Below are 72,089 nucleotides of genomic sequence, written 5' to 3'. Positions count from 1 at the left end.
AGCACTAAATGGAGGGTCTGCAGTTACTATACTAACATGTCGCGATAAGGCATCTGCGACTACATTTGACTTGCCAGGTAAATGCTCAAAGGTGGGATTGAACTCTTGGATAGTCAAGGTCCATCTGGCTAACCTTCCAGTAGGTTGTTTGTTCTGGAATAAAGGTATCAGTGGAGCATGGTCTGTCAAGACATGAACAGAGTACTGATAATGTCTCGGAAGTGCTTTAAAAACCATACTATCGCTAAAGCTTCTTGCTCAGTTACTGTATAATCACGTTCAGCCTTCGTAAGGACTCGGCTAGCAAATGCAACTGCGTTGTACTTGCCATCGGTCTTCTGAGCTAGTACGGCGCCTATGCCAATTGAACTAGCATCAGTTGTCAGATAGAAGGGCTTAGAAAAATCTGGAAATTTCAAAATTGGAGCAAATGTTAGCTTTTCTTTTAGAGTTTGGAATGATCTTTCTTGACGGAAGGTCCAAATAAAAGGAGCATCTTTCTTAAGCAACTCAGTTAGAGGAGCAGCTATGGAAGAAAAATTGGCAATGAAAGATCTATAAAAACCTGCTAAGCCCACAGAGGATCTTACGGCATCAGCAGTTTTGGGAGTTGGAAAATTTAGTACTGCAGTTACTTTACTTTGGTCAGTCGTAACCCCTCTAGGAGTGACTACGTGACCAAGAAACTTAATTTCTGATCTGAAAAATTGACATTTAGACAGTTTGATCTTTAAATTGGCTTCTTCAAGCTTACCAAGTACTACATCAAGTCTTTTCAAGTGTGTATCCACGTCTTTAGACATGACGATTACGTCATCTAAGTGCACCATAAGTGCATTACCTATGAGACCTCTAAAGATATTAGTCATGAGCCTTGAGAACGTGATGGGGAGGATCGTAATCCAAACGCCATATGGAGGAAGTGATAATGACCTGTAGGAGTGGAGAATGCAGTTAGCTCTTGGCTGTCCTCGTGAAGAGGGACTTGCCAAAACCCTTGTAACAAATCCAGGGTTGAAAAGACTTTGTTATCTCCGATGTTACGTAAAAGATCACCCAGTACAGGAAGTGGGAAGCGATCTGGAATAGTTTTCGCGTTTAACTTCCTAAAGTCAATCACTGGGCGCCAAGTACCATCCTTCTTAGGTACTAGGATCAAGGGTGCATTCCATGGTGAATTGCTAGGTGCAATAACTCCATCATCGAGCATTTGATTGATCAATTCTTCTGCGACAGCAACTTGTGAATGAGGCATTCTGTACGCAGGTATATAGATAGGTCTAGTACCAGGTTCAAGTGGAATACGATGGGACAATAAGTTCGTTATACCCATCTTCTCACCTGGTAAAGCAATGGCTTTACGACGTTTGTTCAACAGAGTCAACAAACGCTTGACTTCATCTGGGAAGTCAGTGGGAGCTAAGTCTTTCGTATATTACGGATAATGTGGGGAGCGCCCAAACAGCCGTACCTATCTCCTTGCTCACTCTCGTATGACTGACTGGCCGCCCACAGTACCCATATGTGAGGGGGTCTTTGAATACTGCTGTGGTCAGCACAATATGAATACAGACAGTGACTCAGGCAGAGACGGTTGGTAGTGAGTCAACTACTGGTACACTGGTAACTGGTTACTACTACTGAGAGAGAGAGAGAGAGAGATAGATAGAGAGAAAGGAAGAAAGGGAAAGAAGAGAGGGAAGGGCAAAGGGGGGAGAGAGGGAGGGGAGATGGAGAAGTAGGGGGAGGGGAGGAGGAAGAGGAGGAGAGTGAGAGAGCACGAGGAAGAGTGAGAGAGTGAGGCAGTAAAAGAGAGTGTGGGAGAATGAGACAATAAGAGTGTGAGAGAGTGGGACAGTGAGACAGTAAGAGAGAGAGAGAGAGAGAGAGAGAGAGAGCGTGTGTACTCACCTATTTGTGGTTGCAGGGGTCGAGTCCTAGCTCCTGGCCCCGCCTCTTCACCGGTTGCTACTAGGCCCTCTCTCTCAGCGCTCTATGAGCTTTATCAAACCTCGTCTTAAAACTGTGTATGGTTCCTGCCTCCACTACGTCATTTTCTAGGCTATTCCACTGCCTTACAACTCTATGACTGAAGAAATACTTCCTACTATCTCTCTGACTCATTTGTGTCTTCAAGTTCCAATTGTGGCCTCTTGTTTCTGTGTCCCCTCCCTGGAACATCCTGTCCTTGTCCACCTTGTCTATTCCACGCAGTATTTTATATGTCGTTATCATGTCTCCCCTGACCCTCCTGTCCTCCAGTGTCGTCAGGCCGATTTCCCTTAATCTTTCTTCATAGGACATTCCCCTTAGCTCTGGAACTAACATTGTTGCAAACCTTTGTACTTTCTCTAGTTTCTTGACGTGCTTTATCAAGTGCGGGTTCCAAACAGGTGCTGCATACTCCAGTATGGGCCTGACATACACGGTGTACAGTGTCTTGAATGATTCCTTACTAAGGTATCGGAATGCTGTTCTCAGGTTTGTGTGTGTGTGTGTGTGTGATGTATGGGGGTTCATGTATGTGTAAGTGCGAGGGTGGTTCCTGTTTATTTAGGCCGCTAACGGTTAGTAGGCTGTGTGCATGTATGCACACATACACGTGTGTGCATGTGTGTGTTTATGAGTCACTTTGTATGTACACACTGTATTTGTCTGCTTAAATTACTCTATCAGTTCTAGAAACCTTTTTGTCCATTTCCTAACCTTATTTAGATGTTATTGTATATTTGTATACTGGCAGTTTTGTCTGACCTAGTGTGAGTGTCGGCCTACATGTGGTAACCCAAACTTTCCTACCAAGGATTTCTTCCTTACTAAATGCTAAGGGCTCTGTGTATGATATTCAGCTCTCCAGAGTAGGGGTTGTAACTCCCAGCTACCAGTGATGCAGGGCCAAATGCTAATTACACAATGTGCAACCATGAATAGGTGTAGTCTGGGATTCCTGCTCTGTTGCGGCTGCACAATGATTCTCGTTGTGATGTCACTCCTGGCACCCTGGTTCCCCTTCTGTTTCTTCTCAGTAATTATTCTATTCAAATTAACCGTGCTTCAAATCCTCTCCAGATTTGCACTATGATATCAGGTGAACAATTTAGACCCTTATTGTCCACACTTTCTTCAGGAAAACACCAGAGTCCCAAGAATACTGGATATTTTCCCTTTGATTTTTCTTTTTTCTCTCCTCACTTTATTATTGTTTTATTATTCACTAACTCATCTATCCTTATCTCTTATCTCACTAGCTTGGGTCACACTTATTCTGTTTGAATTTGCAGTTACTGGCTTGTGGCAACACCTACACCCGACACTAGGCGTCCAGCCTCTCTCTCCTGGCACTGATTCCACTTTCAAATTGTTTTATATAAATTGTAGTCCTCCTGGCTCTGTCATTGTCAGGTAAATACCCACAAGACATAACACTACAACTGGAGTCCTGCAGCAAATGGTTAGTAGACAAACTATCGTTATACCTCGAGAAAACGGAAGCCGTATTCTTTTGCAGGAATCATAAACTGAGAAGGGTAAATAAGTTTAATGGGGAACCCTCTACAGGCAAGCACAGTGTCTACCTACTATATGTCTAGTCCTTATACAATGTCATATGGACTACGTTTGCTCTTCATGGTACTCTGCTTTGACAAAAAACTGAAGGATAGACTGAAAATCACTTAGAACAAAATGAAAAGATTCATCCTGCACCTGGGTCCAAGAGAATATGTAGGCCAGGATGAATTACAATAATAGGATATGCTGAATGTTGAAGACAGATTAAAACAACTGAAGATGAATCAAGATTATAAAATTGCTCACAAACAGTGTCCAGAATATCTTGCTGTCAATTTTGTCAAGGTTGGGAACCAAAGCAATCATAGTACTAGGGGGAGAGAGCACAACTTTGTAGTACCCACAGTCAGTGGCCAGGCGTCAAACACCTTTTATTGTACAGCAATAAAGGAATGGAACAGACTGCCCGCACATGTCAAAGCCAATCATAGCATGAACCAGTTCAAGAAGAGTGCCAAAAGGTCGATAATGAATGTAGCAACAGAAAGGAAGGAGAATAATTTTTTTATTTTTTTTAGCACACGCATGCAAATATAAACACACATATAAATATAAATAACTCATTTTACTTTATTCCTAGTATACCTCCTTTATAGTATAATAATAAGATATTATCTCCTTTCTAGTATAATGATAAGGTATTAAAAAGACCCCAATGGAAATAAGTCACTTTGACTTTTCTGGGTTATCCTAGGTTCTCTATACACTTGCTGCTATATATGATAATCTACGTAACTGTATGCTGCTATGTATGATAATCTATGTAACTGTATTTGTGTATACCTGAATAAACTTACTTTCCTCCCATTTCTGTTTTAGTGCAGCTTGTAATTCACTAGTCGGGTTGTTTGCTGACACTGACAGCTTTCGTGATCCTTGTATTGACCTTGGTTGGCCAAAAACCACTGAAGATTCACGAGCACTATATGATGATGTTACTCCCACCGGTGTGCGTGTGTGTGTACTCACCTAATTGTACTCACCTAATTGTGGTTGCAGGGGTCGAGACTCAGCTCCTGGCCCCGCCTCTTCACTGATCGCTACCAGGTTCTCTCCCTCTCTGCTTCCTGAGTTTTGTCATACCTCTTCTTAAAACTATGTATGGTTCCTGCCTCCACTACTTCACTTGCTAGGCTATTCCACTTCCTGACGACTATGACTGAAGAAATACTTCCTAACGTCCCTGTGACTCGTCTGAGTCTTCAGCTTCCAGTTGTGACCCCTTGTTTCTGTGTCCCCTCTCTGGAACATCCTGTCTCTGTCCACCTTGTCTATTCCCCGCAGTATCTTGTATGTCGTTATCATGTCTCCCCTGACCCTTTTGTCCTCCAGTGTCTTCAGTCCGATTTCCCTCAACCTTTCCTCGTACGACATTCCCCTGAGCTCTGGGACTAGCCTTGTTGCAAACCTTTGTACTTTTTCTAACTTCTTGACGTGCTTGACCAGGTGTGGGTTCCAGACTGGTGCTGCATGCTCCAGTATGGGCCTAACATACACAGTGTACAGTGTCTTGAACGATTCCTTATTAAGGTATCGGAACGCTATTCTCAGGTTTGCCAGGCGCCCGTATGCTGCAGCAGTTATTTGGTTGATTTGTGCCTCCGGTGACGTGCTCGGTGTTATGGTCACCCCAAGGTCTTTCTCCCTGAGTGAGGTCTGTAGTCTTTGTCCACCTAGCCTATACTCTGTCTGCGGTCTTCTTTGCCCCTCCCCAATCTTCATGACTTTGCATTTGGCAGGGTTGAATTCGAGAAGCCAGTTTCTGGACCACATGTCCAGCCTGTCCAGGTCTCTTTGCAGTCCTGCCTCATCCTCATCCGATTTAATTCTTCTCATCAACTTCACATCATCTGCAAATAGGGACACTTCAGAGTTTATTCCTTCCATCATATCGTTCGCATATATCAAAAATAGCACTAGTCCTAGAACTGACCCCTGTGGGACCCCGCTCGTCACAGGCGCCCACTGTGATACCTCTTCACGTACCATGACTCGTTGCTGCCTCCCTGTCAGGTATTCCCTGATCCATTGCAGTGCCCTCCCTGTTATATGCACCTGATCCTCCAGCTTCTGCACTAATCTCTTGTGGGGAACTGTGTCAAAGGCCTTCCTGCAGTCTAGGAAAACGCAATCAACCCACCCCTCTCTCTCGTGTCTTACTTCTGTTACCTTGTCATAAAACTCCAGGAGGTTTGTGACACATGATTTGCCTTCCATGAACCCACGCTGATTTTCATTTATAATCTTATTCCGTTCCAGGTGTTCCACCACTCTCCTCCTGATAATCTTCTCCTTGACTTTGCACACAATACATGTCAGAGACACAGGTCTGTAGTTTAGTGCCTCATTTCTGTTTCCTTTCTTAAATATGGGGACTACATTTGCTGTCTTCCATTTCTCAGGTAGTTGCCCAGTTTCAAGGGATGTGTTGAAGATTGTGGTTAGGGGCACGCACAGCATCTCTGCTCCTTCTCTAAGGACCCATGGGGAGATGTCCGGTCCCATCGCCTTTGAGGTATCAAGGTCACTTAGCTTCTGCACCTCCTCCTCGGTTGTTCGTATGTCATCCAACACTTGTTGGTATATTCCCTCTTGATGTTCCCTTCTGTGCTGTCTTCCCACAGCCCTTCCTGTCTCTACTGTAAAAACTTCCTTAAATCTTCTGTTTAGCTCCTCACATACCTCCTGATCATTTCTTGTGAGTTCTCCACCTTCTGTGTGTGTGTGTGTGTGTGTGTGTGTGTGTGTGTGTGTGTGTGTGTGTGTGTGTGTGTGTGTACTCACCTATTTGTGGTTACAGGGGTCGAGTCTTAGCTCCTGGCCCCGCCTCTTCACTGGTTGCTACTGGGCCCTCTCTCTCTCCCTTCTCCATGAGCTTTATCAAACCTCGTCTTAAAACTATGTATGGTTCCCGCCTCCACTACGTCACTTTCTAGGCTATTCCACTGCCTGACAACTCTGTGACTAAAGAAATACTTCCTAACATTCCTTTGACTCATCTGACTCTTCAACTTCCAATTGTGTCCTCTTGTGTCCCCTCCCTGGAACATCATGTCTTTGTCCACCTTGTGTGTGTGTGTGTGTGTGTGTGTGTGTGTGTGTGTGTGTGTGTGTGTGTGTGTGTGTGTGTATGTATGTAATGTATACATATATTCACTAGATTTCAATAAGAAATCAGAGCAGCATGAGAATATGAAATCAATTTAAATTTCGAATAAAAAAATGTAAGAAAATCGACTATGGTAAAATCTCTCATCTAAATTAGCAAAATTTCTACCAGCTGGGTCGTCATGCGAGACTCACGACTTAGGAAACCTTTCATAAAAGCCTGGTAAACGAAATAACCCAGAATTTATTACATAAAACATTCCTACTGCTAATCATTCTAACATCGACACCATGCCTAACCCTTCTAGGGTAGGGTAGGTGCCTGAGCCCGAGCCTTTAGCTCATAAGACTGTCATTCCCATTTGCTCCCTTGGGGCGGGGATGGCAGACCAGAGAGGCCTAGCTTGTGGCTAGGCCTGGGGACAGTTGGTCCCAAAGATGAGGAGGTACTTGTGCCTCCTCCCATGGGAGACTTAGGTCTCAGACACTCCCTAAAGAGGGAGCCAAGGCCGGGCCACCACTTGGAAAAGGCCCGGGCCGGGAGAATACCGGCTAATCTTTAACTAACTAACTAATTATTCTAACATTGCGTCAGCAATCCCGTTCCAGTAATAATGGTTTTCTCCAAGCGAAATTTAATTTTCAGTAACTTGATTCGAATTTATTGCATGTAAATAAACCAGTAATTTCGAAACCTCTGGTCACGACTCAAATGAGGGCTGCAGGGACGCTCTCGAGTGCTCGAAAGTTTTATGGAGACAATAATTTTGTTAAAATGATGTCTCTGAGTTATTGGGGGAGTGAGCCTGGGTGAGCAAGTGAATGAATATTTGTAAACTAGTGAGTGAGTGAGAGGTGTCGTGCAGAGTTTGTGTTTCATGATACAGTGTTAGGTGTTGTGGAGAAACTGTTTCATGATAGTGTGAGGTGTTGTGGAGAGATTGTGTTTCATGATAGTATGAGGTGTTGTGGAGAGACTGTGTTTCATGATAGTGTGAGATATTGTAGAGATACTGTTTAATGACTTATAAATCTGACTGGGAGTATATTTAAGTGACTGAGAATTAAAGTACAAATGTAGTTTTTTAAGTTATCAATCCATTTAAAACTTTTTTCTTTCCAGTTTTGAAGTTTAACTGAAATAAATGGCCCATTGTAAAGTATGGTCTAAGCTTGAGTATTTGAAATGTAGTTTCATTGAGGTGAGAGCACGAACTGGGAGTCTGACTCCCATTGTCTTCCTGTCTGCAAACCCTTGCCAGCGAATCAGTGCAGAAAAAAATGAAGCTTTATTTGCATTCATTTCTTCAAAATTTCGAAGAAAACTTACTGAGTTACTGGAGAGAGAGAGATGAAGAAGTAAAGCGAAGTCTGATCAATTCTACCTCGAGTTCTGTTTCTGATGAAACGCTCCATCATGAGCCTCGAAGTGACGTCGAGTATTGCATGATGCAGAATTCCTCATAACATCAAGCATAAACTAGTGATGTCAGCAGCAGTGGCAATGGGGAAATCCGTTTGTGGATCAGATAATGTTATGAAAATAAAATCAATATCATTTTCCAACAATAGCATCAATCGTCAAAGTGACCTCGTATTAGAAGGTACGAGTGGCGCTAGAAAAAAAAAACGAAAAAAAAACTTTATTTCGAATAAATGAATCCTTGGAATATAAACTACTTTGTATACAAACTGTCTTTAACAAACATATACGAAACATGGAATAAATAAGGAAGAGATAGCTGCTAAGAAAGTCTTGGAAATCCTACACTAAATATTAAATTTCTTGGAGATTTCAACTTTCTTAATGTCTGATGGAAGATGGTAGACAATATCATATCTGATATAGTATCTTGTACCTGATATAGTATCAGCTATGTGATGGTGGGGTTTATTGCTTTGAGGAGAATTCTTGCCAATACATCAGACATAATGAAGCTGCCTTTATTTGTGTTAGAAATAGCGATTAATGATGATTCAAGGCACTTACGTCTACGGAAATTGGGTTATTTGGCCACTAGGTAGCGTCGTTAAATTTTATCAGGTGATTGGCGGAATTCCGGTGTTGTACGTAGGCATTGTTCAAGTCGTCGTTTCTTCACTCATTTGTGTTCACTGAGACATGTTTCAAGATTTCTTGCTGTTTCACCTATTTATATTCTGTCACAACCTCCACGGGGAAGAAGTATAAACCCCTACGTTGACTGGATCAATGTTATTAAGTTTCCTCCTAGTCAGATCTTTTATGGAAGTACTGGTTGCAAATGCGACTCTAGTGTTAGCTTGTGCGAGTACTTTAGAGACGTTCAGTGCAACCTGGCTGTAGGGAAGGATTATAAATTTATTAGGACTAATGTTAGTGCGTGGAGAACTGATGACCTGAAGGGCTCTTTTCTTACAGTCTTTGATGATGAAGGAAGAGAAATGTAGATCGGTGAAAGTTTGGTGTTTGTATGTATGTACACTAATCGTCAAGAAATTCTGGACTGCAAATTCGGTATGCTCTTAGGAAAAATCCAATAATGATGCCTCTTTTGATCTTAGTATCTTGACTGGAATAGAAGTTTGTGAGATCGTTTTTGTTTGTAGGCTTCCCGTAAACTTGAAACATTAGAGTATTATCTACATTATGAATGAGGATGTCTGGAAAAGGTAACTTGTCATTGGAATCTTCTTCAGGTGTCCCTCCAGCATCCCAAGCTTACTTGGCAGAATGCGCTGAAGAGTTTTCAGACATCGCTAAGGAAACATTTGAAACCGCAAGAAATGTGAGGGCCATCTGTAGATTGACCACACTGCTGTGCACATTCTCAGCACAGCCAACCTCCAACAGAAGTGTGAGGGAAAAGTTTATTAGATAAGAGTGGAAGCATGAATGAGTGGTGGTAGTATAAGTGGTTGAATGCTTGTTCTGAAAGGGGTGTGTATCGTTGCCTCTGTGGATAAATTAGACACATGTGCAACTCTTGGGTATCTTTATTGAGGAAACGTTTCGCCACACAGTGGCTTCATCAGTCCATACAAAGGAGAATCTTGAAGAACAGGAGGAGAATGAGGTAATCAGTCCCTCAACCTTGAGTCGATGTGGTCAGTCCATCAATCTTGAATAGAATGGACTGACCACATCGACTCAAGGTTGAGGGACTGATTACCTCATTCTCCTCCTGTTCTTCAAGATTCTCCTTTGTATGGACTGATGAAGCCACTGTGTGGCGAAACGTTTCCTCAATAAAGATACCCAAGAGTTGCACATGTGTCTAATTTATCAACATGTCGGTTCTCTGAACCATTCATCTACAAATCGTTGCCTCTATCCCTCTCACCGTTTTTTCCACCAGGTGGAAGTTAATTAACAAAGGACCTTCCTGACGAATCATCGTTACTTGGCTTTCTGCTCTCATCAAATCTGTAAGTACTGAGTTACACTCTTGTTTATGGTTGGGTTTTTTAGTGGTTTTTTTTTTTTAGTTAATTTAGTTTACATAGGAGCTCCTCTCTTGTTTTTTGTTATATTGGGTTGGGGTTTTGATTTAACCGGACCTGACTTCATCTACGTATTTTAACGTAATTCTTTGTCAACAGCATTTCTTTCAAAGGCCTTCTGCCTATTCATTCATTCATTAGAGATTTGCCGGTAATTCCGGCCCGGGTCTTCTCCAGATGGTGACCCGGCGGTGGCCCCCGGGGCGGGGGTGTCGTTCGTCTTCTTTATTCTTCTATCTTCTCTCTTGGGCCCCCCGGTTGGAGGGTAACTTCTTCTTCTATCTTGCATTGACTTCCCAAGTGGGGAGTGTCTTCTTGCTTGGGATCTTCAGCGTCACAGTTGGGCAGAGGCAGAAAACAGGGTCCCATTGGAGCCAAACCCCAGCTTTAGCAGGCAGCAAAGTGCTGGGGAAACTTGTCTTGATGGTAGTGCTAGAGGGGGGAACCGTCTCCAGCAAGCTGATTAAACCTGTTCCTCAGTGCTTCGTGGTCGATTCCAGCATTGTTGAGGGCGGAGTAGATACGGTTCGCTCTCAGTATGACAGTTTTCTGAACACAATACATGCTGCTCAAAGAACGTTTATCCCTTATAAAGAAATTAGATCAAATAAAAATGACCCAAAATGGATGAATAATAGGCTGAAATATCTACTAGGGCATAAGAAAGGAATTTATAGGCGTATCAAAAGAGGCGAGGGTCATCTTATGAATCAGTATATTGACATTAAGAGGGACATTAAAAAGGGGATAAGAAAAGCTAAAAGGGACTATGAAATTAAAGTTGCTAGGGATTCTAAAACTAACCCAAAAAGTTTTTTCCAGGTATATAGAACAAAAGTCAGAGATAAGATAGGTCCCCTTAAAAATAACTATGGGCATCTTACTGACAAGGAGAATGAAATGTGCTCGATTTTAAATAATTATTTTCTTTCGGTTTTTACACAGGAAGACACTAATAATATTCCGGTAATTAATTTTTATAGTGGGCCAGAAGAAGATAAATTATGTAACATCACAGTCACTAGTGAAATGGTTGTGAAGCAGATAGACCGACTGAAGCAAAATAAGTCACCGGGTCCTGATGAGTTTTTTTCAAGGGTTCTAAAGGAATGCAAAATGGAAGTCTGTGAACCATTAACTAATATTTTTAATTTGTCTCTTCAAACAGGTGTAGTGTCTGATATGTGGAAGATGGCTAATGTAATTCCTATTTTTAAAACAGGGGACAAGTCGTTACCGTCAAATTACCGCCCAATAAGCCTGACCTCAATTGTAGGCACATTACTAGAGTCAATTATAGCTGAGATTATAAGAAGCCATCTCGATAAGCATAGCTTGATTAATGAAACTCAGCATGGATTCACAAGAGGCCGGTCTTGTCTAACTAATTTATTAACTTTCTTCAGTAAAGCTTTTGAGGCTGTTGACCACGATAAAGAATTTGATATTATTTACTTAGATTTTAGTAAGGCATTTGATAGAGTTCCGCACCAAAGACTGTTGAAGAAAGTAGCAGCTCATGGCATTGGGGGAAGGGTGCTCTCGTGGATCGAATCATGGCTCACAGACAGGAAGTAGAGAGTGTCCATAAATGGGGTTAAATCCGAGTGGGGATCAGTAACAAGTGGCGTTCCACAGGGATCAATCTTGGGCCCGTTGTTGTTTATAATATATATCAATGATCTTGATGAAGGAATTACTAGTGATATGAGCAAATTCGCCGATGACACGAAGATAGGTAGGATAATTGATTCAAACGTAGATGTTAGGGAACTTCAGGAGGATTTAGACAAACTCTACTCTTGGTCAGAAAAGTGGCAGATGCAGTTCAATGTAGATAAATGCACGTCACCACTGAGCTAAGTACACGTCACCACTGAATTAATTCTTTACAGGTATCCATCTTCTTGAACAGTCAGGCACCAGCCTTCAGAGCAAGGGTGGCCCGAAAAAGAAAAACTTTCACCATCATTCACTCCATCACTGTCTTGCCAGAAGGGTGCTTTACACTACAGTTTTTTAAACTGCAACATTAACACCCCTCCTTCAGAGTGCAGACACTGTACTTCCCATCTCCAGGACTCAAGTCCGGTTTGCCGGTTTCCCTGAATCCCTTCATAAATGTTACTTTGCTCACACTCCAACAGCACGTCAAGTATTATTCATTTGTCTCCATTCACTCCTATCAAACACGCTCACGCATGCCCGCTGGAAGTCCAAGCCCCTCGCACACAAAACCTCCTTTACCCCCTCCCTCCAACCTTTCCTAGGCCGTCCCCTACCCCGCCTTCCTTCCACTACAGACTGATATACTCTTGAAGTCATTCTGTTTCGCTCCATTCTCTGTACATGTCCGAACCACCTCAACAACCCTTCCTCAGCCCTCTGGACAACAGTTTATTTTTCATAATTTGCTTCAGATAGGATTATTTAATATTTGTTTTATATTTTATAGAAGTTTTGCTTATTAATAAAACTGTTTCTTATCCCATTATAAATTATTTTTCTATGATTTCATGAGTAGGAGTCGGTCCTTTCAATTACTGAGGGTCTTGAGAGGGCCATTACATCTTCACGGAAGATTAAACTCAACTGCAAATTTCAGTACCTCTTCTCTAACAGCCGATGGAAGGAAATGAGCCGAGAATCCTTGATTAACAACCTATTGACACGCACCTTAAATATGAATTAATCTAAGTCTGCCCGAAATGCCTAGCCATGCTAGGTGTACTAGTGGCCCCCTCTGTAATTAGTATTTTATAACATGTGAACCACACAATACCCAAAACCTGTAAACCCCACTTTGTAACCCTTATAGAGAATAAACTTGAATTGAATGAAGAAACAAGAGCTAATTCTAGGACTCAAATTTACCAATAACAATACAAACCAAACTACCAACTGGATTTAGTCACCAGAACCCACGGACACAGTGGCAATAACTTTCAAAAAGGTTATATACAAGTCATTCTCACTGAAACCTTATGTTAACTTTCTACGAATCTTCCCAGAGGGTATATAACTGCCCTTAACCTCACCAATGACCCTAAGGAAGTGGAGTCGTCGTACTCAACACCAGCGACTATAACACCAAAATGATGGACCACTTGATACCCAGCAACCTTAAACCTGCAAACATGCATGAACTACCTAAAATCCATAAATATAATATTATAATTAGCTGGAGTTCTTGCCAAACATCTTTCCTGCCTTATGGGGACCATCAGCCCCGCCCATCTAAAGCATTCATGCGACCTCGTCAACTGCATCACAGACCTCTCCATCCAAAACAAGAAACTATGTAGTTTGCATGTAATTTTCCTATTCACTAAGGTACCCACCATAAGCCACTGACGTTCTCTGACGTAAAGTTAATCAGGACCTAAATATTCCTCCACTTCCCGGAGATTTCGTTCACATGATTGAACTCTGCATTTATTACAATTTCTTTTCTTTCAATAACAGGCTTTACAAACAAACTTATGGTATGGGAATGGGGTCCCCCAACAGCGCTGCCTTAGCCAACTCATAGTACGTATATGGAACACCTGGAAGCAGAACATTTTTCCATCATTCCCACCAGCGTCACTTGGTTACGTTACGTGAACGACGCCATCTTAATAATTCCCAAACGTTTTGATGTGCAGAATCATCAGGGAAGGCTCAACGCAGATGAACCGGCTATCCAGTTACACTTGATGAAGTGTCCAATAACAAGTTACCTTTTATTAACGTCCTCATTCACAAATTAGATAATACTAAGTTTTCAAGTTTACAGGAAGCCTACAAGCAAAAGCGATCTCACACAATTTTATTCCAGTCAAGATACCAAGACTAAGAGGCATAATCATTTGGATTTTTCCTAAGAGCATACCGAATTTGCTGTCCAGAGTTTCTTGACGAGAAGTGTACACAGATACACCAACCCTTCACTGATCTACATTTCCCATCCTTTTTCATCAAACACTGTAAGAAAATAGCCCTTCAAATTACCAGTTCTCCATACACTAACACCAGTCCTAACAAAGTTATAATCCTTCCCTACAGCCAGGTTGCAATGAATATCTCTAAAGTATTCGCACAAGCTAACGCTAGTCGCAATTGTAACCAGTACTTCTGTAAAAGATCTGATATTACGAACACAGTTAAGAATGGTCTGTGAAACCTGGTCGTAATGAGAATATGGAGAGGAAGAAAACTCAGCAGTAGACTGTAATGTATATATGCCTTCACCAGATATCTATAGGTATGTACAATATGTACAGATAGAAATGGTAAGTGTACATCACGGTAACAGATGGCAAAGCAGAAGCCAGAGACTGTGCACCGTGCTCAACCAGCAGGTAGGCAAGTCTGTCAATTCACTTGGCACAAGTGAACCATGTTGCTTCAGCTTTGTCAGGCTTGCTTGTGATTCGCCAATGAACGAAGGTACCAATTTAACGATGAGTAACTCTATTGATCGTTAAACCCTTAGCACCCGGTTCGCTGGTTGGAAGGCAGCCTATATGGGAGTGTGACATACACCGAGAAAAGTGTAACTTACTCTTTGCATGCCACATCTGACTAGAAGGAATCTTAAAAACATTGATCCAATCAATGCAGGAGTTTATACTATTCCCATGTGGAGGTTGTGACAGAATATACGTAGGTGAAACAGCAAGAAACCTTGAAACACATCTCGGTGAGCACAAATGCGTTTAGGTGCGACAACTTGAACAATGCCTGTGTACAACACCAGAATTCCCCCAACCACCTGATGAAATTTAACGATGCCTGCCTAGTGATCAAAGAACCCAGTTTCCCTGAATCATCATTAATCGCTATTTCTAACACATTTAAACAGAATAAAGACAGCTTCATCATCTCTGAAGTACTGGCAAGAATTCTCCTCAAAGCAATAAGCCCTACCATCCAGGGCCGAATTTAGGGGAGGGGCCCTCCACCAAATGATGAAAAATATTATGCCACATTAAACTGAGACTTGAATAGATCGCGAAAAGAGAAAATGTATGCAAGATTTTGAATTTGATCTGATTGAAGATAACTCCTCAAATGTTTGTACATTACATTTGAGTTACACTTGTAAATGAACTGAAAGGGTGCTAAATTACACTATAAATTTAATTGTTTCATTTCTTCATCTTAAGAGGATGGGACACATATTGAGAGTGGTGAAAGTTTTCCAACCAAAGTCTTCTAACCATTAGAGTTAAACCTTCATAATGCAAGGGGCCCCCCACCAAACTGGGTCCTGTGCTCCCCATTAAACTGAGTCCCGGACCCCCCACCACCTAAATTCGGCACTGCTACCACTACAACTAATACAACTACTACCACAACAAGTACTACTACTACTAATACTACTACCACTACAAGGACTACTACCTACAGTGATTACATTGTTTTGCACCTGACTTTGTACCTATTTATACCTCTGTCCCTGTATTGTTTGTAACTTCTTGACAAAGAACTTGTGTCCTTTTACCTATTACTCTATAAGCCAATAATCAACTACAGTTACAAAAAAAATCGAATAAAATCCCAATGATATTATGTGCCTCGACTTACAGTAGGTATTCCACAATGTATTACAATGTATTGCTAAGTAACATGAAGCTTCATAGCTGTAATCAGTTGTTTGAGTAGTGATGTGTCTGAGTGGCGAAGGTAATGAGAAGGTTACATAAGAAAGAAGGAACATTGAAACATGGCTACTCGCCCATGCTAGGCATGTCTAAGACAGACCCACTCAAGAAGGAGCACTGCAGCAGGCCTATTGGCCCATGCTAGGCATGGGCCTAGCATGGTCGTTCCAGACCATGGAGCTACACTACACTTATTTGACTGAAGAAGCCTACTGTGTAGGCGAAGCGTTTCAATAATAAAGATACCCAACTGTTGCACATGTCTTCCTCATCAACTTGTCGGTATTGTATATCATTTTCTTACCTAAATAGGCTACCATAGTGGCAGGGGAAGTGGGGAGATAAAAATCAGTGTGGACATTTACATATTAATATATTATAATGTAAAATATGAAAGTTCGGGCGAGGGGAATGTTTAAGTTGACGGCTGATATGAGGTTGAATTTGAAAAAGACCAACCAAGTGTGGGCCAGCAGGCCTGCTGCTATATTTCTCTAATGCTGTGACCTGTTGCTATGCAGGATAACGATGAAGTTTCCTGGGAAGAGGGTCAGTTGTGTTGTAGAAGCCGTTGTTTTGGTTGAAATTGTTAGATATACAGATGAGTGATGATACCAAGATCCTGCATTTTTAGGTGTCCTCTTCCTTGGTGAAAAGCCTTGCGTCTCTGAAGTTAATTAAACAGTTGTGGAATTTCGGTGTAAAACTCAGGCATGTAAGTTGTCCATTCTACTGGCACGCTGGTGTCTGGATGTTTCGCTCACGTATATTTGGTTGCAATCGTTGAATGGAATTATGTATACCCCTGTAGAGGATTAAACCCGGTATCCCATACTGGTAATGTCTTTCTAGTGGATGCTGTGGTAGATACTTGGAATACGGCGATGGAATGTTAGAAACGTGTTTGACAATGGAGTTAGTAGGGAGGACTATGTATCCACCTTCTCTCCACAGTATCATCCCCTCAAGGAAGGTTCCTTGATATTGGTGAGGGGCTCTTGATTTAGGGAATTGGATCTGTGCTCCAATTTCCTGAATTAAGCCTGAATGCCTTCCACATCTCCCCCCCCCCAGGCGCAGTATAATCCTCTGGGTTTAGCGCTTCCCCCTTGATTATAATAATAATAATCCACAGTATCATGTCTGGGTGAGTTGATGGCGTTATGTGCATGACGTCTACAGTTCCTGATGAAGTGATGGGGATGATGAATCTTAGAAAATACTTGTTGGATGAAAGAGCAATCTTCCTCAAGGAATTCACTACTGCAGACTAGGAGGGTACGCAGGAAGAAGTCTATGATTACGCTGCGTTTAGTCTTAGTATCGTGTTATCGTGATGTGAGTGAAAGTGAAGATCGTGATGTTTGGTCGTGTTTTTCGGTAGACTTTACAGTGAAGCTCACGGTCAGCTTTACAGAAAAGAACATAAAGGAAATGAAGAATATCGTCGACTTCTAGCGTAAATTGGATTGAGGGCTCGACATGGTTGAGCTTGTGTTGGAGAGCAGGAACGTTGAAACGTCTGGGAGTCATGATGAATAGGTTGTCAGCTCAAGAGGGAATGATAGAGACAAACCACTCGGTTTCGAGATGTTCCAAGTAGTGGTTCACCAACGGCAGTCCAAAAATCTGTCGAGAGAGAAACATGTGAAATCAACTCACAGTTCAACAAGGTCAATAAACAAATACGATGAGAAAAATCCTCAAGCACTAAATAAGTTCTCTCCAAGAAAATGCTCACCATGAAGTAATTTCATCAAAACTTTCAAGATTCTAAACATATACGATATACTTAAGTATGAAGGGCTAATATAGGCAATTTTTTTTTTTCACTGTTGAAGAATGCTGTCAATCACTCCAATGAAATTGTTAACGTCATAAATACTCAGCCATATAGAATCAGTTAGGTTAACACTTTGGAAATACAGGAAACAACGTATCACACTCTAGAGACAGAAAATAAAGAATTAGACACAAAGAAGTTACAATGGAAAGAAAACAGACAGTTACAGAGTGGAACTTAACTGAGATGACTCGCATATGGAAATGCTTTCTACAAACAATAAACAACGACTTACAACAAATAAACTATTACCAGCACAGTCAGGTAAGTGCGACTTCCACAGAGTATTTTCCTTTTCTCCCTCTTCCTGCTGCTGCTGCTGCTCCTCCTCCTCTGCCTCCTCCTCTGCCTCCTCCTCCTCCACCTCCTCCTCCTCCTCCTCTGCCTCCTCCTCCTCCTTCCTCATATGGTCTCACGAAATAAAAACTAGTCGACCTTGACAAGACCAGGAGAAAGTCACCCCTGACATAATTGAACCAGACAGAGCAGGAGCAGGAGGAACAACTATTAGATTCAGACAACAGTAGAGCTTTCCATATTTACTGTTAATAATCACTTTAGAAAGATAAATATTTGTCTATAGTTACTGCTACTGCTCACCTCCACTCTCCCTCCCTGTCCTCCACTCTCCCTCCCTGTCCTCCACTCTCCCTCCCTGTCCTCCACTCTCCCTCCCTGTCCTCCACTCTCCCTCCCTGTCCTCCACTCTCCCTCCCTGTCCTCCACTCTCCCTCCCTGTCCTCCACTCTCCCTCCCTGTCCTCCACTCTCCCTCCATGTCCTCCACTCTCCCTCCCTGTCCTCCACTCTCCCTCCCTGTCCTCCACTCTCCCTGCCTGTCCTCCACTCTCCCTCCCTGTCCTCCACTCTCCCTCCCTGTCCTCCACTCTCCCTCCCTGTCCTCCACTCTCCCTGTCCTCCACTCTCCCTGCCTGTCCTCCACTCTCCCTCCCTGTCCTCCACTCTCCCTCCCTGTCCTCCACTCTCCCTCCCTGTCCCCCACTCTCCCTCCCTGTCCTCCACTCTCCCTCCCTGTCCTCCACTCTCCCTCCCTGTCCTCCACTCTCCCTCCCTGTCCTCCACTCTCCCTCCCTGTCCTCCACTCTCCCTCCATGTCCTCCACTCTCCCTCCCTGTCCTCCACTCTCCCTCCCTGTCCTCCACTCTCCCTGCCTGTCCTCCACTCTCCCTCCCTGTCCTCCACTCTCCCTCCCTGTCCTCCACTCTCCCTCCCTGTCCTCCACTCTCCCTCCCTGTCCTCCACTCTCCCTCCCTGTCCTCCACTCTCCCTCCCTGTCCTCCACTCTCCCTCCCTGTCCTCCACTCTCCCTGCCTGTCCTCCACTCTCCCTCCCTGTCCTCCACTCTCCCTCCCTGTCCTCCACTCTCCCTGTTCTCCACTCTCCCTCCCTGTCCTCCACTCTCCCTCCCTGTCCTCCACTCTCCCTCCCTGTCCTCCACTCTCCCTCCCTGTCCTCCACTCTCCCTCCCTGTCCTCCACTCTCTCTCCCTGTCCTCCACTCTCCCTCCCTGTCCTCCACTCTCCCTGCCTGTCCTCCACTCTCCCTCCCTGTCCTCCACTCTCCCTCCCTGTCCTCCACTCTCCCTGTTCTCCACTCTCCCTCCCTGTCCTCCACTCTCCCTCCCTGTCCTCCACTCTCCCTCCCTGTCCTCCACTCTCCCTCCCTGTCCTCCACTCTCCCTCCCTGTCCTCCACTCTCCCTCCATGTCCTCCACTCTCCCTCCCTGTCCTCCACTCTCCCTCCCTGTCCTCCACTCTCCCTCCCTGTCCTCCACTCTCCCTCCATGTCCTCCACTCTCCCTCCCTGTCCTCCACTCTCCCTCCCTGTCCTCCACTCTCCCTCCCTGTCCTCCACTCTCCCTCCCTGTCCTCCACTCTCCCTCCATGTCCTCCACTCTCCCTGTCCTCCACTCCCCCTCCCTGTCCTCCACTCCGTCCATGTCCTCCACTCCCCCTCCCTGTCCTCCACTCTCCCTCTCTGTTCTCCACTCCCCCTCCCTGTCCTCAACTCTACCTCCCTGTCCTCCACTCTCCCTCCCTGTCTTCCACTCTCACTCCCTGTCCTCCACTCTCCCTCCCTGTCCTCCACTCTCCCTCCATGTCCTCCACTCTCCCTCCATGTCCTCCACTCTCCCTCCCTGTCCTCCACTCTCCCTCCCTGTCTTCCACTCTCCCTCCCTGTCCTCCACTCTCCCTCCCTGTCCTCCACTCTCCCTCCCTGTCCTCCACTCTCCCTCCATGTCCTCCACTCTCCCTCCCTGTCCTCCACTCTCCCTCCATGTCCTCCACTCTCCCTCCATGTCCTCCACTCTCCCTCCCTGTCCTCCACTCTCCCTCCCTGTCTTCCACTCTCCCTCCCTGTCCTCCACTCTCCCTCCCTGTCCTCCACTCTCCCTCCCTGTCCTCAGCTCTCCCTCCATGTCCTCCACTCTCCCTCCCTGTCCTCCACTCTCCCTCCCTGTCCTCCACTCTCCCTCCCTGTCCTCAACTCTACCTCCCTGTCCTCCACTCAACCTCCCTGTCTTCCACTCTCCCTCCTTGTCCTCCACTCTCCCTCCCTGTCCTCCACTCTCCCTCCCTGTCCTCCATTCTCCCTCCCGGTCCTCCACTCTCCCTCCCTGCCTCCACTCCCCCTCATATCCTCCACTCTCCCTCCCTGTCCTGCACTCTCCCTCCCGGTCCTCCAATCTCCCTCCCGGTCCTCCACTCTCCCTCCATGTCCTTCACTCTCCCTCCCTGTCCTCCACTTTCCCTCCCTGTCCTCCACTCTCACTTCCTGTCCTCCACTCTCCCTGTTCTCCACTCTCCCTGCCTGTCCTCCACTCTTCCTCCCTGTCCTTCACTCTCCCTCCCTGTCCTCCACTCTCTCTCCCGGTCCTCCACTCTCCCTCGCTGTTCTCCACTCTCCCTCCTTGTCCTCCACTCTCCCTCCCTGTCCTCCACTTTCCCTCCCTGTCCTCCACTCTCTCTCCTTGTCCTCCACTCTCCCTCCCGGTCCTCCACACTCCCTGCCTGTCCTCCACTCTCTCTCCCTGTCCTCCACTCTCCCTCCCTGTCCTCCACTCTCCCTCCCTGTCCTCCACTCTCCCTCCCTGTCCTCCACTCTCCCTCCCTGTCTTTCACTTTCACTGAACTGTCCTCCACTCTCCCTCCCTGTCCTCCACTCTCCCTCCCTGTCCTCCACTCTCCCTTCCTGTCCTCCACTCTCCCTCCCTGTCCTCCACTCTCCCTGTTCTCCACTCTCCCTGCCTGTCCTCCACTCTCCCTCCCTGTCCTTCACTCTCCCTCCCTGTCCTCCACTCTCTCTCCCTGTCCTCCACTCTCCCTCCCTGTTCTCCACTCTCCCTGCCTGTCCTCTACTTTCCCTCCCTGTCCTCCACTCTCCCTACCTGTCCTCCACTCTCCCTCCCTGTCCTCCACTCTCCCTCCCTGTCCTCGACTCTCCCTCTCTGTCCTCCACTCTCCTTCCCTGCCCTCCACTCTCCCTCCCTGTCCTCCACTCTCCCTTCCTGTTCTCCACTCTCCCTGCGTATCCTCCACTCTCCCTCCCTGTCCTCCACTCTCTCTCCCTGTCCTCCACTCTCCCTCCATGTCCTCCACTCTCCCTGTCCTCCACTCTTCCTCCCTGTCCTCCACTCTCCCTCTCTGTCGTCCACTCTCCCTCTCTGTCCTCTACTCTCCCTCTCTGTCCTCTACTCTCCCTCTCTGTCCTCCACTCTCCCTCTCTGTCCTCCACTCTCCTTCCCTGTCCTCCACTCTCCTTCCCTGCCCTCCACTATCCCTGCCCTTATCCCTCCCCTCTCTCCACTCTCCCTCTCAGGCCTCCACTCTCCCTAACCTCCACTCTCCCTGCCCTCCACTCTCCCTGCCCTCCACTCTTCCTGCCCTCCACTCTCCCTGCCCTCCTCTCTCATTGCTCTCTACTTTCTTGCCCTCCATTCTCCCTGCCCTTCACTCTCTCTGCCCTCCACTCTCCCTTCCCTCCCCTCTCCCTGCCCTCCACTCTCCCTGCCCTCCACTCTCCCTGCACTCCACTCTCCCTGCCCTTCTCTCTCCCTGCCCTCCACTCTCTCTGCCCTCCACTCTCCTTGCCCTCCACTCTCCCTGTACTCCACTCTCCCTCCCTGTTCTCCACTCCCCCTCCCTCTCCTCCACTCCCTTTCCCTTTCCTCTACTCTCTCTCTCACTGTCCTCCACTCTCCCTCCCTGTCCTCCACTCTCCCTCTCTGTCCTCCACTCTCCCTCCTTCTCCTCCACTCTCCCTCCCTGTCCTCCACTCTCCCTCCCTGTCCTCCACTCTCCATCTCTGTCCTGCACTCTCCCTCCTTGTCCTCCACTCTCCCTCCTTGTCCTCCACTCTCCCTCCTTGTCCTCCACTCTCCCTCCCTGTCCTCCACACTCTCTCCCTGTCGTCCACTCACTCTCCCTGTCCTCCACTCTCCCTCCCTGTCCTCCACTCTCCCTCCCTGTCCTCCACTCTCCCTCCTTGTCCTCCACTCTCCCTTCCTGTCCTCCACTCTCCCTTCCTGTCCTCCACTTTCTCTCCCTGTTCTCCACTCTCCCTCCCTGTCCTCCACTCTCCCTCCCTGTCCTTCACTCTCCCTCCCTGTCCTTCACTCTCCCTCCCTGTCCTCCACTCTCCCTTCCTGTTCTCCACTCTCCCTCCCTGTCCTCCACTCTCTCTCCCTGTTCTCCACTCTCCCTGCCTGTCTTCCACTCTCCCTCCCTGTCCTTCACTCTCCCTCCCTGTCCTCCACTCTCTCTCCCTGTCCTCCATTCTCCCTGTCCTCCACTCTCCCTCCCTGTTCTCCACTCTCCCTGCCTGTCCTCTACTTTCCCTCCCTGTCCTCCACTCTCCCTCTCTGTCCTCCACTCTCCCTACCTGTCCTTCACTCTCTATCCCTGTCCTCCACTCTCCCTTCCTGTCCTCCACTCTCTCTGTCTGTCCTCCACTCTCCCTGCCTGTCCTCCACTCTCCCTCCCTGTCCTCCACTCTCACTCCCTGTCCTCCACTCTTCCTGTCCTCCACTCTTCCTCCCTGTCGTCCACTCTCCCTCCCTGTCCTCCTCTCTCCCTGTCCTTTACTTTCCCTCCCTGTCCTCCACTCTCCCTCCCTGTCCTCCACTCTCCCTCTCTGTCCTCCACTCTCCTTCCCTGTCCTCCACTCTCTCTGCCCTCCACTCTCCCTGCCCTCCACTCTCCCTGCCCTCCACTCTCCCACTCATCCCTCCACTCTCCCTGTCCTCCACACTCACTCCCTGTCCTCAACTCTCTCTCACTGTCCTCCGCTCTCCCTCCCTGCCCTCCACTCCCCTTCCTTGTCCACCACACTCCCTCCCTGTCCTCAACTCTCTCTCACTGTCCTCCACTCTCCATCCCTGTCCTCCACTCCCCTTCCCTGTCCTCCACTCCCCTTCCCTGTCCTCCACTCCCCTTCCCTGTCCTCAACTCTCTCTCACTGTGCTCCACTCTCCCTCCCTGCCCTCCACTCTCCCTGCCCTCCACTTTCCCTGTCCTCCACTCTCCCTGTCCTCCACTCTCCCTGTCCTCCACTCTCCCTGTTCTCCACTCTCCCTGTCCCCCTCTCTCCCTGCCCTCCACTCTCCCTGCCCTCCACTCTCCCTGCCCTCCACTTTCCCTGCCCTCCACTCTCCCTGCCCTCCACTCTCCCTGCCCTCCACTCTCCCTGTCTTCCACTCTCCCTTCCCTCCACTCTCCCTGCCCTCCACTCTCCCTGCCCTCTACTCTCCCTGCCCTCTACTCTTCCTGCCCTCTACTCTCCCTGCCTCTGACTCTCTCGTCGTGCCCTTTATTCTTTCCTACTTTCACTCAATCCCTCTTCTCTTGCCTTCTACTCCCTCCACCTCGTCCTGCCTCCATACACTCCTTTCTTTATCCTCCATGCACTCCCCCTCTCTCTGCCTTCACTCACTCCCTGTCTCTCCATCTCCACCCACTCCCCGTCTCTCTGCCTCCACCCACTCCCCGTCTCTCCATCTACACCCACTCCCCGTCTCTCCGTCTCCACCCACTGTCAAATGGGTTTTCGATAACGTGGATGGGGTAAGAATACTCACGTAGGCTGGTAGTACGTATAATATAAGGGAAAGTATGGGAAAGCACCAACAGCCGACTAGCCTTTCTCTGCTCCCTATCTTCGACTGACCCACAAGTGCCTATGGGTGAGGGTGTTTGAAATCCTGCTATGGTCAGCAGCAATATGAATAACAGTGATTCACACAGATGGTTGGTAGTGAGTCATCTACTGGTACACTGGTTACTGGTAACTGTTTACTAGGAACTGGTACTACTACCGAGAGCTCGGCGACGCTAACGTATGTCGTCCCGACATACAACTAATACAAACTAGAGATGGCAGGTGGGCTGTTGGTGCTTTCCCATACTTTCCGTTATATTATACGTACTACCAGCCTACGTGAGTATTTTTACCCCATCCACGTTATCGAAAACCCACTTGACAAATGGTGGCAGCGGTGGGATTGAACTCTTGGATAGTCAAGGTCCATCTGGCTAACCTTCCAATAGGTTGTTTGTTCTGAAATAAAGGTATCAGCGGAGCGTGGTCTGTCAAGACATGAACAGAGTACTGATAATTAATGTCTCTGAAGTGCTTTAAAGACCATACTATTGCTAAAGCTTCTTGCTCAGTTATTGTATAATTACGTTCAGCCTTCGTAAGGACTCGGCTAGCAAATGCAAGTGCGTTGTACTTGCCATCAGTCTTCTGAGCTAGTACGGCACCTATGCCAATAGAACTGGCATCAGTAGTCAGATAGAAGGGCTTAGAAAAATCTGGAAATTTCAAAATTGGAGCAGATGTTAGTTTTTCTTTTAGAGTTTGGAATGCTCTTTCTTGACAGAAGGTCCAAACAAAAGGAGCATCTTTCTTAAGCAACTCAGAGGAGCAGCTATGGAAGAAAAATTGGCAATGAAAGATCTATAAAAACCTGCTAAGCCCACAAAGGATCTTACGGCATCAGCAGTTTTGGGAGTTGGAAAACTTAGTACTGCAGTTACTTTACTTTGGTCAGTTGTAACCCCTCTAGGAGTGACTACGTGACCAAGAAACTTAATTTCTGATCTGAAAAATTTACATTTAGACAGCTTGATCTTTAAATTGGCTTCTTCAAGCTTACCAAGTACTACATCAAGTCTTTTCAAGTGTGTATCCACGTCTTTAGACATGACGATTACGCCATCTAAGTACACCATAAGTGCATTACCTATGAGACCTCTAAAGATATTAGTTATGAGCCTTGAGAACGTGATAGGGGAGGATCGTAATCCAAAGGCCATACGGAGGAAGTGATAATGACCTGTAGGAATGGAGAATGCAGTTAGCTCTTGGCTGTCCTCGTGAAGAAGGACTTGTCAAAACCCTTGTAACAAGTCCTGGGTTGAAAAGACTTTATCTCCAATGTTACGTAAAAGATCACCCAGGACAGGAAGTGGGAAGCGATCTGGAATAGTTTTCGCATTTAACTTCCTAAAGTCAATCACTGGGTGCCAAGTACCATCCTTCTTAGGCACTAGGATCAAGGGCACATTCCAAGGTGAATTGCTAGGTGCAATAACTCCATCATCAAGCATTTGATTGATCAATTCTTCTGAACTTGTGAATGAGGCATTCTGTACGCAGGTATATAGATAGGTCTAGTACCAGGTTCAAGTGGAATACAATGGGACGTTTGTTCAACAGAGTCAACAAACGCTTGACTTCATCTGGGAAGTCAGTGGGAGCTAAGTCTTTCTCCTCAACTGGTGGAACAGATTGATCCGGTGAAGTGGATGAGGTCTCCCCGGTAGAAATAGCCCCGACCCACTGGTTAGGTGACAACTCATCCTCTACCTGAACAGGGTAAGGATAGTGAACAAGGTCAACAAGATTGGTATTTGCTCTGAGGCGAACACTGTGACCAGAAGTGTTAGCTAGGAAGAAGTGGATCTTACTATCTCTTACAACATGTAAGGATGGTTCAACAAATAGACCTTTTACTTTGCAGGAATCACTGTCAACTAGGGCGTTATCACCATCTGGAACACTAGGAACAACAACAGACACACTAGTGAGGGCACTAGCCGCGACAGAAACGTCTTTCTGCAGACGGCATGTGACATCAACAAGAGATGGCATTACTAGTTGCAAGTAATTGTTTTCCGACAAGGCGTCCCCTGTGGAGATACTACTACTTGAACTAGCAGACATTGCAGGGATAGGCTCAGCACTCAAGGTAGAGCGTCCTCGGACACTTGAGGTAACTGGACACTATTTTGCAAGTCTGAAGTTGCAGGAACACAGACAGGAGTGACATGATCATCAGTGCCTGACCGCTTGGGTACGCTACTGGAAAATGCACTGGCCTGTAAGGACTTAATTCGAATGTCGTACTCTGCGGCAGTATGGCAGATCTCGGATCCAAGCTGGTAACCCCAAAATGGTACGATCAATTCATCAATTTGGGCATGCCATCGATAAGGGTCGAGCACAATGCGTAAGTCTCGCATGGAAGCAAATCCCAGTAGAAGGTCACCAGGGAAAGTAATCTGGTCGACAACAAGGAAGGAAGCAGTGAATCTCTCCGTCTCCACCCACTCCCCGTCTCTCTGCCTCCACCCACTCCCCGTCTCTCTGCCTCCACCCACTCCCCGTCTCTCCGCCTCCACCCACTCCCCGTGTCTCCGTCTCCACCCACTACCCATCTCTCTGCCTCCACCCACTCCCCGTCTCTCTGCCTCCACCCACTCCCCGTCTCTCCCTCTCCACCCACTCGCCGTCTCTCCATCTCCACCCACTCCCCGTCCCTCCGCCTCCACCCACTCCGTCTCTCCGTCTCCACCCACTCCCCGTCTCTCCCTCTCCACCCACTCGCCGTCTCTCCATCTCCACCCACTCCCCGTCTCACCGCCTCCACCCACTCCCCGTCTCTCCGCCTCCACCCACTCCCCGTCTCTCCGTCTCCATCCACTCTCCGTCTCTCCGCCTCCACCCACTCCCCGTCTTTCTGCCCCCACCCACTCCCCGTCACTCTGACTCCACCTACTCATCCTCTCTGTGCCTCCACCCACTCCCCGTCTCTCTGCCTCCACCCACTCCTCGTCTCTCTGCCTCCACCCACTTCCCGTCTCTCTGCCTCCACCCACTCCCCGTCTCTCTGCCTCCACCCACTCCTCGTCTCTCTGCCTCCACCCACTTCCCGTCTCTCTGCCTCCACCTACTCCCACTATATCTGCCTCCATCCACTACTACACTCTCTGCTTATACCCACTACCGCTATCTCTGCCTCCACCCTCTCCCACTCTCTCTGCCTCCACCCACTCCCTTTGCTTCCACCCACTCCCTCTGCCTCCACCCACTCCCCCTCTCTCCTCTCCACTACTTTTCGTTCCCTTGCCTACCACACTTTCCCTGCATTTACTCTATTCTGTCTTCCCTTTATTTGATCTCCAATTTCTTCCCTAGTTTCCTAGTTATACTCTCTCTCTCTCTCTCTCTCTCTCTCTCTCTCTCTCTCTCTATCTCTCTCTCTCTCTCTCTCTCTCTCTCTCTCTCTCTCTCTCTCTCTCTCTCTCTCTCTCTCTCTCTCTCTTCTACTTTTTCCTCTTCTTATTGCTCTTCACTCACTTTTAATTCCTCCTGCCATCCACACCATGCTGCTCTCCCTTATATTGCCTCTTCCTGTTCTCCACTCACTCCTCTTTTCGTGTTTTCAACGGCAGTGACTTAGCGTACGTAATAAGGCAAATAGATTATTGGGATTTATATCAACAAGTGTAAGCAACAGAAGTCCAGAGGTCATACTGCAGCTTTATACATCATTAGTAAGGCCTCACCTAGATTATGCAGCTCCAATAAGAAATTTTTGGAAATATTCCAAATACTTTGGGAGTTATGTGGGAGTAAAGGGCAGATTTTTTTGCAATATTTCAGGAACTAACAAACTTTATTTTTTTTTGTGAAATAAGGATAAGTTATTTAGAGAAAAGGTCACAGGGAAAATAAGTATTAACATTGTTCTCTCGGCACCAAGTGTCCAAACAACCTTACGTAGTCCCATATAAGAATAAATTTGGCCACAAGGGCATTTTCAGTAAATCAGTCTTTTCTCAGTTGTTGTTTGAGGTATATTTTTGATAAATATTTTCAAGAAAGAGTGAAAACACTTTGTCTTGTGCACCAAAACTGGAGAAAATCGGACGGTAAACAAAAGAGTTACAAATTTTGCCCTACCGGCTCCTTAATGTGCTGATGTATTTCAGGATATTGGTCCGTCTGAGATAACACGAAAATGCCTCGAAAGTTTGTCTTCGAAGCTGATTCCTCTTAGTGGAAGCTTTGATTTTTTTTTTGTGCTGCTGTATGTGTCCTATTTTACCATTTTTTTTTTTTTTTGATGAACTATTGTTGATGAGATTCGTGAATATTTCCTCTGATTCACTTCAGTTCATCAAAATAAATATAAATATTTAACTATATTAAAAACCTTTACTGGACTCTGCAATGTTCTGTACGCATACACTGACGTATAAAGGGTTGGGGTTATACAACACTGGGATACCTTTCTCGGATCGCCCTGTAACCAAACTATATCTAGTTCTAAAAGTAATTTACTGTAGCATTCTTCCGAACATGTAGTCTATATTTCCTTGTTATGCTCCTATTTCTATCAATTCATCAACTCTGTGTGGGATTTTGGGTAAGATGAGCACATAAATAGAATATAATAAAAGGAACCACAGAGGGATTGTACTCATCTTTTGTTGCTGACGACTTGCAACCTTCGCAGCCTCTCCCAAAGGTTACACCTTCGACGTACACGTCGTCTAATGGCCCAACAATGCTGTGTAAAAAGAGTGTACAAAATGTTAGTACATACCTAAAGAGTGCATATGCCACTGTTTCATGTATACATATGTAAGGTCGTGGACTAAATATTACCTGTGTGGGGGTGATGGCCCACTCATCACGGCGTTGGTTTGGAATGACCTATCATAACACTCCCTAAACTTTTCTGCTGCGGATGAATAGTGAAAATAAAGGCCAGATAAAGACCTTCCAGGGATGTCTGTATACCTGGAGATACCAGGAGAGGGCTTGGGGGTCAACGACCCCGCGGCTCGGTCTGAGCCCAGGTAGCGTACCCACGTGAATTATATACACCTCGTACGAGAGCTTGATTGCAGAGGTGAGATAATGAAATAATGGCACCCTCACTTCGTCGCCTGCTCGACTCTTTTGGGTGAACTACACCGGGTAAAACCCCGTTTACACAGCACACGTGCACGCAGCGTTGGCTCGTCAACGGAGTCTCGACCTCGATAGACGATACTCTACTAAGCACAAATAGAAATCCGTAACACTTCACGGCAGGAGGGATTGACAATAATGTATCGAGGAGAGTCAATTATTCCTTCCTCTTCTCATCCTGGATATTGTCAGTGGCTAAAAGTTTATGATGCACACGAGGTACGGCCACGACCGTCTCTGCATTTCAACGTAGTATGGCCCGATGGCTCAGTATGGCCCGGAGCCCTCATCACATCTTCCACTTCGCTGAAAGAAACTACAATCTGCTTGTTGCTACGTTCAAGTCCTCTTTCAGGGACGGATATTCTGCTGACGCAGGATTGACAGGCATGGGTGCCGACTCGGACTACTCAGAATAATCAGAGAGGAAAGATACCCCTAGTTTAAAATGTCGACTATATACTAATGAGGTCTTGAGTGCTTCTAGAGAGTTTAGGTAAATTCTTTAGGATTTTTCCTGGCTTGGGGAAAGAGCCAATGTTTTAGATCAAGGTCTTTAATTTGAGCAAAGATTAACTAATCAGGGTAGCTCCTGTGTATCTCTCAGTAGTAGTACCAGTTCCTAGTAACCAGTTACCAGTAACCAGTGTACCAGTAGATGACTCGCTACCAACCGTCTGCGTGAATCATTGACTGTTATTCATATTGCTGCTGACCATAGCAGGATTTCAAACACCCCTCACCCTGTAGGCACTTGTGGGTCAGTCGAAGATAGGGAGCAGAGAGAGGCAGGTCGGCTGTTGGCGCTTCCCATACTTCCCGTTATATATTATACGTACAAACCAGCCTACGTGAGTATTTTTACCCCATCCACGTTATCGAAACCCACATGACATATCCGCGAGCGACTAAAGTGTCATTGTTACCTCCTCTCGGTCTAATAGTCATTTGAAGAGCTGTCTGATCCTGCTGGAGCAGACACAGTTTTAAAATAAATGAACATTTTCGTATGCTATGATTTTACTCTGTTTAGTGCAGATCAAGAGCCCTTTTATCTCGGAGTGGAAATATTGGCGATCCCTTCTCGACTAGAATGCTGAAGTCCATATAATCGTATCATACTTCAATTTAAAACTGCTTACATAGGCTATAGTATCACAAGAGTTATGTACCTCCCCTTCTCGCTTATGGCAAGCTAGAGTTGCATTTGAGTCCATATGACCTTTTCGTGCCCTTAGCAAAAGTGAGAGAGAGAGAGAGAGAGAGAGAGAGAGAGAGAGAGAGAGAGAGAGATCCCAGCTGAAGGTGGTCTCCTCCCCCCCCCCCCCAGGGGGCGTTACTGGCCCCAGGGATAACCATTACCTGGGTTTTTGGAGAAAATAATTTTCTCCACAAACTTCCTGTTATATTAACAACACATGGTTCCACTCAGATTACTTCACCCAGAGCAAAATATAAACGAGGAATAACGGGAAAACAATATGTATGACTTAACGCTGCAAGGCCTTTTACACTCAGAATATAGATATATTAAAAGCCAAACTGAAACAGGAGGCGGTGAGGTTCTGACCAGAGGTTTGGTAATACAGGGGAGGAAGAAGGATGGGTAAGGATGGAATGTTGAAAAGGTTTGGGAGGGTGGAGGGGGAGGTGGGGTTTTAAAGGTAAGTGACTTATCCACTTTGGTGCAATTTAAATACGTGTGTGTGTATATTGTGTAATTAGTAAAAAAGTTGAATTTATGAGATAGGTTTACCTCCTGCCCGTCAATTGCACACCGCTATACCACAGGAGCAAATACGCAAACTCTTTAACAACTGGAAACACATCTTGATCTTCGTAGTGAGGTTGAGAATTTATGTTGTGAAGTACGGAAGAACATTGGAAATAAAGACCAAGGATACTAGAACCTTCAAAGTGCTGTCGTGAAACCGTATTGGGATGCAGGATGACGCAACAGTATTAGCAACCAGGCTACGGTGCTAAGTGTGAACGTGCTTACTCAGGGAGTGAGTCGCCTGGCTAGCCCAGGTTTAGATCTTAGTGAATATAATAAATATTGTTCTCCTAATACTGATAACAAGGGAGAACTTAAAAAGTGTAAAAAACTAAATTCCTGCAGACAAAATGGGATGCTCATTCAGTAACAAAGTTGAGATTATCACATGGCATAATTTTAGATAAAATTCACTGAATTTTAACAATGTTTACTCTCTTGCTGGGACGCTCATGGTCGAAACATTTTCACAGATTCAGTTTGAGCTCACTCTCATGGTGGAAGATTACTACATTACACATGACTCACGAAATCGTAATGACACAATTGCAAACAAACCATACCACGGGTGGGATTTGAACCCGCGGTCAGAGAGTCTCAAAACTCCAGACCGTCACTAGAGTTTTGAGACTCTCTGACCGCGGGTTCAAATCCCGCCCGTGGTATGGTCTACATTACACATCCAGTGCATGGATCGGAAGACTTAGACAAGAGCATTATGAGCCCATAGATTCTATAAATTTACATATGCATGTGAAAATCTTGGCTTATTTAAGCCTGTCTACACATATGAGCAGAGGACTGATTCGTGTATCTTTGGAAATATGCACAGAAAAAGCCTCAGCCGAGGCTAGGTTAGGTAAGATTCGTCCGGAAACAGGACAATTGTTTCCTAACGCGTGTCGTAGTCATATGATGATCCACAACTCTGTCATCCGCCCGTTTAAAAATTAAAAGTATTAATAATCCATATAAATAACACTTGCCTCCCCGGCGGGGAATCGAACCCCGGTCTCCCGCGTGACAGGCGGGGATACTCACCACTATACTACCGAGGACCTTTCAATCCTGTTGTTTGTTTAATAGCTTCAGTGTGTATCCCACACTAATTCTACGGGATTAATGTGGGACAATTGGCTTAGGGACTGAGTCCCATTGCTTTGACAGCTAAACAAATTACATTGGTAATGAACTATGGGATTAGTGTGTAATAAGTCCAGGGATTTGGTCTCAGTGATTTAACAACTAAGTAGATTACAATGGTAATGAACCATTTACAAGTTTATGATCTAGTAACAGTTGTAATGAGTTGTTTATGAATTCGGTCACACAAAAGCATTAAAAAGTAGTGTATATGTAGTCAAGAGTAATTTATAATGTATGAACTTAGACAAGTTGAAATAGCTATGGGTTATTTACAATAGAAAAAGACGAGATACTTTTCCAGAATGGATAGTGTTGAGGCACTGTGGATACAATATTCTAATATATCTTGAACATTAGTGAGGGTGAGCTGTCTCTGAATTAATGATATTTTTTTTCGTATTCCAGCAGAAAATGATGAAGGGTGTGGCAAAAGTTTCTTAAGTAAAGTTTATATTTTGATAGGGCTACTTCAGCTGGTGATGTGGACTCCTGGAGGTACGTGTAACCCAGTCGAATCCGAGCAGTGACGACATATAGGTGTCTGCTAATCATTTTTGGATGCACCATAGACATGCGGCTTCTAGAAGATAGAAGGATGATAGATGGATTGTCTAGTGGCAATCTCCCTCACTCTAAATAAAGGCAGTTAAAGTTTTTTCGTACTGTTGTCCTCAGACTACTAGTGAACAATCCAATGTTGTTATCCGCTTCTTCCTCTTCATCAGGTCTATCATGCATTTGAAGACCAGTGCGAAATGAAATCCACAGATGTACTCTACCTCCACTGTCTGCAATTCTTCCTGTCTTACTTCTGAGACAAGCCTGAAACAATTGTCCCTTGTAGAGATACGAACATTTATAGATGATTGATAATCTCTTATAATGAACGTGTCGACTGTAAATACAGTGACACATGTGAGTGCAAGGAGTATAGCAAACAGCTCAATTTGAAAGCAAAAACCCAGGTGTTGACGCATGCTCCAATTTCTCTATAGGAGCCATTTCTCTGCATGTCAACAACGGCATTATTAGCTGCAACAGTGGGTTAGTGAACAGAGCTGCTGTATGACTAAGATATCAGTACAACTTAAAGGATAGTGTCTATCATCACGTCGAAGCTATGTGATATAATATGTTTTTTGGGTGGGAAAAGTGAGAGATAGCTGTATAGAAAGGGAATTTCCTATCGTGCAGAAAAGTATGGATGTTGTCTTTTGCGATAATATTCGTGTTTTTGATTCACTTGAAAGTCAGTTTCATTTTTTCTATTCTATTTGTTGGAGTGCTCACCTGTGGTGATGACAATTTAAAGGGATTCTGTATAAGGGTTTGGATAGGTTTGCTTTAGCACATTAACTCCAAATGGGGCATTTTTTTCAGTGTCACGCATGAAGTTCTTTCACTTCTACTACCACTACCACTTCCTGCCTATAAATACCCGTCCTGCTCTACTTCTTGTTAGTGTGACTTTGTAAATGGTCCAAGTCGGACAGAAGCGTCGTCGTAAGCTCCTCTCTTCTATTTGCGGGTTATTTGTGTAAAGTTCTTTCATCATGGTTAGAATTAGTTATTCTACGATAGTCCTCATTGCTTCATTCTGCAAATTTTTACACCACCTCCAAAGGATGCGGCATAATGAACAAGTAATTTAATACAAGTATAATACGTAATTTTCATAAATTCACATTACCTCCAAACCTGGAATTAAACCCATGCCACAGCTTTAAGCTCTCTCAGTCTATGTCTTGACAATAAAATCTTGTTATGCAAATCCAAATAAAGAGACCTCAGATCCAAGATACAAACATCTGGTCACATATTCGAGTCGAGACTCACTATGGAATGGGATCCTACAATCTACGCCTCTCCATTGGGAAGGACGCCTGTTTAGCATCTTAATTTTCTCAGATCCTAACATGAATCTAGTGCATCTCTAAGATGTTTTATAAATATCGTGCAACTTATTTCTTTCCTGAAAGGAACGTCTCTGCATTGTTTAAATAATTAAAGTATTTTTGCACCATACATCATAAATAAACAAAGCAATGTGTATTTCAAGCCTAAAATGCTGATATCTAGGAAGTGTACTTTAGACTTAAATACAGATAAGCTCTTTAAGAAACATATAACATATAGAAACAGCCTTTTTTGAGATTAGTGGGAATATCAGTTCATTTATTTGTAGAATGTCAGATGTGCAAGAAAGGTATAAAATACCGACAGTATGAAAGTTAAGACACATATGCAACATCTGGATATCATTATTGTAGACGTTTCGCCATCCAGTGGCTTTATCAATACAGATTCTAGGACATAATTAGAAGACAGTAGAACTATATACAAAAGATGAGGTAATCAGTCCCTCAGCCTTGGAGTTGGTGTTGAGAGCATCGTGGTGGTGGAGAATCTGGTGCAAAGGCAAGAAGACTGGCGGTTATATAGGCGTCAGTGGATAGGGACGTGTAGCAGACGAGGGCATAGTCGAACGCGATTTTCAACCATATTAGAGCCTGTAAGAACCCTGCAAATTGGCTGGAAGCAAGAGCCATCTTTCCTTGTTCCTCCTGGCTTGAAAGGAATATTGTAGAATCGGCAATTATTAAGCATGATAGGCAGTCATTATACTACGTCAGTGAAGGGCTGTTCAAATTAGATGTATTTTTAGTTGAGGCAATAGTACACAGTTTAGAATTGGGCTCTTATACGTATGCATCAGACTGTCTTAAATGTGTCAAACTGAGGAATTAGGACGTTCTTTTTCTGCAGTTTCTGAAGATTGGACCATTGTTTGCCTCAGGATTATGTAGGATGAATATCGATGGCCATCTTGTCATTGCAGATGCCTCCCCTCCCTTTAAACGAGTTTGTTAATGAACCCTGTTTCCTTTACATAACTTTTAGAAGTCTCCCCTCTATACGTTAGGGTTTTCTCTCGTCATTTAAAGGACACGCTGTCCTGTGGAGGGTACAATATAATTGCCAGTGACTCCTATGTCGCATACAATATTTATATACGTATTTAAAGTTATTGTTGTCATAGTGAAATATGACTGAATTTAGTATTATTCCTACGTTAATTTCGTTTAGGTTACAATATCAATACTTGTGGGATTCTTCTAATGCTATAATATTTGTGGAAAATTTTTTGATTTTCCGAAGCTGTAGCGCCTAATAGGTGTTTAATGTGTCGATATGAGTCAAAAATGTATTTGACAATAGGATAGAACCAAGAGTTCCCTTTGCGCATGCGCGGATGTGCGGGGGTAGAGGTCGACTCGGGGCATGGGGGAGGCGGGAGTGTTTTGAATGTAGTGAGGAGGCTGGGAAAGCATGGAACCAGGAAATTGGCATTCACGGCGGCCTAAGGATTAATATAGGCCTCATTTCATAATAGGAAGTGTCGTAACTGTTCCTGGTGGAGAGTGAGGGAACGTGATTTACAGGACCACCGTAATAAAGTGGTAAAATGAGTGAATAAGGGTAGGACCGGGTGACTGGCGCGTCACCATGGACTGTGTCCCGGGGAAAATTACCCTTGGTTTAATCATCACTCATCGGTCTCAGATCTTAATGGAGTGATCTCTAATGCGTATAATAATTATGAGACATTAAATCGTCTTGTGAATTGTAATGTAATTAATGATAATAACGCTAAGTTAAGAGAATGCGTGAAGTGAAATAAGTCGCCTTGCTCTGAGTGAACACGTTAGACCTCGTTGTTCCCGAGACGAGGAAAGTGAAGTTCATTGAGTCACGACTTCTAAACCAGGACAAACCAACGGATACCTCGTCCTGCTGGAATGAGAACTGTGTCGTTGTAGCAGGACATCGAAATGAGATGGTGAATGGAGGAAATAAGGAGTATCAATCACCCACAGTTAAGTAACCCTTCTAGTTATAGCAGACTGATACTGGCCAGTTAGGTATGTTGTAATTGGATAGGTTATGAGTGATCCAGCTACATCAAGTGACCCCCAGTGAATATCTGGTAAGTGGAGAGATTATGTACAAGTGTTTTTCCTTGATGGATATATCCATGTGTGACCTACCCCCCCCCCTTCATTCAGTTACACTAATATAATCTATACAGTCCACAATTAATTAGTAGCACCGTACTTGTGGGTGCTATCCAATCCATACTGGTCTCGGATAGATATGGATAAGATTTTGAGGTCGAAGGGACCACCTGCCGTGACCAGGGGTGGTTAAGTTTTCTCACATGTCTACACGGGGTGACTACGGTAAACAATATGGTTGTCTCCCAATGAGATTACTTGTATGTAAATAATGTTGAGGTACATACAGGTAATCACCCCTAGAAAATTTTCCACAATATTCATCTATCTGGCTGTTGTGTCTGTGGGCACTTCCGGTGCCTTCTCCTCTCTCCCTCCGGTCCTCCGGGAACGTATTCGCGTGGAAACACTCCTCTTTTCTGCAATTTTGCAAGCTCCTGATGTGTTGATTGCAACACGAAAGACCCAGTTATTTTTTTTACTGTCCTAGAGCTATCATTCTACCCCCCCCCCTCCATGGTTGTTTTGCATTTACATATACATACATATTATTGTGACCACGAACGAGTGGTATTGATCAATAACAACATTGCACTAGCCAAGAACTCGAACCCATGCTGCTTTGGCCTGCCTGAGGGTGGGCGAAAACACATGACGCCCTTATCCACCGGACCATACGTATGGTCCAGTGGATAGTGGATATATATATATATATATTTATATATATATATATATATATATATATATATATATATATATAAAAGTTAAGAAAGCCTAGGGAATGAATGGATTTTTCAGTTAAAAACAGAGTAAGGGAGTTAGTAGATGGGGAGATGGAGGTATTAGGTAGACTTTGGGAATATTTGGAGGAACTTTTAAATGTCGCCGAAGAAATGGAGGCGGTAATTTCATGCACTGGGCAGGAAGGTATACCATCTTTAAGGAGTGAAGAAGAGCAGGATGTGAGTGTGGGGGAGGTGCGTGAGGCATTACGTAGAATGAAAGGGGGTAAAGCAGCTGAAACTGACGGGATCATGACAGAAATGTTAAAAGCAGGGGGGATATAGTGTTGGAGTGATTGGTATTTTTGTTTAATAAATGTATGAAAGAGGGGAAGGTGCCTAGGGATTGGCAGAGAGCATGTATAGTCCTTTTATAAAGGGAAGGGGGACAGAAGAGATTGTAAAAGTTTTAGGGGAATAAGTTTACTGAGTATATAGGGAAAAGTGTATGGTAGGGTTATTATTGAGAAAATTAGAGGTAACACAGAATGTAGGATTGTGGATGAGCAAGGAGGTTTTAGAGTGGGTAGGGGATGTGTAGATCAGGTGTTTACATTGAAGCATATATGTGAACAGTATTTAGATAAAGGTACGGAAGTTTTCATTGCATTTATGGGTTTAGAAAAGGCATATGATAGAGTGGATAGGGGACCAATGTGGCAAATGTTGCAAGTATATAAAAAAGGTAGTAATTTATTAAATGCTGTGAAGAGTTTTTATGAGGATAGTGAGGCTCAGGTTAGGGTGTGTAGAAGAGAGGGAGACTACTTCCCGGTAAAAGTAGGTCTTAGACAGGGATGTGTAATGTCACCATGGTTGTTTAATATATTTATAGATGGGGTTGTAAAAGAAGTAAATGCTAGGGTGTTGGGGAGAGGGGTGGGATTAAATTATGGGGAATCAAATACAAAATAGGAGTTGACACAGTTTGTTTTTGCTGATGATGCTGTGCTTATGGGAGATTTTAAAGAAAAGTTGCAAAGGTTGGTGGATGAGTTTTTGAGGTAGAAAGTTGAAAGTGAACATAGATAAGAGTAAGGTGAGGAGGGTATCAATTGATTTAGATAAAGAAAAATTGGATATCACATTGGAGAGAGGGAATATGGAAGAAGTGAATGTTTTCAGATATTTGTGAGTTGACATGTCAGCAGGTGGGTTTATGAAGGATGAGATTAACCATAGAATTGATGAAGGAAAAAAGATGAGTGCTGTGTTGAGGTATATGTGGAGACTAAAAACGTTATCTATGGAGTCAAAGAAGGAAATGTATGAAAGTACAGTGCTACCGACTCTCTTATGTGGGTGTGAAGCTTGGATTATAAATGTCGCAGCGAGGAGGCGGTTGGAGGCAGTGGAGATGTCCTGTCAAAGGGCAATGTGTGGTGTAAATATTATGCAGAAAATTCGGAGTGTGGAAATTAGGAGGTGTGGAGTTAATAAAAGTATTAGTCAGAGGGTTGAAGAGGGAGTGTTGAGGTGGTTTTGTCATTTAGAGAATGGATCAAAGTAGAATGACACAGAGATGGCATAAATCTGTAGGGAAAGGAGACCTGGGTAGGGGTCTTCCTCGAAAAGGTTAGAGGGAGAGGGTAAAGGAGGTTTTGTGGGCGAGGGGCTTGGACTTTCAGCAAGCGTGCGTGAGCGTATTAGATAGGAGTGAATTGGGACAAAGGGTTTTTGGGACCTGACGATCTGTTGGAGTGTGAGCAGGGTAATATTTATTGAAGGGATTCAGGGAAACCGGTTATTTTTATATAGCCGGACTTGAGTCCTGGAAATGGGAAGTACAATGCCTGCACTTTGGAGGAGGGGTTTGGGATACTGGGAGTTTGGAGGGATATATTATATATCTTTATATATACTTCTAAACTGTTGTATCTGGGCGCCTCTGCAAAAACAGTACTCACTTAATTGTGGTTGCAGGGGTCGAGACTCAGCTCCTGGCCCCACCTGATTATGTATGGGTGAGGTGAAAGTGTTGAATGGTGATGAAAATATTTTCTTTTCGGGGATTTTCTTTTTGGGTCATCCTGCCTCGGTGGGAGACAGTCAACTTGTTGGAAAAAAAATATGTATATATATAAGGTGTGTGTGTGTTTGTGTGTATTAATGGTTATAATTATAACCTTAATTTTTAAAAGGATGGACTGGTAAGCCAGCCGAAGAGAAAAGAAAACAAGAGGCTAATAAATTAAATAATTTTAACAATGTGATGTTCTTTTGTTCTCTGCCTGTGGGAGAGTGGGTTTCCCATCCTCCATTCCTCTCTCTCTCTCTCTCTCTCTCTCTCTCTCTCTCTCTCTCTCTCTTGCTTGCTGGTAAAGATGATTAACCATCAGCGTTTCTTCTGAGTAAATATACCAGGCTCTCCTTGTGGTATGTTGTGCCACGGTTGAATATTACTAAAAAGTTTGTGTTGGTGCAGTGTATCAAGACTCTGGACAAGACATCTGTAAAGGATTTGTCTAAAATTGGTTTTCCAAAGGTCTTAAAACAAAATTTGTTTGGATTTTTAACTTGGAAAGTTAACCACTCAGGATAACCCAAAAAAGTCAGTGCGTCATCGAGGCCCGTCTGTCTTATTTCCATTGGAGTCCTTCAATCTTTTCCCCAGGATGCAACCCCTACCAGTCGACTAGCACCCAGGTACCTACTTACTGCTAGCTAAACAGGGACATGAGTAAGAAAACATGCCCAACGTTTCCATCCGTGTTGGGGATTGAACCATTGAGGCTGGAGTGTTGCCGACCTAGCCAATTAACTGTTCACTTTTTCATCCTAGTATATATATATTTGGTGCCATGGGGAATAGCATGGCTTGTGTATGTGAATAGTTATAGATTTACTGTATACTGTGTAGGTCTACTGTTCATGAGGGCGCATTCCTGGCACCGTGGCTGTTTTTAATCGTCATGGAAGACAGCTAAAACCACTGCATGAAAGTCACCCTGTAAGATGTGGAAAAATTGGACGATGCAAGTATAATCTTCCAGTGTACAATAGTGAATAACACGATATTGAATGAACATTAAAATGGTATAAAATACCGACAGGTTGTTAGGTAAGACAGTATGCAACAGTTAGGTATCTTTATTCCGAAACGTTTCGCCTACACATTATGCTTCTTCAGTCGAGTACAGAAAAGTTGATAGAAGCAGAAGGGACTTGAAGACGATGTAATCAGTCCATCACCCTTGAAGTTTTGAGGTGGTCAGTCCCCTCAGTCTGGAGAAGAGTATTGGAGAAGAGTATTGTTCATATTGTTTCAGACTATGGAACAATACTCTTCTCCAGACTGAGGGACTGACCACCTCAAAACTTCAAGGGTGATGGACTGATTACATCGTCTTCAAGTCTCTTCTGCTTCTATCAACTTCTCTGTACTCGACTGAAGAAGCCTACTGTGTAGGCGAAACGTTTCGGAATAAAGATACCTAACTCTTGCATATGTGTCTTACCTAACAACATGATACTGAATAGTGACAAATTTTAAACTGCTAGGATTCTGTAAGAATGAGTAACTCAAATGACATCAAATCTTTACCTTTTGTCTGTATGCCATCCTAATGTAGACGAATGGTTCAGAGGACCGACAAGTTGATAAATTAGACACATGTGCAACACCTGGGTATCTTTAATGAGGAAACGTTTCGCCACACAGTGACTTCATCAGTCCATACAAAGGAGAACGGAAAAAGATTGATGGACTGATTATATCGACTCAAAGCTGATGGACTGATTACCTCAAACTCCACCTGTTCTTCACCGTTCTCATTTGTATGGACTGATGAAGCCAGTGTGTGGCGAAACGTTTCCTCATTAAAAATACCCAAGTGTTGCACATGTGTGTAATTTATCAACATGTCGTCCTAATTCTTAACTCAAAGCTTTACATAACAATTTCTAACAGTAGTTAGAAATTGCTATGAAAGGTTAAAAATTCAGTTCTTTAGAAATGCCATAATAAAAAGAAATCAAAATTTATCTATTTTTGCCATTTTTATTCCAAGTAAGTACAACACATTTTTCAGTTCTATGTCAATCTTAACTATGTCATGAAATCTAAATTGCGTACCAAGAAAAGTTCTAGTCGGAATAATTCAAGATAGAAAACTGCAATAAGAAGCTTGCTTGATAAATCTATAAGCTTAAGCGTCATATGTACGTATAAATCAAGTGAAATTTACCCCACTATTTCTTTTAATAATTAAAGGAAAAACATGTGCAACATGGCTCATCAACTCACCGCCCACACCTGACACCTGTTATGGACGACCAAGACCTCGTCAGGACGAGGTCTTGCTTCTGACAAGTGAGCTTCAGTAGGGTGGGCTGATTGGTTAAGGTTTCTGTTTGGTGAATGTTTCTGACTAAATAGGGCTTCTGTTTAATGAAGTCTTCTGTTCAATGCAGGCTTCTGTTTTGATGAGGCTTTCTGTTTAGGGAAAGCTTCCATTTCGTGAAGGCTTCTGTTTAGTGAAGGATTCTGAGTGGCAAGCGTCAGATGGGTAGGCTTATTGATGAGCTTCTGACACATGGATATAATAAAGAAGTGGAAACAGATGTGCTGCATGTGAATAAGACCAAAATGAAAATCATGTTACAATCCAATGACGAATTAAATTAAAATTTTGAAATTAAAGAAAGGGGAAATTATTTTGTAAATGAATGAGCAAGTGTAATCTGTCAATTTAAAATATAAAGCAAATATTTTGCAGAAAAGATAGCAAATGGAAACTGAATGTGAAAACTGGGAACATCAGCCCATCATGCAAGTGAACTTCAGACGACAGCGATTCCTGAAGTCACGGACATAACATTTTCCAGGACAAGGTCTGGTAGCGAGGCTGTTGAAGATAGAAGAATTCACAACCTCTTCCTCAAGCGGCTCATGGAACTGCAAAGGAGAAGGAATATATATGAGGAAGATGAATGGTTTTCAAAGTCATCTTATAATTTTACATCAAAAAAGTACCAAATGCTGCATATGATACCGAGTTCTTTTAATTTGCTTCAGTAATCTGCATGTCAGTTATTATTTTACCATTGATATCTATCCTTGCAATGAACGACTAGATTCGGTTGCATACGAGCCTTCTCTCACTTTGTATTATATAATCCAGAAAGTCCTCTCAAGAATAGAGACAAGAGAGATATATTAAGTCTGTAAGTGCAAAAAATCATGGTAATATCACAATTTTACACAATAACTCATTAATGGAGTTTACAGATTATGGGCAGTACCCAATATATGTAACCCATCCTCTGTGATAGAAGATGAGGCAAATTTAGCTAGCTTTTTTCCAACAATGTAAATATCCTATAGAATAGGGTAGCCACACATGACAGGTGTATCCATATTTGTTTAATAACAAACGCAATACTCTGGCGGATCAGGAAGGCCCCAGGTAAGCCTGGCCTAACATATTATGAGACAGATATGTTCTTATGGCTTGTCTATCTTGTATATTCCTTTCATTTGCTCGCCAAAGAAAAAACCAAGTGCTTAAAGCTACTATAATCCTTTTCCTTCTACTGTAACACACTCTAAACTCAAACGAAAGCTTACTTTATTTACTTCAACTTCCTCACCCACGGGAGCAGAGAGGATGAGTCGTACAACCAACGCCACCACCAGCAGCACCAAAGGCAAAATGTGACGAGCCATCCTGTAGGAGAAACATTTATTAGCCAAAAGAAGTAAAGTGGGTGTTTACACATGTTTTGTGAACACAATAGTAGAACACACTGACGAAGATGAGATGGTGCCTAAGCTGAAGGATGTGTTAAGAGTGTGAAACTTTATCATACTTTACAATGTTATTACTCAGAAATGAGAAATGGATAGAGAAGGAATTAACAGAAATTTAGTATTTATCCATGACCGGTTTGAAGTTTTTTTCCTAATCATGAAGCCCGCCCCATGGTGAGCTTCTCTTCTCATGCTCTTTTGACTAGGCTGTTGCTATTGACATCTTACTGGCCAAAACTATCACACTGTGAATGATCTGGCATTTTCTAGAGGCAGTGGTCTAGTTCCCTATTTACGACTTCTACGTGTTTCAGCAATACAGTATTTCTGTTATCTGCTGGTAACTGGCTGAAGAATCTTGAGCTTACTTGAAGGTATCTGAAGACTATTTAGGTAACCACTGCCCCCGCAGTCTTTGAGTGTCAATTACTGTTAATTCACTTATATTCCTCTTACGTGGGCAGGCACTTTTGTGTGTGATAGTAGCTTCTCTCCAGTTGATAGAATGATTCAGAGTATTCTAGTGGTTGAGTGTTGCTTAGGCTTCGTGGCCGTACCTCACGGCTCCTTATATTCGATCAACTGTTGTTCTGTTTTCCTTATATATACAACATTATAAAAGTAGGAAGGAATTCTGTAAGCCCCTGGGACTTCCAGAGAGACAAATAATACAGACACAGGAATAAATGAGAGGACTTTAGTACCTGGCCATAAGTCAAGCCCTCAGGAAAGGAACAGCTATTTCAGTCTCCTCCTGTATGTTCTGACCTCAGAGCGATTTTTATATCAATGCACCACACAGAAACAAGCGGGTAAATATAGAGAAAGATAGCAATCAGCAGGACTCGATACTGCTTCTGAGACGGACAAGATTCCCAGGCAGCGCTCTAATCCACTCAGCCACACAAATGCCACATAAGCTGGGCAGCCTGGATCACAAGCCATGTTTCTTTCCCAGTCCGGGGACGTCAGTGAGCCTCAAGCATGGGTTCTAACCCCACCCGTACCGTGGTTTGTTTACAGTAAGTGTGTTCTGGTCACTGGGCGATCCCAGAAAGGTATTTCATTATCCTACAAGCCCAGCCCATTCTACCTCAGTACATGTAGAAGGAATATTACAGAATCTGGCATAAGTTTCTAATGCATTGACAAGTTATCATATGGAAACTAAAATTTAAATTTCTTTATGAAAAATTGCAGCCTACTGTGTAGGCGAAACCTTTCGCCAACACAGCAAGCGAAGCGTACCATTATTCTACTAGTACGAATAGTCTGGGGGACCAAGAAGGCTACAAATTAAACTTCAGTAACTTTGCGGATGCCAAAGAAAAAGTTAGTCAAATTTACCCCGTAGATTATTTACTCCGTGTATTATCTTTATCCTCGGGTGCAACAACACCCGCAGGGAGGTGTCACGGGTGGGTTAGGCCGGCTGTTTCACTACAGATACAGAACCGGATTAAGATTTTGTAGGCCCCTGGGCTACAGATACTGTGTTGCCCCAATGATATTTTCAAAGGGAAAAAAATAACCACAACGATCAACAGTTCGCCATATACGTGATGTAATATTATCACGTATATGGTGAACTGGAGGCCTTCCAGCTGGGGGAGGTCCCTGGGCCTTAGCCCGGCCTTGCTGATAGACCACAATTTAACTCTGGAAGAGCAGTCTTCCAGCGGTGAGGGCAGTACTCTCCACAGGTCCACGGAGTACCTCATTCATTCAAAAACTTGTTTGATTTGAGGTAATAATTTTTATAAACAGTACGTCTAAATTTAATGTACAGGGCCTGGTAATCAATCCTCACATACTTCTAGCATACCTCTGCTCCACCTGGCAGCCTGGGTGAGAGACTCAAATTCACGAGAGAGAGAGAGAGAGAGAGAGATTCTATCTTTTTGTCCTGCGATGCTACTTGATTTCTACTCTTGCGACCCAACCTGGGACCAGGCCTCCTTGTTGATTGCCAGGTCAACAAGGCTCTTGCTATTAGCGGCTTGCAGGCTTCAATATTCATCACTGCATGGTTGATTTAGCACTCTCCGGAGGTAGTAACCCAGTGACCTTTTGAACACGTATACCTATGTTACAGCAGTCTTTCTAATATCTGATAGCAGCAGGTTGAATAGTTCAGTCCCAAGAATGTTGGCACAGCCTTCTCTTATTTCGTCTACGGATCCCCTGCTTTTCAAAGACTGTTTTATGCTTCCTTCCATATCTCTCACTCTAGTACTTTGTAATGGTATGAGCAAGTTTGTGACTAGGCCCTCCAATATTAACCATGTATATATTATTATATATCTTCATTGCCTTCTGGCCCAAGAGTACATTCCCAACTCTTTTGAGGCATTCCCAGTAGTTTATTGCTTTTATGCGAGTAGCAGACGCTTTCAGCATTTTTAACAGCTCATATATTTTTACTGATGTGAATGGAGCCTCAACATCAAGCAGTACTCTAAACGAAACAGCACAGATGATTTGAATAGTGTCACCATTGGCATTCTGTCTCTTGTTCTGAAAGTTCTCATTACCTATCACTGTCATTTTTCCTGGTTCTTGCAACATTTGTGTTATTGTATTCTTTACAAGGTAAGTCAAACGACGTAATTATACACAGGTCTTTTACAAATTCTTCTCGTTCTATTTGGTGACCCTCCTTTTTTTTTTGTAAGCAGTGCCCATTATAAGCACTTCATTCTTTTCTTATCTGAGAAACTGAAATTTGTCATCACTATATAACATATTATTTCCTACTGAGCACTCGAAGAATTGTTATTGTCCTGAAAATTTTCAGAGTCCTTTACTAAGGAGACTTACATTAATTTTTGGAACATCTTCAAACGATAATACAAAGTTGTATTTTGTGACTATATCTTTGTCTGCTATGAGAATAAGAAACAATAAAGATAAGATAAGATTTCGTTCGGATTTTTAACCCCGGAGGGTTAGCCACCCAGGATAACCCAAGAAAGTCAGTGCGTCATCGAGGACTGTCTAACTTATTTCCATTGGGGTCCTTAAATCTTGTCCCCCAGGATGCGACCCACACCAGTCGACTAACACCCAGGTACCTATTTTGCTGCTAGGTGAACAGGACAACAGGTGTACGGAAACGTGTCGAATGTTTCCACCCGCCGGGAATCGAACCCGGGCCCTCCGTGTGTGAAGCGGGAGCTTTAGCCACCAGGCCACCGGGCCAGATTGTATTTCGTTTACAACTGTTTTTCGTTCTGTTAATTAGAAAACTGAATATCCATTTGCCTAATTTTCCTGCCATCATGGTCTGTCTGCAATCGTGTCATTAACGATTTTGTGTCATAATGACCGCGTTGAGGGGACTTGAGCTAGATTTCGTCACCAGACTGATAAATCAGGCTGGTTGACTTGATTCCACTGTATGTTTTTGTTACTGAAGTTGAATTTGATGAAGGCAACATCATAACTGGTCACATTTTGCTGGCCAGGAGCCCTGCGCATACCTGTCTGTACCTCTGTTATGTTGTGGTCTGAGAGTATTGCCTTTAATACTGTTATATTGCGTATCATATCATCATTTTGGTGAAGATTCAAATTCAAATTCAAAGTTTATTCTCTATAAGGATTACAATGCTGAGTTTACAGAAATTTGGTTATTGTTTGGTTTACATGTAGTAAAATTGTGATTACAGAGTGTACCACTAGAACGCTTAGCATGGCTAGGCATTTCGGGCATACTTAGTTTTATTCTTAATTGTAAAATATTACAAATTATGAGGTAAGTTGGTATTATGGCTAAGTGACTAAATACTAGTTTATGAGTTTAGCAATGTGAATGCTTTTGTTTTGCCACAGTATATAGTTTCAGATGATGTACTAAACAATTTTTTTTCTTTTTATTAGGATTTTGTGAATGTTTAGAAAGTTTAGGGTAGGAAATTCAAAATTGTGCTCACTTTCCCTAGTACCATATTTATGGTTCTTAATCTGTAACTTGTGACCTGTGAACAGTTTAACTTTTCCTCCTCCGGTAGTGACATATTCTTGTTCCTCCCAATTTTATATAAATGGTGGCGTTTATTATTATTATTATTAAATATTAGCCGGTATTCTCCCGGCCCGGGCCTTGTCCAAGTGGTGGCCCGGCCTTGGCTCCCTCTCTAGGGAGTGTCTGAGACCTAAGTCTCCCATGGGAGGAGGCACAAGTACCTCCTCATCTTTGGGACCAACTGTCCCCAGGCCTAGCCACAAGCTAGGCCTCTCTGGTCTGCCATCCCCGCCACAAGGGGGCTAATGGGAATGACAGTCTTGTGAGCTAAAAGCTCGGGCTCAGGCACCTACCCTACCCTAGAAGGGTTAGGCATGGTGTCGATCGGTGGCGTTTCAGAGAATGATCACCGTCTTTTTTTAATGTTTTTTTTTTCACTTATCGTCCGATTTTATGAAATATTTTTTTGTTAGAATCTGTGTATATGAAATTGTGCTAGGAAAAAAAAAAGGTTTTATTCAAATCGGCCAACAAAGAAAAAATATTGAACTGTTTTGAAAATCGAGACATATTAGCAATTGCAAAAATATTTTGGCCACTAGCTAATGATAAAGCAATGACGAATCGATTTTTAGACATAAAAAAAAATACCTTATACTCATCCCCCCAAAATTAAAGCTCATTAGCTGTGAACATTTTAAGAAAAAATTGACCGTTACCCCATCAATAATGACATGACGTCAGTAAAGAGGCAAATAACTTACTCTCGGGATATTCCAGGTATCATCGACACCATGCCTAACCCTTCTAGGGTAGGGTAGGTGCCTGAGCCCGAGCTTTTAGCTCATAAGACTGTCATTCCCATTAGCCCCCTTGTGGCGGGGATGGCAGACTAGAGAGGCCTAGCTTGTGGCTAGGCCTGGGGACAGTTGGTCCCAAAGATGAGGAGGTACTTGTGCCTCCTCCCATGGGAGACTTAGGTCTCAGACACTCCCTAAAGAGGGAGCCAAGGCCGGGCCACCACTTGGACAAGGCCCGGGCCAGGAGAATACCGGCTAATCTTTAACTAACTAACTAACTATTCCAGGTATCGCATCCAAGCATAATACTTGAGTGCGTTTTTTTTTTTCTTTTGGCATTTTCTTTTTTTCTTTTTTTTTTTTGAAAGAGAGAGAGAGAGAGAGAGAGAGAGAGAGAGAGAGAGACAGAAAGAAATAGATAGACAGACAGAGACGATATTTAGGATATAAGGCATACGAGACGAATGTTTTAAAACGTTACCCCGAATAATATTGGTTCATTTTCTTTGGTTATTGTATCAGAGAGAATGTTCTACTTATATAATAACTTAGATATTTCTTTGTAGCTCAGGTCTGCTGCATCTCGAAACATATGTTATTTTATCTTATATGGCTGTCTATATTACGTTTAAATATTACTTTCCTTTTTTGTATGTACTTCCCCGAAACGATTCATAGATCTAATTGTGTGTGTGTGTGCTCACCCAGTTGTGGCTGCAGGGGTTGATTCACAGCTCCTGGCCCGCCTCTTCAGTGGTTGCTACTAGGTCACTCTTCCTGCTCCAGGAACTTTATCATACCTCTTCTTAAAGCCTCCACTACATAACTTTCCAGACTATTCCACTTTCTGACAACTCTGTGACTAAAGAAATACTTCCTAACATCCTTGTGATTCATCTAAGTCTTCAACTTCCAATTGCGACCCCTTGTTGCTGTGTCCCATCTCTGGAACATCCTGTCTGTGTCAACCTTGTCAATTCATCTCAGTATTTTATATGTAGTTATCATATTCCCCTCTCTCTCCTGTCCTCCAGCGTCGACAGGTCGATTTCCCTTAACCTTTCCTGGTAAGACATGCCCCTTAGCTCCGGTATTAGTCTTGCTGCAAACCTTGCTTGGCTTGGTGTGGGTTCCATACTGGTGCTGCATATCCCAATATGGGCGTGACATACACGGTATACAGGGTCCTGAAAGATTCCTTTTTGAAATGTCGGAATGTTGTTTTTAGATTTGCTAGGCGCCAATATGCTGCAGCAGTTATTTGGTTGATGTGCGCCTCAGGAGATGTGCCTGGTGTTATACTAACCCCAAGATCCTTTTCCTTGAGTGAGGTTTGTAGTCTCTGGCCCCCTAGACTTTGTGTGTGTGTGTGTGTGTGTGTGTATACTCACCTAATTATACTCACCTAATTGTGGTTGCAGGGGTCGAGACTCAGCTCCTGGCCCCGCCTCTTCACTGATCGCTACTAGGTCCTCTCCCTCTCTGCTTCATGAGCTTTGTCATACCTCTTCTTAAAACTATGTATAGTTCCTGCCTCCACTACTTCACTTGCTAGGCTATTCCACTTTCTGACGGCTCGATGACTGAAGAAATACTTCCTAACATCCCTGTTACTCGTCTGAGTCTTCAGCTTCCAATTGTGACCCCTTGATTCTGTGTCCCCTCTCTGGAACATCCTGTCTCTGTCCACCTTGTCTATTCCCCGCAGTATCTTGTATGTCGTTATCATGTCTCCCCTGGCCTTTCTGTCCTCCAGTGTCGTCAGTTCGATTTTCCCTAAGCTCTGGAACTAGCCTTGTTGCAAACCTTTGTACTTTCTCTAACTTCTTGACGTGCTTGACCAGGTGTGGGTTCCAGACTGGTGCTGCTTACTCCAGTATGGGCCTAACATACACAGTGTACAGTGTCTTGAACGATTCATTATTAAGGTATCGGAACGCTATTCTCAGGTTTGCAAGGCGCCCGTATGTTGCAGCAGTTATTTGGTTGATTTGTGCCTCCTGTGATGTGCTCGGTGTTATGGTCACCCCAAGATCTTTCTCCCTGAGTGAGGTCTGTAACCTTTGTCCACCTAGCCTATACTCTGTCTGCGGTCTTCTTTACCCCTCCCCAATCTTCATGACTTTGCATTTGGCAGGGTTGAATTCGAGAAGCCAGTTTCTGGACCACGTGTCCAGCCTATCCAGGTCTCTTTGCAGTCCTGCCTCATCCGATTTAATTCTCCTCATCAGCTTCACAACATCTGCGAATAGGGACACTTCAGAGTCTATTCCTTCCATCATGTTCGCATATATCAAAAATAGCACTGGTCCTATAACTGACCCCTGTGGGACCCCGCTCGTCACAGGCGCCCACTGTGATACCTCTTCACGTACCATGACTCGTTGTTGCCTCCCTGTCAGGTATTCCCTGGTCCATTGTAGTGCCCTCCCTGTTATATGCGCCTGATCCTCCAGCTTCTGCACTAATTATCATGTGGGAGTTCGAACACGTGGATTGGGTAAATACTCACGTAGGCTGGTAGTACGTATAATTACAGATAATATGGGTAGAGCCCATACAGCCGTGACCTAGTCTCCTTGCTCCTCTCGTAACACTGACTGCCTGGCCGCCCACAGTACCCATATGTGAGGGGGTCTTTGAATACTGCCAGGTCAGCACAATATGAGTTCAGACAGTGACTCAGGCAGAGACGGTTGGTCGTGAGTCAACTGGCACAGTGGTTACTGGTAACTGGTTACTACTACTGAGATAATCTCTTGTGAGGAACTGTGTCAAAGGCCTTCCTGCAGTCCAGGAAAATGCAATCAACCCACCCCTCTCTCTCGTGGCATAAAACTCCAGAAGGTTTGTGAATGGTCCCAAATCTGCACACAGAAATCACTCCCTACGAAAGTAAAAGACTGGGCAGGCGATGCAAAATGCCCCCAATAAAAAGTAGGGGAGCCATTAGTACACTAAGGGAAAACACCATAAGTGTCCGGGGCCCAAGACTGTTCAACAGCCTCCCATCAAGCATTAGGGGAATTGCCAATAAACCCCTGGCTGCCTTCAAGAGAGAGCTGGACAGATACCTAAAGTCAGTGCCGGATCAGCCGGGCTGTGGCTCGTACGTTGGACTGCGTGCGGCCAGCAGTAACAGCCTAGTTGATCAGGCCCTGATCCATCGGGAGGCCTGGTCATGGACCGGGCCGCGGGGGCATTGATCCTCGGAATAACCTCCAGGTAACCTCCAGGACACAGGATGTGTGTGTGTGTTGTGCCGAATAGGTAAAACTGATAAGTTGTCAGGAACTCATTTAAAATTAAGTCCTTTCTAAAAATTCTTCATATACGTTTAAAGATACATTTTTTTAATTTATGTTAATATAAAAATTAATGATTTTGTACGAAAAGAACCTTAGAAAACTTACCTAACTTAATTATAACAAGCGCTATTTAATTTAGCCTAATCCAACTAAATATATAATTTAATAATAAACAAACACAATGAAATATATTTTTTTCGTTAGGCTCAAAATGATTTTGCAAATTTATTACATACACAAATTTTTGCTTGCCTTAGTAGGCAAGAAGTGCGTTGCTATTTAAGCAACCTATTCGGCACTATATATATATATATATATATATATATATATATATATATATATATATATATATATATATATATATATATATATATATATATATATATACTAGTAATAAGGTGCATACAAGACAGGTCACTGGTTCACCAGGTGGAAGAATCTGTGTGTACAACTAACCAAGAAGTTCTGGTTCTGTGATTTGTTGACTACGCTTGAGCCTGAAGCTTCTGATCATATCTTACTTCACTATCAAGTTGTGTATGCTCCAAGAATTATCAGAGTTTACCCTGTGATCTTACCGAGTTCACTTGGAGCACGTGATCTGCCACACTATGGCATATTAATGTTGAACTTCTAGAAGCGCGTTTTGTGTTTCTATGTTTATTCGTTTGTTTCACAATTTATTATTTTTTTCTATTATTTTCTCGTTTCTTTCTATCCTTGTTAGTAACTTGCGGGAAACTGGTCGCGCTACAGACACGCACTTGGTAACTCGCGGACCGGCAGCAAGTATCCCCGTGAGTGACAATCATATCAAATGGTGTATACTTGGAGTATACCTGGAGAGGGTTTCTGGGGTCAACGCCCCCGCGGCCCGGTCTGTGACCATGCCTCATGGTGGATCAGGGCCTGATCAACCACGCTGTTGCTGTTGGCCGCAAACAACCCGACGTACGAACCACAGCCCGGCTGGTCAGGTACATACACTCATTGCACCAAGCAATACTTCATCTTCTGGTCTCCGTTGACGGTTATCTTTCATACCTCACATCTCTACCCATAAACGTTAGGTGAAAACATTACCTTCGTGTTTTTCAGGCCTCCATCAGTTATATTCAAGCAACGAACTGTATTACCGCAAAGAGAGAATAATGATATTATTCCCTACTCTGAAAATAAGATGACAGCAATTCCTGCCTCACTCTTCGAGGATCATTGTATGAGAGAGAGAGAGAGAGAGAGAGAGAGAGAGAGAGAGAGAGGGAGGGAGGGAGAGAGAGAGAGAGAGAGAGAGAGAGAGAGAGAGAGAGAGAGAGAGAGAGAGAGAGAGAGAGAGAGAGAGAGAGAGAGAGAGAGAGAGAGAGAGAGAGAGAGACAGGGAGAGAGAGAGACAGGTTTGAGCTGCCCAGAACAGTCCAAATTGTCTTGACAAACCTCATCCCTAAGTTTCAACACTATCGAACAAAACATGAGAATGTAGACGCTGGCAGATCTTATTACGCATACTGAAAATTATTGATATAAATAAAAATAGTAGCACCCCCCCCCCACTCCCTCGCACATCAGTACCCACACGTTACAGTCTCGTGTGTGCGGGTTCAAATTCAAATTCAAATTCAAATTCAAATTCAAAGTTTATTCTCTATAAGGTTATTTGTATATAAGTATGACTGGGTTATCTGTTCCCTCCTGACCTCACTTGTGACCTCACCCGAGCCTGACCATAGTGGTGGCTCAACTATGAGGAGGTGTCTCCTTGCCTCTGTGTATTTAAACTACTTAAACTACTGGGAATTCTCAAAGCACTTGGATTGTTCCCTCTGGAACGAAGAGAAAGATACATGTATATGGAAGATATTAATGACTTTGTCCCCGATCTAAACACTGTCACAAAAACAATTTTGTTATAAAAAGAATAGCCGATTTAAGTGCAATTTGAGGACATTGTCAACAGCCGATGCCTAAGATGAACTTAGGAATATCCTGGAACGCTGGTAGAATTCTTGAGGAAACTGGACCACTGGTTCCAGCAGATTCCTGATCAGCCGGGTGGTGATGCATATGTGGGCTCTGCAGGCTGCCAACATGAACAGTCTGGTTAACAAGACTGTTAGTGACCGCCTGGTAAGCAGATACTGGGTGAAGCACCGTCGAAACATGCCACAGATGTGTCACATTTACATAATACTAACATCACGCTGAGACAACCACAACAGACAACACTAACAGCACTGAGACAACCACAACAGACAACACTAACAGCACTGAGACAACCACAACAGACAACACTAACAGCACTGAGACAACCACAACAGACAACACTAACAGCACTGAGACAACCACAACAGACAACACTAACAGCACTGAGACAACCACAACAGACAACACTAACAGCACTGAGACAACCACAACAAACAACACTAACAGCACTGAGACAACCACAACAGACAACACTAACAGCACTGAGACAACCACAACAGAATACACTGACAGCACTGAGACAACCACAACAGACAACACTAACAGCACTGAGACAACCACAACAGAATACACTGACAGCACTCAGGCAACCACAACAGACAACACTGACAGCACTGAGACAACCACAACAGACAACACTAACAGCACTGAGACAACCACAACAGACAACACTAACAGCACTGAGACAACCACAACAAACAACACTAACAGCACTGAGACAACCACAACAGACAACACTAACAGCACTGAGACAACCACAACAGAATACACTGACAGCACTGAGACAACCACAACAGACAACACTAACAGCACTGAGACAACCACAACAGAATACACTGACAGCACTCAGGCAACCACAACAGACAACACTGACAGCACTGAGACAACCACAACAGACAACACTAACAGCACTGAGACAACCACAACAGACAACACTAACAGCACTGAGACAACCGCAACAGACAACACTAACAGACAGCACTGGGACAGTCACAACAGACACCACTAACAGCACTGAGACAACCACAACAGACAACACTGACAGCACTGAGACAACCGCAACAGACAACACTAACAGACTGCACTGAGAGAACTACAATAGACAACACTAACAGCACTGAGACAACCGCAACAGACAACACTAACAGATAGCACTGAGACAACCACAACAGACAACACTAACAGCACTAAGACAACCGCAACAGACAACGCTAACAGACAGCACTGGGACAGTCACAACAGACAACACTAACAGCACTGAGACAACCACAACAGACAACACTATCAGACTGCACTGAGACAACCACAACAGACAACACTAACAGCACTGAGACAACCGCAACAGACAACACTAACAGCACTGGGACAGTCACAACAGACAACACTAACAGCACTGAGACAACCACAACAGACAACACTAACAGACTGCACTGAGACAACCACAACAGACAACACTAACAGCACTGAGACAACCACAACAGACAACACTAACAGCACTGAGACAACCACAACAGACAGCACTGAGATAACTGCAACAGACAACACTAACAGCACTGATACAACCACAACAGACAACACTAACAGATCTGAGACAACCACAACAGACAACACTAACAGCACTGAAACAACCACAACAGACAACACTAACAGCACTGAGACAACCACAACAGACAACACTAACAGCACTGAGACAACCACAACAGACAGCACTGAGATAACTGCAACAGACAACACTAACAGCACTGATTCAACCACAACAGACAACACTAACAGCACTGAGACAACCACAACAGACAACACAAACAACACTGAGACAACCACAACAGACAACACTAACAGCACTGAGACAACCGCAACAGACAACACTAACAGACAGCACTGGGACAGTCACAACAGACAACACTAACAGCACTGAGACAACCACAACAGACAACACTGACAGCACTGAGACAACCGCAACAGACAACACTAACAGACTGCACTGAGAGAACTACAATAGACAACACTAACAGCACTGAGACAACCACAACAGACAACACTAACAGCACTGAGACAACCGCAACAGACAACACTAACAGATAGCACTGAGACAACCACAACAGACAACACTAACAGCACTAAGACAACCGCAACAGACAACGCTAACAGACAGCACTGGGACAGTCACAACAGACAACACTAACAGCACTGAGACAACCACAACAGACAACACTAACAGACTGCACTGAGACAACCACAACAGACAACACTAACAGCACTGAGACAACCACAACAGACAACACTATCAGACTGCACTGAGACAACCACAACAGACAACACTAACAGCACTGAGACAACCGCAACAGACAACACTAACAGACAGCACTGGGACAGTCACAACAGACAACACTAACAGCACTGAGACAACCACAACAGACAACACTAACAGACTGCACTGAGACAACCACAACAGACAACACTAACAGCACTGAGACAACCACAACAGACAACACTAACAGCACTGAGACAACCACAACAGACAGCACTGAGATAACTGCAACAGACAACACTAACAGCACTGATACAACCACAACAGACAACACTAACAGATCTGAGACAACCACAACAGACAACACTAACAGCACTGAAACAACCACAACAGACAACACTAACAGCACTGAGACAACCACAACAGACAGCACTGAGATAACTGCAACAGACAACACTAACAGCACTGACTCAACCACAACAGACAACACTAACAGCACTGAAACAACCAAAACAGACAGGTACTGAGGCAACCGCAACAGACAACACTAACAGACAGCACTGAGACAACCACAACAGAAAACACTAACAGACAGCACTGAGGCAACCACAACAGGCAATACTAACAGAGAGCACTGAGACAGCCACAACAGACAACACTAAGAGACGGCACTGAGACAACCACAACAGACAACACTAACAGCACTGAGACAACCACAATAGACAACACTAACAGACAGCAATGAGACAACCACAAGAGACAAAACTAACAGACAGCACTTGGACAACCACAACAGACAACACTAACAGGACTGAGACAACCAAAACAGACAACACAAACAGCACTGAGACAACCACAACAGACAACACTAACGGCACTGAGACAACCAAAACAGACAACACTAACAGCACTGAGACAACCACAACAGACAACACTAACAGCACTGAGACAACCAAAACAGACAACACTAACGGCACTGAGACAACCACAACAGACAACACAAACAACACTGAGACAACCACAACAGACAACACTAACAGCACTGAGACAACCACAACAGACAACAATAACAGCACTGAGACAACCACAACAGACAACAATAACAGCGCTGAGACAACCACATCAGACAACACTAATAGACGGCACTGAGACAACCACAACAGACAACAATAACAGCGCTGAGACAACCACAACAGACAACAATAACAGCACTGAGACAACCACAACGAGCAACACTAACAGCGCTGAGACAACCACAACGAACAACACTAACAGCACTGAGACAACCACAGCAGACAATATTAACAGACAGCACTGAGACTACCACAACAGACAACACTAACAGACAGCACTAAGACAACCGCAACAGACAACACTAACAGCACTGTGACAACCACAACAGACAATACTAACAGACAGCACTGAGACAACCACAACAGACAACACTAACAGACAGCACTGAGACAACAACAACAGACAACACTAACAGACAGCAATGAGACAACCACAACAGACAACATTAACAGACCGCACTGAGACAACTACAACAGACAACACTAACAGAGAGCACTGAGACAACCACAACAGACAACACTAACAGCAGTGAGACAACCTCAACAGACAACACTTACAGACAGCACTGAGACAACCACAACAATGAACAGTAACAGACAGCACTGAGACAACCGCAACAGACAACACTAACAGACAGCACTGAGACAACCACAACTATGAACAGTAACAGACAGCACTGAGACAACCGCAACAGACAACACTAACAGACAGCACTGAGACAACCGCAAGAGACAACACTAAAAGACAGCACTGAGACAACCACAACAGACAAAACTAGCAGACAGCACTGAGACAACCACAACAGACAAAACTAGCAGACAGCACTGAGACAACCACAACAGACAACATTGACAGCACTGAGACAACCACAACAGACAACACTAACAGACAGCACTGAGACACCCACAATAGACAACACTAACAGAGAGCACTGAGACAACCACAACAGACAACACTAACAGAGAGCAATGAGACAACTACAACAGAGAACACTAACAGACAGCACTGAGACACCCACAATAGACAACACTAACAGAGAGCAATGAGACAACTACAACAGAGAACACTAACAGACAGCACTGAGACAACCACAACAGACAACACTAACACAGAGCACTGAGACAACCACAACAGACAACACTAACACAGAGCACTGAGACAACCACAACAGACAACACTAACACAGAGCACTGAGACAACCACAACAGACAACACTAACACAGAGCACTGAGACAACCACAACAGACAACACTAACACAGAGCACTGAGACAACCACAACAGACAACACTAACACAGAGCACTGAGACAACCACAACAGACAGCACTAACAGACAGCACTGAGACACCCACAATAGACAACACTAACAGACAGCACTGAGACAAGCATAACAGACAACACTAACACACAGCACTGAGACAAGCATAACAGACAACACTAACAGACAACACTGAGACAACCACAACAGACAACATCAACGAACAACACTAGAAGGTAGCATAAACAGACATACTATAACAAACGAAGATAACAGGTAGGGTCCCAGGGTGGCCGGGGCAGGGTACAAGGGTCTCAGGGTGGTTGTGGCAGGGTACCTGAGGTCCCAGGGTGGTTGGGGCGGGTACGGGGGTCTCTGGGTGGTTGGGGCATGGTACCTGGGGTCCCAGGGTGCCTGGGGCAGGGTACTGGAGTCTCTGGGTGGTGGGGCATTGTACCGGAGGCCCCAGGGTGGCCGGGGCAGGGTACGGGGGTCTCAGGGTGGTTCGGGCATGGTACCGGAAGCCCCAGGGTGGCTGGGGCATTGTACGGGGGTCTCAGGGTGGTTGGGGCAGGGTACCTTAGGTCCCTGGGTGGTTGGGGCAGGGTATGGGGGTCTCATGGTGGTTGGGGCAGGGTACCGAAGGTCCCAGGGTAGCCGGGGCAAGATATAGGGTCTCAGGGGAGTTGGGGCAGGGTTCTGGCGGACCCAGGGGTGGCCGGGGCAGGGTACGGGGGTCTCAGGGTGGTAGGGGCAGGGTACCGGAAGTCCAAAGGTGGACGGGTCAGGGTACGGGGGTCTCATGGTGGTTGGGGCATGGTACCGGAGGTCCCAGGGTGGCCGGGCGGGGTACCGGGGTCTCATGGTTGTTGGGGCAGGGTTCCGGAGGACCCAGAGTGGCCGGGGCAGGGGGCGGGAGTCTCATGGTGGTTGGGGCATTGTACCGGATGTCCCAGGGTGGCCGGGGCAGGGTTCGGGGTCTCATTATGGTTGGGGCAGGGGTTCCGGAGGTCCCATGGTGGCCGGGGCTTGGTACGGGGGGTCCCAAGGTAACCACGAAAGAGTACGGGGTTTACCAGGGTTGCCGCGACAAGGTTTGGAGGGTCCCATGGTGGCCGGGGCATGGTTTGGAGGGTCCCATGGTGGCCTGGGCATGGTACGGAGGGTCCCAGGGTGGCAGGGGCATGGTGTGGAGGATCCCAGGGAAGCCGTGACAAAGTACCAAGGGCTCTTGGGTGTCCAGGGCAGGGAACAGAGGGTGCCAGGGTAGTCGCGGCAGGGTAACACGAGCTGCCAGCAGCCGCCAGAAGATACTGAAGCAAATTTAAGAGAATAATAAGAAGAGAGGAGTAAGTGAAAGAAGAAAGAACGAGAAGGTGGGAAGAGACTAGAGGGTAAGTGAAATTAAGGAAAGTACAAAGGAATAAAAGTTAGTCAACTAGACAGTCAGGACAGTAAGCGAGAGGGAGGGGACAGAGGGGTATTAGAGGGAGGGAGGAAGGGTGAGAGGGATAGAGGGAGGGTGAGAGGGGTGGAGGGAGGGTGAGAGGGATGGAGGGAGGGTGAGAGGGAGGAAGATATAAGAAGGGTTGGGTGGGTACAGTTGGGGAGTGAGTTGGTCTGGCAGAGGAAATTATCATATGTCCAGTGATGTCAAAGGTCAAAGGATCACACCATCACAAGTCATACGTGCCATCAGTCATACGTGCCATCAGTCATAGTGATCATTTCATCATTTACTGCACCAGGAAAATCACTAGGGATAGGATAGGCCTACACAGGACAATAAAAATGAGGTCAACTAGAAACTACAGTAAAGAAACACTGGTAAATAGGCTACACAATTGTGACTGGACAGAGATAACAAGTTGCACGGACGTAAACGATGCCTGGGAAAAATTCAAAACAATGTTCACTACCATTCTTAATAATATTGCACCAGTTAAAGAGGTTAGGATTAAACGAAGAACTGAACCCTGGATGACTACTGAGATATTAGATAATATGAAATTCAGAGACCAGCTGCTAAAAAGATTTAAAGCAAACAGACAGGATATTGCAGCACTTAATGAATTCCAAAGGGTGAGGAACAGAGTACAGAGACTTATAAAAGGAGCAAAGGCAAAGCACTATTGCTCAAAAATTGAAGAATATAAGCATAACCCCAGAAAGCTCTGGCAACAACTAAAACAGTTGGGATATAGCCATAAGCCAGTAGATAGGTCTAACATAGTACTCACTATCGATAATGAGGTATGCCACGAAACATCTAAGGTGGCAAATTGCTTTAATTCCTACTACACGTCTGTTGCATCAACACTAGTAAGTAAACTACCAGCTGCATCAAATACCTTTAACACAGACTCTGATAAGTTTCAAACATACTATACCAATAAAAGGGTAACCCCAAACAGTTGTCAACTAGTAAGTGTATCTCATGACTTCATTCAAAAAGAACTAAGCAGGTTAAACCCAACTAAGAGCACAGGCCCTGATAACATCCCATCTAAGTTCCTAAAAGATGGTGCTTTTGAACTGTCAATCCCTATTGCTCACATAATAAATCTATCAATCACCACTAATACCGTACCGGAGGGGTTCAAGGAGGCCAGAGTTACTCCTATCTTCAAGAAAAATAATAGGTCTGATGTAAGCAACTATAGACCTGTTAGTATACTCAGTATAATATCTAAAATTCTGGAGAGGGCGGTGTATTCTCAAGTAGTTAAGTACCTTAATGACAACAGCATTCTCCATAGCTATCAATCGGGCTTTAGAAGATCCTACTCAACCGATACCTCCCTTATTAATCTGATGGATTACCTGAGAACTGAAATGTCAAAAGGGAACCTCATAGGTATGGTAACCTTAGACCTGCAAAAGGCCTTCGATACTGTCAACCACAATATATTATGTAATAAACTTCAATCTATCGGTATAGGTTCTGTAGACTGGTTTAAGTCCTACCTTAGCAACAGGAGACAAATAGTCAAAATCAACAAAACGGAATCAGAACCCCTGCCGATAACATGTGGAGTTCCCCAAGGTAGTATTCTGGGTCCCTTACTATTCTTATGTTATGTCAATGATATGCCTATCAGTGTCAAGTGCAAACTCCTACTGTATGCAGATGACAGTGCTCTGTTAGTGACAGGTAAAGACCCACAAGATATTGCTAATGTTTTAACACTGGAACTGGAGTCCTGCAGCAAATGGTTAGTAGACAACAAACTATCATTACACCTAGGGAAAACTGAAGCCATTCTCTTTGGAACGAAACATAAACTGAGAAGGGTAAATAATTTTAATGTTCAGTGTAATGGGGAGTCCATCACTTTGGTTTCATCAGTTAAATATCTGGGAATCCCCTTTGACCCATGCATGTCAGGAGAATTGATAGGGAACAGTGTAGTAAAGAAAGCGAATGCCAGGCTGAAGTTCCTGTATAGACAAGCACAGTGTCTACCTACTGAGGCTCGCAGGACCCTATGTCTAGCCCTTATACAATGCCATATGGATTACGCTTGCTCTTCTTGGTACTCTGCCTTGACAAAAAAACTGAAAGATAGACTGCAAATCACCCAGAACAAAATCGTAAGATTCATCCTGGGGCTGGGACCAAGAGAACATGTAGGCCAGGATGAATTACAGCAGTTGGATATGCTGAATGTTGAAGACAGAGTAAAACAACTGAAGCTAAATCATGTTTATAAAATTGCTCACGAACAGTGTCCGGAATATCTTGCTGTCAATTTTGTCAAGGTTGGGAACCAAAGCAATCATAGTACTAGGGGGAGAGAGCACAACTTTGTAGTACCCAGTCAGTGGCCAGGCTTCAAACACCTTTTATTGTACAGCAATAAAGGAATGGAACAGACTACCCACAAATGTCAAGGCCAGTCATAGCTTGAACCAGTTCAAGAAGACTGCCAAAAAGTGTCTGATGAATGAAGCAACAGAAAGGGAGGGGAATGATTTTCTATTTTTTAGCTAAAATACGTGTAAATTTTACCTTATCCCTAGTAATGACCCTCGTATTGTAGATAGTCGTAATGACCCTCGGGTAGTAGATAGTCTTAATGACCCTCGTATTGTAGATAGTCTTAATGACCCTCGTGTAGTAGATAGTCTTTTTAGTATGATAATAAGATGTTATCTTCATTATAGAATAATAAGAAAATATTATAACCTTTATATTATAATAATAAGGTAAAAGGACCCCAATGGAAATAAGTCACTCTGTCTGACTTTTTTGGGTTATCCTAGGTTCTCTACACATATGCTGCTATGTATGATAATTCTATGTAACTGTATTGTGTATACCTGAATAAATTTACTTACTTACTTACTTACTTACTTACTTACTTATATGTGCCATCAGCCATACGTGCCATCAGTCATACGTACCATCAGTCATACGTGCCATCAGTCATACGTGCCATCAGTCATACGTGCCATCAGTCATACGTGCCATCAGTCATACGTGCCATCAGTCATACGTGCCATCAGTCATACACTAACAGTCACACACTAGTCATAAATTATCACAGTTACAAAGTAACAGTCACACTTCCAGTCACACACTAACATATTCACACTAACAGTCAAGCACAAACATAGGCACACACTGTCACACTATCAGTCACACACTAATACAGTCATGCAGTCAAACACTAACACTAACAACAACACAGTATCACTGGCTAACACAGTACAACTATGGTACTAATATGAGAACAGTGAGAATGATATACATAGCTTACATTACATCCTTAATTGATTATAGTGCTCCCATATTAATATTAGCTATGGAGAATTTTCTCCGGCATTTCGAGCTAGTGCATAATAAAGCCCTCAGAATTATTCCCTGGCTGTCATAAATCCACCAGGGTTCTTAAAATTAGGAAGGAGCTTGGTGTTCCTAGTGTTAATAACAGGACTATTGAAATTAACATTGAACATGGTATTAGCATGTTCAGAAATGAACCAGACACTGTCACTACGATTCTTACTAGATGTCTAGAAGTAAATACACTCAGATCTAAAGTTGTTGTGAAAACATGCAATTATATTAAGTTTTATAACTTGCTCAGCCTGTAGACAACAAGAGCATTTCACCCCTCCATGGAAAATGTGTTCATCTAATATCACATACCTGCAAGTCCCTCCCAAGAAGCTCATCACTAGTAATCCCTTCCCTAAATCACTTGTTAAAGCAACTGCTCAAGAAGAAATTTCACTTTTAACTGTTACTAGTAACTTATTACAAGTTATATACACCGATGGCTTACTAAGCAGAAGTTTCCTGGCAGGGCTGCATCTGCTCTTGTTGCCACCTCTCCAAGAACGATAGGAACTTTGTTGAGTTAGGCGTCTACACTCCAAACTGAATTGTTTGTTTTCCTAATGGCGCTAAAGCTAATTTATGTCACTGAGCTTACTCTCTGATTATTATTGATTCTATGTCATTACTGAAGGTTCTTGACTCACATAATGACTCTCAACAACATGCTGTTTGGAAAAGCCAAGTACAGATACTCAAAAATTCGAAATAAGGAATACTCCAGGTGATGTACAGTTGTTATGGATTCCATCACACACACTGGATTACTCCTCCATGATAAACTTGATACCAGGAAATGTTTAGAAAACTGAAAAGTTGATAAATGAGACATTCGTGCAACATCTGGCCATATTTATTCAGGAAACGTTTCGCCAGCTAGTGGCTTCTTCAGTCTAATGTAGAGAAAGGTGGTAGATGAGCAGGAGTTGAGGTGCTTAGTTACTCAGCATGAACACACCGACTCCAGGCTGAGGGACTGATTACCTCAATCTTCTCCTCTCCTTATACCTTCCTGCTTTGTATAGGACTGATGAAGCCACTGTGTGGCGAAACGTTTCTTCAATAAAGATTCCCATAATTGTCTCAATTCTTCACTATGTGATTTATTGTCTACTTATTGAGGAATATATAGATAGTATAATAACCTATGTGATATGTCAAGATATCTTATTAATGAAAATAAGATACCAGATATATTAAGCAAATTACCTAAATTTGCTTGCAACAGATAAGTGAACTGTAGATATAAATCCATATGTATTCCTGTAAACCCTTTTGGAGCTTAGTTCTTAGGTATTTTGTGTATCCATATGCTCTTGAACTATCGTTCACAGTATGGGCTAGCCGCTTAGTGGTAAAATCATGTGAAAATCAATGATACAGTCGATAAAATTTATACCATGGAAGTTGATATAATTTTCCCTTAATGTGCCCAGTTCGCTCTTCTTTGGGTTTGTTTTACATTTTCTCACAAATTACTAAATCTACTACACTAACACACACTAATAGTCAAGAACTAGCACAGTCACACACTATTATAGTTACACACGAACAGTCACACACTATCATAGTTACACACTAACACATAAACTAACACAGTCATGCACTAACACAATTAACACTAACACAATCTAGAATAGATATACAATAGCTGGAAAAACTGCAAAGTCGTTTACTGCCTGCTTAGAACCAATAAAGTTTTAAAACAACTGAGAACACCTCAAAGAACTAGACACTTCTCTGGAGAGAAGGTGAGTGAAATACGCGGTAATATAAACAGGGAAGATACTGGAGAACTTGGTTCTACACCTGCAAACTACGAAAGCAGTATACTGGAGTGACATATATAGGAGGAAGTGTAAAATGTACCCAGTGAAAAGCAGGGAAGCCACAAGCAAGGTGCGCGAACTCAGCATAAGCAACCGTGGGTCTCGACTACTTATTCTGCTCCGAGCAATTACCAGAAATATTGCTGGAACAAATGCAGAAGTGCTTTAGAGGAAACCAGATCTACCTCAGCGGCGTGCCAGACCACATAGGTTGTGATGGCTATGTTGGCTAGCGGGCCACCAAGAGCAACAGCCTGATCGACCAGGTATTCAACAGGGAGGCTTTGCCCCGAGCCTGGCCTCGGAGGAAGGGAAACTTCAGAAACAGATCAAAGTCACAGTCACACACAGTCTACCTGGAGACTGTTCCTATGGTCAACGGCCCCGGGGCCCGGTCGACGACAAGGCCTCCTTGTAAACCAAAGCAAGATTAACCTGGCTTTTAGTGGTGGTCGCACGCAATCCAAAGTACGAACCATAGCCTGCATGATCAGGATCTGACTTTAGGAACATATCCAGTTTCCTCTTGGAGACAGCAAGGGGTCTACTGATAATCCACCTTAAATGTAGTGGGAAGCTGTTGAATAGGCTTAGCCCCCTTACACCTACTGTGTTGTCTCAGTGTACTCACGGTACCCATGGTTCTTCACTGGAGGTGTTTGGCTCAGTAGATAGAGATTTCTGAGTGCAAATTTGGGACCAATCCCTCTAGGATTTTCCAGGTGTAAATTATTATTTCTTTCTCTCACTCGTTCCAAGGAGTGAAGGCTCTCTGCATAATCTCTACATCAGTAATTTAGTCCTCATTACAAGAGGCTGCTGGCGTATAGCAATATTCCAGTTTAGAGACAGTCAGTGAATTAAAGACGGTCATCACTGGCTTGAAATCCCTTGTTGTGAATGTTCTCATTATCCCTTCAATCATCTTCCTCGCGGCTGTGATAAAGACACTGTTTAGATCCTTGAAAGTGAAATCCTTCAGTGTTATGACTCTCATGTCCTTTACGTTAGTTTTGCTTCTATTGAGTGGGAAGAATTATTTTATACTCCACAAAGACACATTAACGCATTTAAGAATAAAGAAACTAAACCTAATGACATTACACGACAGAAAGACTAGAATGACATGATAACGACTCAAAATACTGTAGCAGTGGTTCCCAAACTTTTTCAGCTTGTTACCCAATTTAACATGCCACACAAAGCATGTTACCCCTTTCTCAAAATGTTGTTGTTATTGATATATATGGCTAAACGTGAACGTATACAGCCTCGCATACTCTGCTAATCCTAGCAAAACCATTGAAAACGTAAGAACCACACATACATTATATATAAAATTAATAATAGCTACAAATTCACAGTAACAGTGGGTAAATACTAACTATATATTGCACAGGGCAGTACACATACATACCAGCTTATGTCTACCTCGGCTGATGCTCACAGATAAACTGACAGTGTGAAATAGAGGCAGCCTCAGGAAGTGAGTGACGCATACTGGACAGGTCGATCTGGGCTACTGAGTGACTTTTGTCCTGAAGCATACTTGTCAAAATACTTTTGGGTTTCCACACACTTAGCTATATATTTCTTCTTTTCTAATACTGTATATTAGTTTTTGATGTTTATTATTTGGTTTAACTTTATTACTTACTTATAATAGGTTTACTTTACAACTTTATATACTAAGACAAAGTTAACAATAATCCTCATACCGGGTACCGCATTATTTTCTTGATTTTCAGAATTCATAACTTTTTTCTGTCACCCCTCCATTACCCCCCAAAAATGGTTAAATTACCCCCAGGGGGTAATTTACCCCCAGTTTGGGAACCACTGCAATAACAGGGTGGACAGAGACAGACTGTTCGACGGATGGGAATGAGGTACATGACGGTAGAGCTGGAAGTCATCAGCACAGCCAAATCACATGGATTTTAGGAAATACTTTTTAGCCAAAGAAGTTAGACAGAGAAGTTAGAGAGAACGGATCCATCCATAGGTGATAGGCTCAAGCAGTCAAGAGACAGGAAGCCAAGTAACATCCAGTGGAGAGGAGAAGCTAAGAGCTGAGACTCAACCCCCCGTAACCAAATACATGTTGAGATTAGTCATTAATAAAAAGTCGCATACTAACACACTCAGTAACACAGTCAATTACTAATTCATACATTGACAATCGTACACTAACAGTAGTACACTGAAACAGTCATACACAAACACAGTCATTCACTAATATGGACATACACTTATGCAGTCATACACTAACACAGTGACACACTAAGACAGTCACACATTAATACAATTACACACTAACACAAACACAGCACCAATATGGAACCCACACCTGGTCCAGCACGACAAGAAATTAGAGAGTGTGCTAAGGTTTGCATGGAGAGGTTAAGGGAAATCATTCTGATGACACTGGAGAACAAATGTTTCAGAGCTAGTGATAGGACACAGCAACATGGAAGCACAACTGGATGTTGAAAGCTCAGATGAGTCACTCTGGAGAGTGATGTAGTGGAGGCAGGATGCATACACAGCTTTAAGAGCAGATACGATAAAGTTCATGGAGAAGGGAGAGAGTGGACCTAGTAGCGACCAGAGAAGAGTTGTGAATCGATACCTGCAACCACAAATAGGTGAGTAAAAATAGGTGAGTGAATACTATAACAGTCACCACTAATTTAGTCACACACTTGCATAGTCTTCCAACAATTCGGTCACACACTAACACAGTCATAAATCTCCAAGCGTATATAAACCAAGTTTTCCAGTGAGTCTCGGAAAAAAATATAATGTTCAGGGAAGACAAATTTCAGTTACTCCGTCATGGAAAACTTGTGGAAATAAGAGCTATTGCGGGGTATAGTACAAACTCTAACCACACAATAGCGAAGGATTTGGGAGTGTTAACGTCAGAGGATCACAACAGTGCCATTATCACATCGGCATGAAAAATAATAGGATGGATAATTACAACTTTTAAAATAAGGGATGACATGCCATTGATGATCTTTTATAAGTCACTTGTGCTCTCTAGGCTGGAAAATTGCTGTACACTAACAGCCCAATACAAGGCGGATGAAACAGCAGATTTAGAGAATGTACAGAGAACCTTAACTGCACATGTAAGTTCAGTCAAGCACTTTAATTTACGGAAGCATTTTAAGTTCCTTGATGAATTTAGACACATGTGCAACATCTGGGTATCTTTATTGTAGACGTTTCGCCAACCAGTGGGGACCCCCGCCTACCAGTGACTATGCCCTCCATCTTTCACCAGTATAAGAGCAACAACCTTCTTGCCTGTGGTCCAGAATTATCACGACTACGGTGCTGTTTTACACCTACTTTATTAAGGCTGAGGGACTGATTACCTCATCTTTTGTATATAGTTCTACTGTCTTCATATCATGTTCTAGAATTTGTATTGATAAAGATACCCAGATGTTGCACATGTGTCTAAATTTATCAACTTGTCGGTATTGTATACCGTTCATGTACAAGTTCCTTGATCTGTACTCCCTGGTATGCAGTCGAGAAAGATGCATCATAATCTACTCCTGATAAATCCTAGGAAAACTGGTCTCAAATCTGCATACAGAAATCACTTCCTGATTAAGAAAAAGACTGGTCAGACAGTGTTACATACCCCCAACGAAAAATAGGGGTGCCATGAGTAGTAAGAGCAAATAAACACAATAAGTGTTAGGGGCCCAAGACTGTTCAACAGCCTCCTACCATCCATAACGGAAATTACCAAGAGACCCTTGGTCGTCGTCTTGAGGCGACTGGACAGATACCTAAAGTCAGTGCCCGATCAGACGGGCTATGCTTCGTACGTTGGATTGCATGCCGCCAGCAGTTTCAGCCTTGTTGATCAGGCCCTGATCCACCGGGAGGCTTGGTCAAGGATTGGGCTGCGGGGACATTGACTCTTGGAACACCCTCCTGTCACACGTTAAAGCAGTCACATTAACGCAGTCACACAGTCAAACACTAACACAGTCACACAAGAAATTAGAGACAGTGCAAAGGTTTGCAACAAGGCTAGTTACAGAGCTAAGGGAAATGTCCTACGAAGAAAGGTTAAGGGAAATCGGCCTAACGACACTGGAGGACAGGAGGGTTAGGGTAAACATGATACCGACACACGAAATACTGCGTGGAATAAATAAGGTGGACAGAGACAGGATGTTCCAGAGATGGGACACAGAAACAAGGGATCACAACTGGAAGTCGAAGATTCAGATGAGCCAAAGGGATGTTAGGAAGTATTTCTTCAGTCATAGAGTTATCAGGAAGTGGAGTAGTCTAGCAAGTGATGTAGTGGAGGCAGGAACCATACATAGTTTTAAAACGAGGTATGATAAAGCTAATTAGGGATCAGTGAAGAGGCGGGACCAGGAGCTAAGTCTCGACCCCTGCAACCACAATTGCGTGAGTACAATTAGGTGAGTATACTAACACAGTCACACACTAACAGTAATACACTAACACAGTAATATACTAACAGTCATACACTAACACAACAAGACTAGTCCCTAAGCTAATGGGTATGTCTTACTAGGAGAGGTTAAGGAAAATCAACCTGATGACACTGAAGAACAGGAGAGGGGGGGGGGGAAGACATGATTACGACATATAAAATACTGAGAGGAACTGACAAGGTGGATAGGGACAGAATGTTCCAGAGATGGGACACAGAAACAAGGGGTCACAACTGGAAGCTGAAAACTCATATGAGTCACAGGGATGTTAGGAAGTATTTCTTCAGTCATAGAGTTGTCGGGAAGTGGAACAATGTGGAGAGTGATATTGTGGAGGCAGGATCCATACATAGCTTTAAGAAGAGATACGATAAAGCTCATGGAGTAGGTAGAGAGTGAACCTAGTAAGAGCCAAAAGCTATGAATCGACCCTTGTAACCACAAATAGGTAAGTACAGTAATACACTAACACAGTAATATGTTAACACAGTCATACACTAACACAGTCATACATAACACAGCCATACACTAATACAATAATACACTAAGACAGTTATGAACTAACACATCAATATACTAACAAAGGCATAAACTATCATAGTAATAACAGTCATACACTACACCAGTCATACACTACACCAGTCATACACTACACCAGTCATACACTACACCAGTCATACACTACACCAGTCATACACTACACCAGTCATACACTACACCAGTCATACACTACACCAGTCATACACTACACCAGTCATACACTACACCAGTCATACACTAACACAGCCATACACTAACACAGCTATACACTAACAATCATTCACTAACACACACACTAACATTCATATACGGACACAATCACACAGTAACAGTCATATACAAAGTCACTGTCTTACTCCAGTTTAAAATCATTTCTATTTATAAGGTATCTCTCGGTTAATATCACCGAGTTGAATATAAGATAAGCCTAGATATAGGAGAACTTTCTAGAATTTCTTAATCTTCAACATCAATGGAAAAATATTTAGGTGCTGGGCCATCCTGTTTTGAACATCAATGCTCTATATCCTAAAATGTATATCTCTCAGAACTATTGTACAGATATGTAATAATGTAATATAGCGAAGGCTATTTACCCAGTAGCCTGGCAGGCAAGGGTCTCGCTTCACACACGGAGGGCCCGGGGTCGATTCCCGGTGGGGTTTACCTGGAGTTTACCTGGAGAGAGTTTCGGGGGTCAACGCCCCCGCGGCCCGGTCTGTGACCAGGCCTCCTGGTGGATCAGCGCCTGATCAACCAGGCTGTTGCTGCTGGCTGCACGCAAACCAACGTACGAGCCACAGCCCGGCTGATCAGGAACTGCCTTTAGGTGCTTGTCCAGTGCCAGCTTGAAGACTGCCAGGGGTCTGTTGGTAATCCCCCTTATGTGTGCTGGGAGGCAGTTGAACAGTCTCGGTCCCCTGACACTTATTGTATGGTCTCTTAACGTGCTAGTGACACCCCTGCTTTTCATTGGGGGGATGGTGCATCGTCTGCCAAGTCTTTTGCTTTCGTAGTGAGTGATTTTCGTGTGCAAGTTCGGTACTAGTCCCTCTAGGATTTTCCAGGTGTATATAATCATGTATCTCTCCCTCCTGCGTTCCAGGGAATACAGGTTTAGAAACCTCAAGCGCTCCCAGTAATTGAGGTGTTTTATCTCCGTTATGCGCGCCGTGAAAGTTCTCTGTACATTTTCTAGGTCGGCAATTTCACCTGCCTTGAAAGGTGCTGTTAGAGTGCAGCAATATTCCAGCCTAGATAGAACAAGTGACCTGAAGAGTGTCATCATGGGCTTGGCCTCCCTAGTTTTGAAGGTTCTCATTATCCATCCTGTCATTTTTCTAGCAGATGCGATTGATACAATGTTATGGTCCTTGAAGGTGAGATCCTCCGACATAATCACTCCCAGGTCTTTGACGTTGGTGTTTCGCTCTATTTTGTGGCCAGAATTTGTTTTGTACTCTGATGAAGATTTAATTTCCTCATGTTTACCATATCTGAGTAATTGAAATTTCTCATCGTTGAACTTCATATTGTTTTCTGCAGCCCACTGAAAGATTTGGTTGATGTCCGCCTGGAGCCTTGCAGTGTCTGCAATGGAAGACACTGTCATGCAGATTCGGGTGTCATCTGCAAAGGAAGACACGGTGCTGTGGCTGACATCCTTGTCTATGTCGGATATGAGGATGAGGAACAAGATGGGAGCTAGTACTGTGCCTTGTGGAACAGAGCTTTTCACCGTAGCTGCCTCGGACTTTACTCTGTTGACGACTACTCTCTGTGTTCTGTTAGTGAGGAAATTATAGATCCATCGACCAACTTTTCCTGTTATTCCTTTAGCGCGCATTTTGTGCGCTATTACGCCATGGTCACACTTGTCGAAGGCTTTTGCAAAGTCTGTAGAAACATTTCGACGCGTTTCCTTACACCTGTTGTCCTGTTCACCTAGCAGCATATAGGTACCTGGGTGCTAGTCGACTGGTGTGGGTCGCATCCTGGGGGACAAGATTGAGTACCTCAATGGAAATAAGACAGACAGTCCTCGATGACGCACTGCCTTTCTTGGGTTACCCTGAGTTGCTGACCCTCCGGGGTTAAAAATCCGAACGAAATCTTATCTTAAGCACTGACAAAAATCACACCAGGCCCAACGTAAGTTTATTTTAGTACAGGAACACATAAATACAGTTACACAAATTATCATACATAGTTACGTATGTGTAAAGTAACTAAGATAACCCAATAAAGTCAAACAAAGTAACTTATTTCCATTGCTAAAAGATACAACCTGAAAACACTCAAAATTTGCGATCATAAATTGTTTTATGAAAATATTGTTGGATAACGACAACGTCATGAAAACATAGTCAAACAATTTAAAGATAAGGATAATTATTATTAAACTCAAGGGATAGTAATCAGGTGTGATTCTTGCATTGGTAAGGTAACTCCAATTCCTTGAATCATGAACCCTTCTCCAGCATAAAGTCACCACTTTGAAGTCCTTGAAGATGAAAGAAAAATTGACACGTACCTTAAAAAAAAGTTAGACTCTCTGCAAGTCAAGAAATTTGAGGAGGATTATCTTCGAGCTGTAGAGATAATGGAGGTTCCTTGAAGGAGTTTGTAGGTTCTGGATCACTCCTTCAAGCACCACGGAAGAGCCTGCCTGAAAACAGCTGCAAAGAAGCAATACTTTCAAGCAACGGGACTTCCTTGAAAGTATTTTCCTGTGAGTTCGGAGATGGACAGGCAACACCAGAATTCTTATGGCTTGGACGTGTTTCCCCTCACGAGGGTGAGGACTGAAGGATGAACCGCCACACTGAGCGCCCAGCCTTGCCGTGGGCGGTGCGTTGGGCACCACTCGTCTCTCATGCCACTTGTGGCAAACATTCCCGTTATTGTTTTCATTCATCCGATTGTTCGTGCGTACTATCTGTAAATATTTATGCATTTGACGTGCCTATTATTTGCTCTGCTAATGGGAGCTTTAAGGATATATAATTATTTGTTTTCTTTCACTAGATAACGGAAGAAAACAACATCAACTCTGGCCACTAAAGATAGGAATTTCTGTGCATGTAAACAAACAGAGATGTGGGCTAAACAGAGGGGTTGTCTGGTTCTCAAGCCTCCGCCCCGCGCTCCTCCTGCCTTCACCCACATCCTGGTCGTGTGCAGGAATTGCGCTGCGACAGAGAAGCAAAGAGTTGTTTTCTATAACAATAGATAGATGGCAGGTTAAGAAAAAAACATAGTGAAGATTTTTTTACAAAGTCGGTATTAAACATACAGACAGTTTTGTCATGTGTTAGTCTAAGAAATAAAACAC

At 43.9% G+C, this 72,089-nt stretch overlaps 1 protein-coding gene and 1 non-coding gene across 2 annotated transcripts; both read right to left on the bottom strand.

Annotated features, from left to right (window-relative positions):
* Positions 1 to 31,700: 31,700 nt before the first annotated feature.
* TRNAD-GUC (transfer RNA aspartic acid (anticodon GUC)) lies at positions 31,701 to 31,772 on the bottom strand. The gene has a single exon. It is a non-coding gene; the product is annotated as a tRNA-Asp (tRNA).
* Positions 31,773 to 40,638: 8,866 nt separating this feature from the next.
* LOC128703327 (uncharacterized) lies at positions 40,639 to 71,599 on the bottom strand. The gene is made up of 3 exons (XM_053797953.1): positions 71,289 to 71,599; positions 42,228 to 42,327; positions 40,639 to 41,555 (listed from the first exon to the last, which is right to left on the bottom strand). The coding sequence occupies exons 2-3, from the start codon at positions 42,324 to 42,326 to the stop codon at positions 41,418 to 41,420; spliced, it is 237 nt and encodes a 78-aa protein (XP_053653928.1). The 5' UTR covers position 42,327; positions 71,289 to 71,599; the 3' UTR covers positions 40,639 to 41,417.
* Between the last annotated feature and the right edge of the window lie 490 nt (positions 71,600 to 72,089).

This window comes from Cherax quadricarinatus, chromosome 15, assembly GCF_038502225.1.
Source record: "Cherax quadricarinatus isolate ZL_2023a chromosome 15, ASM3850222v1, whole genome shotgun sequence".
Classification (NCBI taxonomy): Eukaryota; Metazoa; Arthropoda; class Malacostraca; order Decapoda; family Parastacidae; genus Cherax; species Cherax quadricarinatus.
The sequence above is the reverse complement of the archived record's forward strand: the minus strand, read 5'-3'. Positions and strand labels throughout refer to the sequence as shown.

What these genes read in the sequence shown, in the direction of transcription:
- LOC128703327 (XM_053797953.1), bottom strand. Translation starts at nt 42,326, where the DNA reads ATGGCTCGTCACATTTTGCCTTTGGTGCTGCTGGTGGTGGCGTTGGTT. An exon ending in AGGAAGTTGAAGTAAATAAA is followed by an intron (nt 41,556 to 42,227) that starts GTAAGCTTTCGT and finishes TCTCCTTTGCAG; the next exon opens with TTCCATGAGCCGCTTGAGGA.